At 47.7% G+C, this 72,089-nt stretch overlaps 1 protein-coding gene and 1 pseudogene across 1 annotated transcript; one reads left to right on the top strand and one right to left on the bottom strand.

The window, feature by feature from the left end:
* Nucleotides 1–6,010: 6,010 nt before the first annotated feature.
* LOC144128207 (pyrroline-5-carboxylate reductase 3-like) lies at nucleotides 6,011–20,234 on the bottom strand. The gene is made up of 4 exons (XM_077661425.1): nucleotides 20,060–20,234; nucleotides 9,566–9,778; nucleotides 8,388–8,480; nucleotides 6,011–7,331 (listed from the first exon to the last, which is right to left on the bottom strand). The coding sequence occupies exons 1-4, from the start codon at nucleotides 20,087–20,089 to the stop codon at nucleotides 7,152–7,154; spliced, it is 516 nt and encodes a 171-aa protein (XP_077517551.1). The 5' UTR covers nucleotides 20,090–20,234; the 3' UTR covers nucleotides 6,011–7,151.
* A 19,091-nt stretch (nucleotides 20,235–39,325) lies between these two features.
* LOC144129744 (uncharacterized) lies at nucleotides 39,326–54,744 on the top strand (annotated as a pseudogene).
* The last annotated feature ends 17,345 nt before the right edge of the window (nucleotides 54,745–72,089 follow it).

The raw sequence follows: 72,089 nt of genomic DNA, 5'->3' as shown, positions 1-72,089 counted from the left end.
TGCAAACAGTTGAGCTTTGGCCTTACTTTCTTCGGGAGGGCGAAGGGGATGCAGTGTAGCTGACGCCGTCCGGTCCCGGACAGGATCTTTCATTAATGCGAAAGCATTACTAGGCTATTATGTCGGCGAAAAGGTGTCCGCAGAAGGTGTCCGCAAAATGTAAAAGATGTCGAGATCTGAAATCTCGAGATCTGAGCGCTAGTTCGCCTTTTCCTTTCGTCAAAAACGCTTCCCTTCTCTCAAAACGCATGCTTTCGCAGGGTTGAGGTGTCCACCGAGATGTCGAGATCTGAGAGCTGCTGCGCCCTTTCCTTTCGTCAAGAATATTTCCTTTCCTCAACACACAAGCTTTCGTGTGGTTGAGGTGTCCACCGAGATGAGATCTGAGACCTACTGCGCCCTTTCCTTTCGTCACAAATGTTTCCTTTCCTCAAAACACATGCTTTCGCATTCCTCCACGTAAGCATACCTCAGAATTTTTAAGGCATTTAATTGCTCATCGTTGTCCGTCCGTCCGTCCACGAAATCTCACACTGTAGCTGTCAATCAAACGTGGTTCGGTTGTCCACCGAGATATGAAAAAGGCGTCATTTCCTTTCCTTAAAATCAATTTTCATTTAATTTTCCTTCCCTTACGGTGCGGTTCGGGTGTCCAGCGGCTTTCGCCTCACCGCACTTTAGGTCAACTTAGTGAACCCCTGAATTTTTGGTAACTTCCAGAGCTGCATGGTGCTCTTCTATAGTGAATGGTTCGTCAAGGACGGTAGTGTTGACCGAAACGGTAAAGCTTTGGAGAGGTAGGGGCACCGATGTGGCTGTGAATGAAGCAGCATTTTAGAACAAAGCCTCTGCTGCGTTGATATCGGAAGTGTCTGCATTTACAGCTACGCGTTCAAAAGAATGCCATTGCGCAGGCTAACCTCTGAGGCTGCGTAAAATGCGCCCCACTTAGGAAAGAGGTTTTCTAGGACCTAGCTTCACGCAATATGATGATCATTCCCATCTTTCTAGCTTGTCGAAGTGACGCTGAACGTGTTTGTGTGCACGCTTAGCAAAGCTGATACCTTTTTATAATTCTTCATGCGCACTCGTCTCTCTGCTATGCGTCGAATTGCGCGAAGTCGCTCATATTATGCCTCAGTAGTTGAGTATAGTTTTTGAAGAGTCATTATCTTAGTGCTAGACGCCTTAGTAGATGCTACTGCATCAATAAAGTTTTCGTAGTCTGTGTGTGATTGCACCAGTTTCTCTATGGTGTCAGCGAAAACATCCCAATTCGTGCAGCGTACTTCACGCCACTGAGAAGTCACAAAAGCACCGCCAATCTCAACGTACGTAGGTATATGACCACTGCCATGAGAGTCTACATCCACTGACCAGGTTCTTGAGGACAGCAGATGCGCAGAAATTAGAGACGTCAATGGCACAACCTGGCACCTTGATAAAAAGTTGCCTGCCCGTGTCTGGGTAGAGTGGCGCAGAGGTACACCGTACGATATCCTGAAGGCGGTCAACATCAAAAGTGCACGAAACGAGGCGGCATGTACCGACTATCACTGTAAGGGGCAGGTTCATGACCTTTACATTGGCTACAGCGCATTCATTCCGTGATTCGGCTGGTATGGGATGTGGAATGGAGGTGACGTCGTTCCGGACAGCCAAAAAGACTTTTCTGATGCCTTGTCAGTCATCGACTGCAGAACTGTATAGCCTGAAAGACGGATATCAGTACGTAATCGAAGTCCAAAGGAGGAGGGCATTGGGTAGGTTGCGTCACGGGGACTGGGAGACGTTCTTCGGTCACTGCCGCCGCAGGAAACGCGAGGCTTTCGACACCGGAGCGTAATTTGTGGCACCTCCTCGTTTTCTGCAATAGAGTTGCGTTGCAACACTTGTTCATTATATCTGAGACGTAATGTCATTGCCCTAATACACAATTGGACGTTAGCACCGCCCTCGTTCGTAATAAGCGAGCGTTCGTTATACATATCGGCGTTATAAGTGTGCTCGACTGTATACTGATGCCACATCCTTTAAACAGGCGCTTTAGCTGGTACGGCCGCCGTTAATTCCGCAAGCCCCACCACAGTGCGAATTTGGCAGCATTCCACACATTTGGCGTGGTATGTGTGGCTGCAGATTTTAATGCGAAAGCATTATATAGCTCATTGGCAATGAACTTTGCGTACTTGTCCAGGCGGAACGGTCCGAAAACTCCAATGACGTCATCAGCAAAGCTGACATAGCAATCATAAAAGAGTCAACAGAGGACCCAATATAAACACAGACACGCAATGACCTTCATGTCGAAGGTATATATGGTGAACGCGTTTAGGTCAAAGTCCTAAAGGCCTTTAACCCAGAAGGCAACTAAGGAAACCAGGCGAGCGAAAAGAACACAACTGATACATGTTCGGCGACATTCATAAAGCAGCTGTATGCGGCACCTTTGGGTTAGGAACCTTGTGAGTAGTGCACAAAAGGTGCGCCCCACTTGCACGCATGGTGTTAAGGTTGCTGCAACGTCACGTTGGGCACAAGACTCGCTTCAGTCGAAGGCGAAACAACACATCATATAAGCTAGTCGTAAAAAATATCTTTTCATGATTAGCAATGGCAGTTTTATTACGATAAGCAAAGAACACGGCGGCTGAAATTCGGCCACCTTTATTAATAAAAGGTTCTTCAAAGAGACGGAGCTATGTGATTTAAAGGTGCACAGGACGCTGCCCACTGACGTGGCGCATGGAGCGTGTGTGCCGAGCTGGCGGTGTCACTCTAACAGGCTTTCGCGTTAACATGGTTTACACGGTATAGCCATTTCATAGGCCTCTACAGCGTCTGTAAGATCACCATTGCACAGAAATAGTGAGCGAGTGCCCAGGCAGAAGCGCCACAGAGTGCACGAGCCAGTGTGAAGGACGAGATGCGGAGGGTCTTTGCCAAGAGATAGAGCAAACACGTAACATGTGTGAATAGCAAACAGGCTAAGACCGCAAGGAAAGTAGATTGGGGCACCCTTGCGAACAAGGGATCAGAAGCATCTTCGACCCTGCGTATGATTTCCCCAATAATATTGGGCAACAAAGACGGATGAAAGCCTACTACAATGCTGAGAGGCTTGACCTCCTCCAAAATACATAGGTTAATTAAATTAGGCACTCAACGGGCAAGGTTCTTGCCACTGATTAGGCAGATTTCTGTAAAGACCCTGCCTGCGGCTCTCGGCGCGCTGTAAAAACAAAAACAGACACAAAAACACAGTGCCCCATGAATTCAGGGCAGCATCCCTCGCTTTCTGGTTGCAAGTTGCCAGCCTTTAGAGGAGAACCCAGTGACAGCAGCCAGTAGCTGGATTGAATTAACGGTGCCCTCGAAGCAACGAAAAGACTGTGCGTAGAAGCCACTACAAGCGTTCGGCAGCCGTATTCTACCAGAGAACACCAAGCTGGTGTTCTGAGCTGCTGAAAGCGGCGTCGCACGTGTACAATCTCTTCCAGGAAAGTCAGTCCGCCTGCAGTATTGGACTGAGAGGTAAAGTGCTGAAAGCCCATTCCTTCAGTTCCACGATGTGACAACGCGGTGAGCGACGCCGCGTACTTGAAGTGTGCTCTGACAATCCGTACATCAGTTCTCCAGTGTTCGATTGGCTATCGTCTTAGAAAGAGTGCTGATCCCGAGGACGCATTAGACCTTGCGCAAGAGAGTCAACCCGCCTCTTCGGAATAAAATTCTAGATCTTCGATCCTAGCTTTACCATCATGTAGCCATGTAATCGTAACTACAGAGTACTAGACCTTCGTTTTCCCAAATAAAACTTCAGTCTTTATATACTTAACACAGGCGCATACTACCAACGAAGCCCGGGTTTTAGCTAGCCTCAGCCTCGGGGACACTATTCAAGTCGCGACAGAGGGTCCGCAGTTGGTGTCCAGGTGCAGCAGTATCGCGATATTGGTAACGAAGTAATGGTGAGCAGAAGGCTCGGGTGACTTGTAGAATCTGACGGCGCGTCCTCGACGTATACGCGCAATCGGCTACGGCCTGCCACCTGGCCATGTACAAGGCCAAGGTCACCTGCTCACCTTACGTCTGGCGCCCAGATTCGAATAGGCCTTGTATCCTCCTATAGTTGAAGAACAATGGGGTAGCAAATTACATACTTTTCACGAGACTTCCTCAAACAGCGGTATTGTAAAATGGTGTGATCCCGCACGATACTTCTGCGCCTCTGACACGGGTCTTGCGCCTTGCGCGCGTTATTAACAGAATTCCATCTCTCTTTTAGAGTTGCCAGTCAAAATTCACATGAAGCCCTGAGAAGGATAACCGAGCAGAGGAACTTTAAGACCACGTTTCACGCAATATCATGTCACTGTGTGCGCAAGCAAAGAATGCATATTTCGCCGTCATTTGTGACCAGCGAGGTTAAGATGATGTATGACCTTTATTGCATAATAATGTGAAACTGTAGACGCCGGCCAAAAACAAAGACAACAAAGACGTTTCGGCTCCCGTACAGGAGCCTTGTTCACATTGAAAAGAGAAGTGGTGGCTCGAGCTTATGAGTGCCTGAAAAGGGGGCGCAGAGAGTGTGCGTAAGCCGTTGTCACATTTCCGGTTCCGGTTCAAGGTGTTATTGGCTGTTTCTATCGTCAAAGATTCCAGGTGAAGGCGAGGAAATGTCTTCTTTTCAATTGCAAGAGCGCGTGGTTTGTCCCAGTCGATATCATGTTGATTCGATAAGGAGCGCTCGGCTAGCAGGGAATGCTGTACACCACGCCGCGGTATCTTTCTTATGGAAAAGCGTCCTTTACGTTCACCAAAGCATGTCGTAATTTTTTGGTCGGAACATGGGCGATGAGGACTTTGAAAGTGCTCAGAATGCGCGCCAACGCCTCGCCGACTCCGGGGGTGTAGGGAACAGCGGCACGTTTCAGAGGTGAAGGCACGGGGGTTTCAAGTGGTGGTCGACACAACTGTGTTTCGACCGATGCCACGAAAGATGTCGGATAGCCGTTGCGTGAAATTTTTTGCCGCACCAAGTCAGTCATTTGCCCGGTCTTCGGGACAACTGCATAGGCGTTGGGATCTTTTGAATAAGCTAGTAGCAACCGATCTCATCTGTGTGGCTGGGTGTACTGATTTAAAGTTGAGGTAACGAACGGAGTGAGTAGATTTCCTATGAACGCTGAAAAAGAGTTTGCCCCTATCGCGTTTTACCGAGACATCAAGAAAGGGCAACGTACTTTTCGCCTCAACCTTGGTGGTGAAGTGAATAGTGTCTCCTATGTAATTGAAATGCGACTAAAAGGCAGGCAAAGGAACTTTTTGAATCATGCAAAAGCAGTCGTACACATATCTGAAGAAACCTTTTGGCGGACGTGCGAAGGTTTCAAAGGCACGGCGTTCGACAGACTCCATAGTGAGGTTCGCAATGGTCACGGAGATAGAGGCACCCATTGGATGCCCTGAAGCAGTGTTTCAGTGCCTTTGTGGCCACGTAGTGTCGCGTCACTTCCTAGTGACTCAAGGGCCACAACATTTTAGAGCGGTGAGATTTCATTCATTAAATTTTACTGACATGACACTCTGAGCAGTGTCACAGCCTATGGTTTCGTTTACTTATTTTTGCTAACATCCAAAAGTGTGGGCAGCATAGCAAGAAAGAACCTTAAAAAAAGTGAATCAATGAAAAATTTTAATTCATAGCCCCCCCCCACACACACACACACACGCGCGCACATGTAATCTTTATTCGCTTAAAAGCAAGCACACACACAAAAGCCGACATGTCTTTATGGGATAATACCTCTTTCGAGTACAAGTAATGGCCTGTTCCATCTGTGGAGTATTTGCGCAAGACATAAATGTGAGTCTTATACAAATTCTTCCAGTGTGCAGATATGAACATAATGCGCTTTTGAAAAGTATACTTTCCCTGGCATGTCAGAAACCGCAGACATGCACCTCCACTGCAGAGGTGCCGAGGTGCCGGGACCGTGTTTGGCCAAGATTATTTTCCCTTGCTATTCCGTTTCACTCATACCGTCGGTAGTCGCGGCAGGCAGTGTCATTCGTCAACGTCGGCATCGAATGCGCGGCTGACTAATGGCAGGAGAGCTAAACTGCGAAAAGAACCGTAAAATATTTACTGTCTCCGAAAGTGTGAACTGGTCGGTGCAACATTGCGAAATAGTTTCCGGTGATTTAGGTGGAACATTCAACAGCTCAGTGGTGGACAATATACTTGTGTACGTGCATGCGTGTATGTGCGCGTATGTTTGTTTGTCTGAGTCTTTTTAGAGGTGAATTAAAGCAACATCAGATGTCTTCATTAGTTGCAGGCACATAGCCGGAAAAACAAGAATAAAATAAAATAAAAGGCATGCGTTCTAAATAAATCTCAAATTTTATGAGTCGTATCTTACCTAAAACGGCTAGAAAGACAACATTTGTGTCTCCTTCCCTTATATCATTATGTCATTCTTAACAATCCAAGCACTCCGAGGTGCCAAGAATCTGGCAGTGTTGTAGCCTATTTTTCTGCGCTAGAAAGTCTCAAAAGAGATGTGCTACACTCCTTAATTCCTGGAAGTTGTAATATTAGGTCCCGATTCTGCGTGTGGACGCATCTTTAGCTAAAATATGTGACATGCATGCCCAGATGATGGCGCAAAGATAGTGACTGTTGCAGTACACTATAGCAGTGACTTGCCGTGTGCTTTTCGAATGGCATTGTAGCCACGAATTTTTCACAAAGCAAGACATCCTAACTGGGCATTTCAAGGTGCTTTGTCAATGTCCCCTCATTGCCCTATATATCTGTCGTTATGTCGGTTATGTTCGCTCGGACACTCTGCAAGAGGTCAGTTTTCGCACCCTGCTCCTCTTACCGCCACGACAAAAAAGGTGGATAGCGTAAGACACGCTGTGGTGAGACCGCAAAAAAAGAAAGATGACGCTAAGTTGAGCGCTCCGCGTCGCAAGCACTTCCTGATATAATATCCAATACAGCTCCCAAAGTTGTACATTTACTGTTACGCCAGCGCGGGCTATGCTATTTTCGTCCGATCCGAACATAAAACGTCTCTTCCATGTCTCCTCCCCAGGCTCTAGCGCACTGCATTTGAGCCTTTGCTTGTGGTCGTTTAGTGGCGACCTCTAGCGGCCCTCGCGGTAGCGGCAGCGACGGCTTCGATGAGTGCAGCCCGGAAGCCAGCTTTCTCGAGGGCCCACAGCCCTTCGCAGGTGGTCCCAGCCGGAGAGCTGACGTCATCCTTTAGCGAACCGGGATGCCGGCCCGTTGACAGTACCATCTTGGCCGCACCCTGCAACCGCGCAGATGTGTCCGTCCATTCGATTATTAATATCAGCGGCAGATCTGGAGGTAAAATAATCCATCAAAGTGCGTCGCCACTCATTCGAGCAGGCGCTCTCAGGCTGCGCGGAGAATGTGATTTATTGCTCCTGTTCTCTTCTACATGCTTTTACCATGTTCCTGGTTTCTAATACAGCGCTGATGGACCCTGTTGCAGCCGCAATTCGTAGGCTGGACTGGGCGAACCTCCAGGCACACAAGCTGGAGTTTTTATCAATTCGTTTTCGTGCTACTATATCTACCCCAGCTGGCCCAGTTGGTAGAGCGACTGCTCCGGCGAGAGGATGGTCCTGGGTTCGAACCCCGGACCAGGACGAATTATTCTTCAACTACGAAGTTTCTGTTCAAGCTGTATAGCTTTACTTTGTAGCCGCATGACTGCGCTTGCGTGGATGCTAAGGAGTAATGGCCCCTTTATTACAAATCTATTCCACCTTCGGGTATCCCTCTAAACATTGGACTAATAAATATGTTGAGCCCACCCCTCGATGCTGAGGCCAATCCCTCGATGTCGCAAATACGTCGATACCTTTACAGCCAAACACGGCATCATGTCGAAATAGCTGTGCCACTTTTCCGTCGCGTGGGTTATGCCTCCCCTCACTTTATTCTAACGGGGTCCACCAGATTCCAAAGTGTCATAATACACCGTTTTTTATGCAATCCGGAGCACATTTCGCACGTAATAGGTACTGCGGAGATCAATAGTACATATAAACAAACTCAGCATGGAAAATTAGGGCAGTTGCCCCTGAACCCCTTTCGCCGCTTTACCATGCATTTCTCGTTTCATCTTCTTACCCCTTTATAAAAATATATTAACGGTAGTCAAGATTTTGCTACAACAAAGTCGAAATCGCACCCATAAGTTCTGCACGCCCGTCACAACCCAGTTGTTTTTTTAACTAATGTGTCAAGCTTCTTTGTGTCAAACGCACACAGTTTATCTCGTTATTCTGACCGGCAGGTAAGACATTAACAGGATTTTACTTTTTCGTATGCTCACCATGACAGTGTTGGCAGCCAGCCTGTAGGACAGGTCTCTTGGCATGCCTTGCCTCACACCGCCATCAGCCAGGGCTTCGATCAAAACGAAGACCTGGAACGAGCACAAAACGGCGTTTTGAGCTTCTAAAAGAAAAGGCACCATAAAACTTCGTCACAACGCGTATTAGAAGTCCTGCCAGCTTTCATCAGTAAATTGAGCTTGAACACGTAATATTCTACACTAATGTTTGAAACCTGCCTTTCATACGACGTAGTATTATGATTGGTTAGATGCATTGCACAAAGTGAATTACTCGCGACACTTTAAGTGTGCTTATCACCATATGAGAAAAAGTATCTTTTGGGCCGTTAGCTGTATTGTTCCGCAAATTATGAATGTTGATTAGAAAAATCGCACTTCTCGTTAATGAAGCAAGCTAAGCACTTGTGATTCCTTCCTCTTACGAGCGATAAAACTTGGCCCTGTACCCTTGGAAAAGAGGAAACGATAGCGGCTTGCATAAGTCTGCCACTTCCGTCATGACCGCCCTTGCAAGCCTCACAGTAAACGTCTTTCTGCGGGCTTTCCATGGTTTCTAATGCGCTCTCTTTCGTCTCTTTTGAGCACTCCCTGCTTCACCCTTGTGTACAGCACTCGATTGACGCACTTCCCTGCCTTTAAATCGAGGCCTCGACGCAGCTTCTAGCATTTAGAGGCAACTTTAGCGCGGAAGTAAAGCCGCACAGACCTGCAAGCAAGGTAGGTACAAGCAACGTTGACCGGAACTCGCCAGCTGATTTCTAATTTCAGTTTTTATTGAACGGTGCACACTGCTCGACCACTCTGTACACAAGGGTGACGAAGACTCTACATGCCCATTCAAGCAAAACTCTGAAGTTGGCGAAAAAGTGTAAACAACCACAGCGTTCAGGCGATAATCTGCACTTGCATCTGGACTCCCTGCTCAGAGCTTCCCAATAAACATTCGGAGGCCGTCGATGCATGTCCGACGCCCAACCGTAGCCGTCACTCGCAGGCAGAACGGAAGCGAAATGAGACATCGGATCTCGCACGTGACCCCCGCACTTGAAGCAACAGTGTGTCTTCGTCTCCCTTTGTAGACGATGTTTCTGTTTAGACACATGCAGTGGCCTGACAAACAGTCACAGCACAAGCAAAGAATGGGTGCTGCTCACGTATGCCGGCCCGCTGCCGCTGAGTCCTGTGGCGGCGTCCATGAGCGACTCGGGCACCTCCTCGCAATGTCCCACGCTGTCCAGCAGCCTGGACACGAGGCTTGCGTCGTCGGCGGTGGCTGTGCCGCCACGCGAGAACACGCTGGCACCCTGACGCACCAGGCACGGTGTGTTGGGCATCACTCGAATCACGCGCGTACCTGAGGGAAGCCTCTGCACGGAATGGATGGGTGTGTGTGGGTTGGAGGGGCCAGTGACAGTTGTCGCCCGTTGAATATAACAAAATATGGAGACATGTTCCATCTCACTCAACGAAAAACGGGACAAGATAGAGAGAAACAACACACACAGCACCGAACTTACAACTGAGTGTATTTCATGCGAAAGCGCAATAAATACGGGAAGTACACATAAAATAAACTAAAAAAACACTATGATATAAGATTGATACTATTGCAGGTCAATATCTGTAAAGGCTATCTCTTTTCTCCAACAATCCAACTGGCCCAACAATCCTCCCTTTTCCATCTCACTCCTTCTTGCAGTGGTGTGGAAACTAGGAGCGCGAGACGGTGGTTTTGAGCCTACCACACACGTCTACAAGCTGTCGCCAAGCGTCCATAGGCTCCGATTTACTGCGTGAGGAAGTGAGATGGAATAAATATCGCAACTCCAAACTGGGCCATAGATACTTAGCAGATGCGGCGTTGCCAAAAGGTGCACCAAGCTGTCAGCGCGCTCTGCGCAGAATACTGCAATACGTGCAAGCTTCTAAGAATGAGCAGCCATATCGGCAGGCTACCGCAGCCACGGCCTGCCTGCCCACTCGGACCAGTACCTGCTGCACCCTGGGCGCAGCCAGACCCAGGCCTTCCGGCTGCTGCTGGAATTTCTCCAGACAACCGGACTGGCCTCTCGGCTGTAAGCCGGATCCTCCCCGAGTCGGCCTCCCAAGTCGACTCCCGCTCCCAGAGCCCCAACCCCCCTAGTGCGCTGCGCAGGGACCACCCAAGGCACCAGAGACGGGGCCACTACGGCCTGGGAAGTGACGCCCCCGGTTGACCGATGGCGACGCTCACCACTGCACGCGACGCAAGCGAATACCCCCCCACCCTCCACATCACCTCTCTCCATCCCCGCTCCAAGCAGTGCCCCCAAGATAAGGGTGGCAGAAGCCGAGCACATTCCCCTCACGTAGCCTCAAAAAGTCCTTCCCGTGCTGACGTCAGCGCACACAAACACACGCTAGCAAGCGAAAAATTTGGCTATTGCAAGGCCAAATAACTTAATTTTTTCACCACAGCTGCGAATAAATATAAATAAAGAGACAAAATAAATGCTGTCTCTAGCTAGTTTAATTTTGCAAGAACAATTCAACGAAGCCATCAAAACAAACGCTCTCTGGAATTAGTACTACTCCCCCTGGTTATTCGCATGCGGCACTGTCACACATTTAACGCAGGCATTGAAACCTCGCTTTCTTTTATTGTGGACTTCATGGCCCTAATTTGGACTCCATATTTACATTTACATAAAACCTACAAACCATCTTTCTCCTTAACTCTTACATAACACAGTATGTTGGATACGAATAGCGATGATCGCATATAGCATGTCTGAAATTCCGTATGTCTAATCTTAATTAGAAGCCTCACTAGCTGAGGTACGAAATTTGCGACTAAGTATGGCATAATAACGCTTCATTGATACGTTCCACGCTCATTTAATAAACTAGCAACAGGTGGGCCAAATGCAAAGACAAGCTGTGAGCTTAAAAAATCTCTCAGAGCCTCCGAGTTTTTAAATGGTTTGTTTTGTTCTTGTTTTTCACCACTGTAACTTGAAGTTCGGATTGCTGTTATTTACTTTTTTTTTCTCTCAAGTGACCCAAGACACTCCCAGTCGACACATCTGATGCGCGGTTCAATCCCGGGTTCGCGGTGGTCGAATTTCGATGGAGGGGAAATTCTAGAGGCCCGTGTGCTGTGCAATGTCAGTGCACGTTAAAGAACCCCAAGTGGTCTAAATCTCCGTAGCCCTTCACTACGGTGTCCCTCATAGCCTGAGTCACTTTGGGACGTTAAACTACCATAAACCATAAGCAATCTGATGCTTAGCAGGGCTGACTTATGAATCGGTCCTGTTTGTGCATAATAAAACCTGTATTTTAAATACTCCACATCACACCACGTTCTGCCTCAAGGTGATTCCGTGCACCTAATGATCTGGCATTCAAGCTAATCTCTCCACGGCAGACGTGCGCCTTGGCGGCCCTGTTTCGTACCACTATTTCACGCCTGTTTCGCACCTATTCTGCGCAGCGTAATTTCAGTTTCTCCGCCTTCGCAGCTCTCTGAATCGCCTCTCTCAGTTTATCCTCCCCGACGTTCAGGCAAATGCAACGTTAGCCGCACTTGCGCTAGAAATATTAATGTCACCCGACGCCTTTATTTACCCATGAATTCTGCCCATTCGTGCCTGTATGAATGTGCGAAATAAGTTACCCATGAAGTCTGCCCATTCGTGCCTGTATGAATGTGCGAAATAAGATATATAAAAATGAAAGCTCACTCCATCATTGAGCCGAATCACCTGGAAAGATTCCGGACATTTCGCCGCATACAACCAATGAGCGCGCCGTGATGTTAGATTTCTCCAATCCTCCCCTCTCTTCAAGAAAAAAAAAGGAAAAAGTTTATTAGCTCAGCTACATCCATAGTCAAGTTGTAGGCTACAGATGCCTATGACTTGCAGTCTCGTATTAATCGCAATCATAAAGGTGATAGATTCAGCTGCCGGAAAGAATTTGTTTCCCGGAACTAGAAATACAGTGTATTTCACCGAACACTTACTTGCTCGCATACGCTTTTATTCATACACCCAGGTGTACAGGAGGACAAAAGAAAGTCGTTTTACGACGGCTTCAGGAGTCCCTGACCCCCAAAATACAGCGACAGCAGAAAGTATAAAGCCATGCTGAAAAAATAGTTTTAATCGGCCTATTAGATGTCAGCATACGCAAACACAGAAATTTATACATGCCGTTATACACATAAGCACAAGAACACGCACACATATGCACACACACAAGAAAAATCATCCAAGAATGTACATTAGATTTTGGACACCTGTTATAACTCAGAGAGGGGCACTTTCGCAATATCGATGTTTAACCTACTGTAGTCATTTATAATCCTTGTTAAAGTGTTTTGGAGCATTTGTCGACCGTAGTTGTCACGGAATTTTAGGATTTTCCACTGTTCGGTGCTTCTTACGGGATATGGCCGATCACTGTTAAGACGGGGTTGCCTTCGGCGTAGCATTGTCACAGGAGGTGGACACCAGAGAAGAGCTGTGTGAGCTATAGTCGGATACAGTTTAAGAACGAAGCGATTTTTCTCCGTCAAAAGACCCCCTTCAAGGCAATGGTGTCGGCCTATTCTAATGACCCTACTAGCGCGACAACGCAGGGGGCGGTGCGACAATGCAGGGAAGGGACTATCCCTGACCATGGACGGAGAGGACTAACCCCTTTCATCTGCCACTCCCTCCATTGCCACGCTAGCAAGCTCATGAAAATTAGCTGACGCTATTGGCTGGAAGCGGGTCCTTTGACTGGCAAAAGCCGCTTCGTTCTTAAGCAGAAACTAATCATTTTTTATTATTACAGGTAGGCACCTCATTAGAATCAGAGATTTGTAGCTCGCCATTAGGAATTCCTGCCCCGTACACGCGCCAAATCAAAACAGCTGGCCTGAGAAGCCCGTGCAGCGAAGCCTACCTGAAGGCTCCTGTCATGTGTTCCCTCCCCTCTCGCTGTTCCCGCCCGGACACTGCTGAAAAACTGTCTTTTTTATTTCCTGAATAACCGGTGATCATAACAGGTAATCATTACATTTACCTGTTATGTTTACATTTACCTGTTATGAGATAGATAGATAAAGAGGAGGAGGAAAAGGCAGGGATGTTAACCAGAAAGGGGTTCAGGTTGGCTACCCTGCACTGGGGAAGAGGAATTAGGGGACTAATAGGAGGAAGAGAGACGGGAAAAAAAGGCATAACACACACACGCACAACGCTGTCACAATTTGTCACTCAATCCAGTCGTTCTCAAGTAGGCAAAGAGTGCCTTGTATGCCTAGAGGGTAGTCGACTGCTGTGGCCGCGGACTGAGGATCTTTTGCTCTGTTAATGGGCGAGGTTCGAGGCGGTCCAGGGCACAACACAGTGTATGTCTTGAACTCGCAAATGCAGGGCACTCACAGAGAAGATGAGCGATGGTCCTCCACAGCTTTCACGGGCAGGGCTGTCGGCCATCCCCATCCGGAAAATATAGTGGTTTGTAAAAGCAACACCGATCCATAAACGGCATAACAATGTTGCTTCGCGACGTGCTAAGTTACGTGGAAGACGAAGGCGCAGCACAGGATCCAGTGCCTTGAGGCGGAGGTTTCAAAACTCTCCCGTGTTCCACGCTGAAAGTGTGAGCTCCAGCGCCAAAGGGCGAAGCCCACACGCCGCGTCAGGTCTTGATATTGGGATCCTCACTGGAAGTCCGTCGTTGTGAGCAGAACGCGCAGCCGCATCGGCCTGGTGAGTACCGTTAATACCACAGTGTCCTGGCAGCCATTGAAAAATGATGTCATGACCTTTGAATACGGTGCCGTGGTACAGTAGACGGTTCTCAGCAACAAGTTGTTCCTGCGACCCGCGGCGTAGCGCAGCTTGCAGGGCTTGAAGGGCTGCTTTAGAGTCGGTGAAAACCGTCCAGTCATGTGGAGGTTGTTGACTGATGAACTCTACCGCAGCCCGTAAGGCTGCGAGTTCCGCTCCAGTTGAAGATGTTGGATAGGTCGTCTTCACTTTCATGAAAATGGATCTGGCCGGTATCACCACCGACCCAGCAGAACTGGTCGAGTGAACTGATCCATCTGTATAAACATGTATGCGGGGACTGTGGTAAGAATACAGGTGATTCCATGTCAGTTGTTTGAGAGCGGGCAGTGATGCACTAGCTTTCTTCGTAATGCCAGGAATATAGAGGTGAACCCGGGGTCCATGAAGACTCCATAAGGGTGAGCACGTTCTTGACGCAGGGGTGAACTCCGATGGAAGAGATGCGCGATGGGCTTCAATGACTTTGGCGAATGCAGTACGCGGCCTAATTATTGGGAGTGTTGCGAGGTGATGACAGGGAACCCGTGTGAGGTGCCGAATATGTGTTCTCATGGTATCATTAGCAATGTATGTAGTAACAGGATGTTCCCGGGCAACAAGAACGGTTGCTTCTGTTGATGCACGTTTAGGCAGTCCAAGGCAGATGCGGAGAGCTTGCGCTTGCACACTTTGAAGGGTTTTGATATTTGTCTTTCTAATGTAACTGAATATCGGATGACTGTACCGCATGTAGCCCAGAAATAGGGAACGGTACAGTTGTAGCATCGAGCGCACTGATGCTCCCCAGGACTTTCCCCCGAGGAAGGACAGGACGTGGACAATCGCAATTAGTCTCTTTCTCATGTCGTAGATATATGAACTCCACGAGGTGTTTCTGTCGATGACAACACCAAGTAATCTGTGGCTTCTCTCACAGGGAATGGCTTCGCCATTGATGCGAATGGTGTAACGTGACATTATCTTGCGTGTAAACGCCACAACTGAACACTTTTCGGTCGAAATGTTCAGGCCCTGCAAGCGAAGATAAGATGTCAATATCGATGCAGCCTTTTGAAGCCTTGCACGAACTTGAGGACGGGTCACCCCTGATGCCCAAATACAGATTGTGGCAATACGTCGGCCAGGCCGATGAGAGCAAGGTTGAAGAGAACTGGGCTCAGCACTTTACCCTGAGGGACTCCGCGCGAATTTCGGTGTAAGAACGTTGGTCCGTCCGCCGTCAGGACAAAAAACGACCTCTGATAAATAGCTGCGTATCCAGCTGAACGTGCGGCCTCCGATCTCAGCAGCTTCCACTGCGTCCAAAATGGCCTGATGCGTTACTTTGTCGTACGCGCCCTTGATATCCAAAAACAATGTCACGGACAATCTTTTCAAACTTTTGCTGTGTTTCACCGACGTTACAAGGTCAACCACGTTGTCGACAGAAGAGCGGCCCCGTCGGAACCCAGACATGAAGGTTGGATAAATCTGATATCGCTCCAAGTGCCATTCCACGCGTGTGAGCAGCATTCTTTCCATGACTTTGCCGACGCAGCTGGCGAGTGCAATTGGACAGTATGATGAAAGGTCGAGCGGCGATTTCCCCGGTTTAAGAAGTGGAACCAGACGACTGGTCTTCCAATCATGAGGAACTATGTCAGCAGTCCATGACTTGTTACAAGTGTCCAAAAGAGCCCGTCGAGCTTCTTGGCCAAGGTTGGCAAGTGCGGAGTACGTCACACCATCGGGCCCTGGTGATGATGACCTTCTACAACAAGCCAGCGCAGCATCAAGTTCTGCCATGGAGAATAGTGCATCCATCCGAGAATCCCGTGAGGGTGAAACATTGTTGCAGTGCAGCGTTGCGCCTGGATTCGGAGGGCCTGTTATTCTTGCACAGAAATCTTCAGCTACCTCAACCACACCGCGTCTTTGGTGGAGCGCGACGGATTTGAACGGGTAGCGCTGTTGAGGGTACGTGCGAGGACCCCGAATTACACTCCAAACGCGCGACAAAGGCTTCCGTGGATCAAGTGTTTGGCAAAATGTCCTCCACTGCTGTGTTTGCAGTGCCTGAATTCTGCGCTGAATCTTCTTCTGTATGCGCCTAGCATCTCCTAGGTCTAGGCGCGACTTTGTGCGTCGGTATCTGCGCTCTGCCCTGCGCCGTTGTGATCGCAGTCGCTGCATTTCGAAGTCAAAATCGGTGTAGTTAGCGACAGGGTTAAAAGGGCAGGTGTCGTATTCCATGGCCTCCTTAATTTTTTGTTCAAGACCGGTAGAGAAGCCCTCTGTGCAAGCAGCCTCCATAAGTAATTTAAAAACTGTCCAGTCAATGCACTACCTACACGTGGCTGGGGAAAATGTGGAATGGCCGGTAATAATCAGATAGGTCATGATATGGTCGCTGTCATGGGTTTCTACATCCGAAAACCACCGGGCGCTGTTGGTAAGGCACTGTGAAATGGAAGTCAAGTCCACGCCGCTGCTATAAGTCACCCCTCGAATATAGGTCAGGCTTCCGTCATTAAGGCACTGGAGATCATGGTCAGAGGTGAAGGACACAAGCTGTCTTCCCCTAACGTCCATCCTAACGCTACCCTACATGGTGTGATGAGCATTGAAGTCACCCATAATTACCTACGGAGCAGGTGTAGCTGCAATCAAACCACTCAACCTTCTGGCGTCGAAACGACTTGATGGCGCCAAGTACACCGCCAGTAGCGCAAACGTCAGGTCTCGGCTCTTCACAGTCAGGCAAACGTACTGATTGTCTTCGTTCGGAGGAACCGAATGTTGTACATATGTAAGTTCACGTCGAATGTAGACGATGACTTTGCTGAATCTGTTGTGCGTGGGTGATGCAAATGCCTCGTAACCGGATATTCGCAAAATTGCCGGGATCGTTGGTTGACAAATCACAAGAATGGGGAAGTGATTCTCGTTGACGTAGTGCCGTAAATCGGAAATGCGAGACTGGAGTCCACGAGCATTCCATTGGAAAATGAGAGCTTGCTTGACTTTCTTTTGAAAAGACAGGTGCGAAGAATTCATGATGCCTTCTACTGTAGAGCCGCAAGAACTGGATGTAGCGCATCCAGCACTTGAACTGCGCTATTTGCTGTTGGCGTACGTTGGCTGGAAAGCAGAGCACGCATGGCATTCATTAGTGACGTTAGCATTGCAATCACTTGCATATCTGGGCCATGGCCTTGATCGTGCCTGTTGGCTGGATCAGTCGTAGGCGCTGCAGACTGCCCTGAATGCGCCCACATCCCTGACACAGTAGGCGTAGAAGGCTTTGGCAGTGGTGGCCAAGTTGCATCTGAGGCAGCAGGTACAGCCTCACCAAGCGCCGGGCTTCCGTGATTTGGTACGGTTTTTGGTGGAGGCGGACAAGCTGCAGTTGCGTTTGGGGCATTCTTCTCAAATGTGACTGCTTTCTTTAACGACCTTCGGCGGCGCGAACGACGTCGTCGCACCTTTGCGGCGGGTTCTTTGTGCGTAGAATGGTCTCGCACCATTTGCTTCAGTACCGCCTGCTCGGTCTTTAGACGGGGGCAGTCTTTCAAGGAAGAGTCATGAGGGCCGTGGCAGTTGGCGCACTTCAAGGTAGTCGCGCGGCAAACGTCCCCGCTGTGTGACTCGGAACATCGCGGGAACACGATGGAGTTGATGCAGACGCCGCTCACGTGGCCGATACTCATGCACTTCCTGCATTGAAGTGGCTTAGGTACAAAAGGTCGAACTGGATGACGAAAGTGTCCAACCTTCACGTATGATGGTATGCAGTCACCTTTGAAGGTCAGCTTGATGCATGTAGATCTTCCTAACCGCTGAACTTGAATGATGGAAATGCCGTTGGTTGCCGGCTTGATCAACATGAGTAAATCTGCGTCACAGATGGCGATGTGGACGTTGTAGATTACGCCAGCCGTAGTGCCGCTGTCCTGGAGAATAAGGGGGCGTACACTGATGTTGCCGAGTTTGGTGATTGCGGTTAAACTCTCTAGTGCACTTCTCTCCACCACATCAATGGCAATGACGTTTTTGAACGGGTTTATTCTGACATCTTTAATGCCTCCCGGTACGAGGCTCTCCAGATAAATAGAGATGGCTTGCCTGTCCAAGAGGTTCAAGTTGTCCGTTGGGTTCAACGGCACAAACAAGGCTGTATGCGCCGAGCAACTTCGCGCCGTGATGATCGTTAGCGTGCTTCATGAGGACACCGTTGACGTGCTCGATGAGGACGATTCGTCTTGTCTACGCAGTCTGCGCTTGGCCTTCTTGCCAACAACCGGTATGAAACCATCGTCGGCCGAGGACGAAGAGTCTTCACTTGGCACCGAGTACACAACAGGGCACTGGCTGCCCGAGTCACTCTGGCAGTGCAGGCGCTTCCACTGGGCTGCTGCTGCCGACCAACCCGGTTCCAATAGAGGCCAGCAGCCTCCACTTCCATCGCCGTGGCAATAAGGGAGCGGCGCCTCCCTGATTATAGCACAAATTACCAAAAAACTGCAGAGACGTGAATGCAGCGTTCTGATCTTACCTGTTATGATTTAACTTTACATTTACCTGTTATGAAGCTTTACCTGTTATGAGCGGCATTGACATTTAGGAAATTGATGTCGAATAAATTGCTGATGGCCTAGCCCTGCTAGGCCAGGATATACGTAGCGTAATAGCGGCGACATCTGGTTCGGAAGAGTTAATATATGAAAGGCGTGCATTCACTCATCATCATCATCATCATCATCATCATCGTGATCATCAGCCTGACTACATCTACTGCAGGGCAAAGACATCTCCCACGTCTCTCCAATTAGCCCTGTCCTTTGCCAGCTGCCCCCACCCTATGCCTGCAGATTTCCTAATCTCATCCGCCCACCTAACCTTCTGCCGCCCCCTGCTACGCTTGTCTTCTCTTGGAATCCACACCGCTACCCTTAAGGACCAGCGGTTATCTTGCGTTCGCCGTACATGCCCTGCCCAAGACCATTTCTTCCTCTTGATTTCGACTAGGATGTCATTAACACGCGTTTGTTCCCTCACCCACTCTGCCCGCTTCCGGCCACTTAACGTTACACCTATCATTTTCCTTTCCATGGCTCGCAGTGCTGTCCTTAACTTAACCCTTTTCTTTAGCCTCCACGTTTCTTCCCCCTAAGTGAGTACCGGTAAGGTACAGCTGTTGTACACTTTTCTCTTGAGGGATATTGGTAACCTGCTATTCATGATCTGAGAGAACCTGCCATATGCGCTCCACCCCATTCGGCTACTTCGGCTACTTTAACTATCTTATCCATATTGCTAATGACATTGCCCTCCTTGCCTCTTAACGCATACATCTGGCTTTCCCTATGCCTAGTTTCGTCTTCACCGCTTTCAGGCTATCTCCGTTCTTTAGAGCATGCTCGATCCTCTCCATATTACACTTCCTGAGTTCGGATAACTTGCGCTTATTTATTTTGCGCCTTTATTCACGGTTAAACATCGAGCCGTCGTGGTGGAGTGGCAGCGTCTCCGCCTCAGACGCCAAAGGCCCTGGCTCGATTCCCAGCTTCAACACAGGGCATTTTTAATTCTAATTCACCTTTTGATGTCACTGCTCCTCGCGCATACGCAGCACGGCTCTCCTCGCATGCGCAGCACACGCATCCGAGGCTGGTCAACCTCGGCCAGTGTAGCTTACGCTACAAAACAGTCTTTCTGCTAGAACTTTATGTTGTGAAGAATGCCACCGTCCTGCCTTCCCGCCACCGGGTAGGACTCATTAGTTACTTGAAAGAATCCAAGACGCGTTCGCTTTCTTCCTGTCGTGCGTCGTCGTACCTCCTGGATGTCGGCAAGCGTGACGCCCATCGCCAGGGAGACGACCAGGTGTCGCTTCTGCACCGAGGGCCCCACTTCGTCGAGCACGCGGGGCACCACGTTAGGCTTGAGCGCCACCAGCAGAGTGTCACACTGGGCCACCACCGCGAGGTTGTCGTGGGTAGTCTGGCAGCCCAGCGCCTGGGAAGCGAATCACGACACGAGTTTTCTGAGGCGAACGCAATACAAAGACAAGTGGAAGCTTTGGGACGGTATGCGTAACACATAAACACGTGTTTAAGCTGTTCCTTTGCGCTTTTTTCTTTCCCGCGCAAGGAGCAATGGCAAGCATTTTTCTATACTCCAACTCGCACAATTAAACGGTACCCAGTGGCACCCTTGACTGAACATGTGGCGTACGCGAAACCTAAGCTACACCGCTACCTCCGTTGCGTGCGCCATTTATCTGTACGCAGAGTATCTGTACTTCAGCGCTTAGAACATTCACGTTAGTAAACAGCAGCAACTTAGGACTCCCTCTCAAGAACAGTCAAGACCCGAATGCCAAACTATTTTTGTTTTTATTGTTTTTATTCATGGTATGCACGACGCCAACGGTCAACAAGGGCATGAACGGGGCCAACAGTAACTGAAACCAAGGAAGCATAGCTCAAAGTTACTTTTTTCGAGAAGTGTTCATTAGAAAAGAATTTTCAGTGAGTAATTATTTTCGTACGACATACTTTAAGGCAACTAATGACGCCAATGAGAACATTGTTAATCGATGATCTCAGCATGCCCCGCGAAGTTCTCTACAAACTGAGCTACAGCTGCAGCTGCCTTCTCTTCTCTCGCATTTGTTCGCGTTACCTGCAGCCTAACCTTGTGTATGCTCAGCGTCATACAAATCCACAGCGGCGGACGCGGTACGTCCTGTTATACCACAAGTGCTACGTGGAATGTGACAGAAGGCGCAACACGGCTGGTGCATGAAAACCCTCCCCTGTCACATGGAGGTTATCAGGACCAATGCTTCGTTCAAACCAGCCCCTTAGCTTACAATGAGCAATATTTTAATTCGACGATAATACTTCTATTTTATGCACAAATTTGATCATATCTACACCAGCATCGTGCTGAAATATTATCGCTATACCTGTTATGAATTTTTATTCTGCACTTGCTGAGCTTTTTTTATTATTTAATTTGAAATTCATACTGATCTCTTTTCGTCACGGTATCATGCCATACCGAGCGGACCAAAAACTTCCAACGACCTCCCGATTGAGCCTAAACGTCTACGTCCATATTCACCATCTCTTCAATGTCCAGCTTACCAATCTTTCTTGAGAGAAGAAAAACTATAAATGTACTGATGACGTTGCATCTGCATCGGTCTTACATTACGCATATATATGTTATTCAGCGACAATGAAGGAAACTGACACCCATAAACTCACTTTTCGTCATCCGTGTTTAAGTACACATACGCAAATCATGGGGAATTACTAAATCTGTTCGACTCTGCTGACCTAAGCCTACATTTTTCTTTCGTGTGCTTGCTCTGCGTTCAGGACAAAAACAGCTGTTGGGAGTAGCAAATCAAGCAAAATTTCTTAATTCCAGTTCACTGTTGGACAAAGCTGAAATTTCTTCGGTTGGGCCCAGACTAGGTACATTTTTCACCGCTGTCAAAAGATACCCTTGGGGACAAACGTCTCCAGAACGTGTAAGGCGCGACAGAAGCACATTCCTCTGTTAATAGAGGCTGGCTGGAACTGATATTTGTTGAGGTGAAAGTTGGACTCGCTTGTATTCGTGTGAGGAAGTGAAATGACGAGACTAAAAAATCACCTGACTCCTGTTCGCCCAGGTCGCATTTCCCGGGTCTCCGATAGTACGTCGCATGGATTTATGGATTGGAGGTCGACCTTTTATTTGATGAGATATGCACGTAAACTGATAGCTGCTACCTGTGCTTATTTTAGTGTTTCGGAACTAACTGCGGTTTTCAACTAACACAGCACTGCAGATAAATCTAGTTGACGCTGTAGCGCACGTAATGAATAAAAAGTCACAGCATTCATTTATATGAGTTTGCTAAGCAACAGGCTACCACTAGCTATCCTGAGGACACTCTTCCTGGGAGTATATAAACATAACTGAAAGTCATTTATTTGAATCAGTTGAGGGAAGAGATGTGCGAAGTACTTGTGTTGTATAATATTGCAGTGCTCTTGAAAGAGGCTGTGCTCTAAATGTCATGATGGTGCGTTGTGCACGATTGTATGATTCGAACAGCCGTGCAAATTGATCGAAAATATATACGCATTATTCGTTCATGATAGATTCTCTGCAGGTCGGTGTGCTTTCTGTACCCTCGATGTCATAAATACCCAACTCTATGAAATTGTGATTTAATCTTTTGGTACCATGTAAAATCATTCACACCTATTTCACATCATAGGTGTCTAGGCCGTGGAGGCTGCTCATCTACCCACTGCGCTCTAAACTAATACAAATGTCCCAGACGTCCAGCTGGAATATCTACAGTACGTACTACATGTACGCTAATTTTATTGTTGTGGGCACGTACGTTTTTAGAAAACAAGACTAAAATTGATGTCTGCTGAAGGTGTCAAATATTGACTGTGAATATCTTATGAACGTAGATGTAATTTTTTAAGGTTTGCTGCAGGTACTGCGCATATTAATCCTCGTCGACAACCATCCATCACATTTACGAAAGTTAAACCCACAGCAGCTCAGCCGAATGGCAAGCGTCTAAAGTGGCACAGTATGCCAACCGCAAGCTCAGACACCCTAAACGTTGGAGCTAGGACAGAACTAATAGTAAAATGGTCGCCCTCCATTCGTTTGCTGCAGTGCTATCTACAGAACATAATCCTAGCGAACCCCAACATCCGCTGTACAGACCAGAAAAATCCAGACGTCTACGTCCACATATAATATCAAAGCGACGTTACAAGGACAATAATAATTATTTGTAGCGCACATGTAATTAAATATAATATATATTTTGTAACATTCGCACGGACTTTTCCAGGACGTCGGCTCGCACGCACTATGAATCTCCATTTCAGAAAACTAAACACATTTACTGGCGATACCTCAAATGTCTGTATGTACCCCAGAGTTAAAATGACATCTATTTAACGCCTGATGTGCCATGGGTAAGTTGAACATTGTGGCCAGTACCGCAAGCTTTAAATTCTATGCATAGCCAGTAATAATTCTCACAAGATATACATTTAGGTACAGTCGGCGGCAAAAGTTTATGGGGCGCAGCTTTGCGGAAAACAATGATTTCGGCGTAGTCACGCTAGACAATAACCAGAAATCAGGTATAAAAGGGCGTGCATTTTCCCCCTCCGTAATAAATACGCGGCAAATTTTGCTGGCGACTGCATATTCCGACTTGAAGTCTTTACTTGTAAGCCTTATTACATTAAATATGACATTTTCTCGGACGTGTAGAAGAAATTTCTGCGTAATTTTCACACTAAACTTATAGAGGACGTTATCTGGAAATAGGAAATAGGTTACATCAATCTCGATGGTGATTATGGATTTTTAGTCAAGGGTTCGACAGAATCCTGTCTGGCGAGGGGGAAACATACTGGATGAATAAAACGTACACTCGCCAAAAATGGTTTTTAAAATACGACGTTTCGGGACCACTACGAGTCCCTTGTTCACAATGAAGATGGACGAAATGGACCGCATCTTATAAGCGCACTTGACAGAGCAGTGATTGGGCGTAGTTATCCGGGATATTACCCTTCGTCCTGTTAATACCGGTATCCGTAGTCTGAATACAAAATGATTCTAAAAGCAGTCGGGACGATAAAGGTTCCATTGTGTCTAAGATTGTGGCATTTTCCCAGTCAATGGTGTGCTTCATTTCTTGAACATGCTCTGCTAGTGCGTTCGAAGACGTGCGACGTCGTTCTTGTGGTCTCTTAATCTTCTCTTAAAATCGCCTGACTCGCCAATGTATGATGCATCGCAGTTTTTGCAGGGGATTATGTACACAACTCCGGGGTAACGTGGGCGCTCCAGGCGATCTTTAACATGACAGAGCTGTTGTTTCAGCTTGCTGGATGACACGTGCGCAATGCGCACATCGTATTTTGGAAATATCCGTGCCAGAGCCTCACTTGTCCCCCGGGTGTAAGGTATGCTCGCGCCCTTCTGTTGTCCGATGAGTCGGGGCTCGGCAGGTTGCAGAGAGCGGCGTTCGTTTTGCAGCAGTTGTCGGGGATAACCATTCTTCTCGAGGTCGATGCGGACTTTTTTCTGCTCCGAATAGAGCAGACCGGGACTGGAGAAAAGACGAGCTGCACGTTTATATAGAGCAGGCGTGACGGAACATTTGTGGCCAATGGGGTGGGCAGATTGAAAATCCAAGTACTTCCCAGTGTGTGTGGGTTTTCGGAAAACTGTAGTGGCTAGACCATCGGGAGTGCGGAGAACAAGGACATCAAGGAAGGAAGGAAGGAAGGAAGGAAGGAAGGAAGGAAGGAAGGAAGGAAGGAAGGAAGGAAGGAAGGAAGGAAGGAAGGAAGGAAGGAAGGAAGGAAGGAAGGAAGGAAGGAAGGAAGGAAGGAAGGAAGGAAGGAAGGAAGGAAGGAAGGAAGGAAGGAAGGAAGGAAGGAAGGAAGGGAAGGGAAGGAAGGAAGGAAGGCCTCAGATGTTGCTGGCACATACCCACTACGGGGGAGTGGCCAATACACAGGCGGTTAATTGCTGGATACAGGAAAGTTTTGAGAGGAGAAGGAGTGGTAATAGGATTTAGCCGGATAGATTGGAAGACGGAAGGACAGGGGTCCTGTTAACTTGGAGATCGAAGACGGGACAATGGCTTAGTATACAATGCATCTAATGTTTCAATGTCGTACTGGCTGAGAGCGAAAAGAAGAAATTAGAATGGGAGGCGCTGCGCTCTTGAAGAAAATTTTGCACAGCAGAGCGCACACGCCTCTCGCGTCGTCCAAGCAAAGAAGCGCCAATGGAAAGAACAACCGCGGAGGACACAGGCAAGCCCAGTTGATGAAATAGAATTTGCAAAAGACGCTTCCTCAAATGAGAGAAGCGGCGACAGAACAGCAGGAAGTGATCTATTGTCTCAGGTTCGGCACAAAAAGGGCACAGTGGGGAAGCCGCCAGGCCAGATCTGTGAAGGTAGAAATTTAGAAGGGGAACCCGGCAACGCAAGCGCGCAAAAGAGACCTCTAGTCTGCGTGAGCGCCAGTCTTTGCTACTCCAAGGATGCAGAAGATGCTGATATTCGGGAGATGATGTAAGAGCCGAGGCAGAAAATTCCTATGATACTGTGTAGCTGCGAAACCTCACCGCAGCTGTATATTCACACTTTGGCAGGACAGCAACAATTGGGCCGCAGAGAGAGGCTCTTGCTAAGGAATCTGCCACCTCATTTAAGCGAAAACCCATGTGACCTGGTACCCAAAGCAACCTTATCGAATTTAAATGGGACGGAATCAGGAACTTAAAGAGGCGTAATGCCCGAGACTCAGTGGGTGAGGATAAGGAAGAGCAAATGGACAGAGAGTCTGTCATAACCACAACCTGGGAAACGGTAGTTTCTAATTTTCGTAAGGCTAAGATCACTGCTAATAATTCAGGCAGAAAAATGTGAGTGAAGTCAGGAAGACGGAGAGAAAAAGACCAATCCAGTGAAGGCGAAAAAATTCCCACACCTGCCTTCTCGCGATCCTGCGAGGCATCGGTAGCATTAAGAACATGAAAGGGAAAGGACCTTATATGCTCCTGCAACCGACCCTGAAGAAGCGAGAAGGGCTGCAGCTTTGCATTCGATGGGAAAATGTCATCGAATTCAATCTGGACAGATGATGAGTTGTTATACAATTGGCGGACATCTGTGAAATGAATATTTATGGGATCAAGGAGGGACTGCACGTAACATATCTGCGGGGTATGAAAACGAGACCAGGCAGCACTAAAAAAGGCGGAAGGTTGACTAAGAAATATTATACTGGAAGCGTTAAGAGGTGAGTCGCACATTTTTAAAACATTTTTAACTGTTAAAAGGAGAAACCTAGCTGATAACGATGGCATTCGCGCCTCAAGGTGCAGAACTGCATTGGCGACATATTTTGGAAGCCCAAGACAAAGGCGCAACGCCTTACGCTCCAACAGCACACGAGGGCGAAGTTTATAGGCAGGAGCTCCTGATAATAAAACACACCCGAACTCCAAAATTGGGCGGGTGTACATTTTATAAATTATCAGAAGTGTATGCCTTCTCATGCCTGAACTAGCACTACAAAGCCTACGCAGGATGCCAATGGCCCTAACTCCATTTGCAGAAAGTTGCTCAATGTGTGGCCACCAGGAAAGAGTAGAGTCGTATATTACGCCGAGATACATCACCGTCTGAACTTAAGGTATTATGTTATTTCTATAGGCCAGGCAGATATTTACAGGAACAGAAACTGGAAATACTAACAATGCGCATTTCTTCACATTAAGGGACAGATGAATTCTTCCTACCCAGATGTCAAGAACATTGAGGTAATTTGGCAGGGTTCGATAAAGAGTGTGAATGTCACCTGCTGTTGCAAAAAATGCAATATCGTCGGCGTACACATAAGTTTTCACATTTTGAATGCATGGAATTGAGCTTAGAAAAATGTTAAAAAGAGCAAGTGAGAGAACTGATCCTTGCGGTACACCTCTTGTCTGTGGAAATCTCCTTGAGGAAACACCATTTTAGCTGCAGTAAGATTCTCTATTTTCCAAAAAAGCAGAAATCCAGGCTACAAAATAGCTTGGGAAGTTCAGTTCCTGTAATTTTAGTAATAGAGTCGAGTGCTCAACGCTGTCGTATGCTTTACTGACATCCAAGGTGACAAGAGCAGCAAACTGTTTTCTATTGCGACCTAATTTAATACGACTCTCCGGGTCAGTATGAGCACACCAAATTGAACATCCCGGCCTGAAACCAATTTGACATGGATGCAATATAGCATTTTCTGAAATGAATGACATTACACGGCTGAGAAGGGCCCTTTCCACCAATTTCACTAGGTTCGATGTTAAGGAAATAGGGCGTATAATGTCTAAAGTTAAGCCCTCCTCTTGCTTTTTAAGCAGTGGAACTATTTCAGCAAGACACCGTTCATGCGGTATCCAAGGACCTTTAATAGAATGGTTAACTGGAGCCAACAGGTCGGCAGGAGATTCATTGAACAAAATTTTGATCATAGATGAAGGGACCTTACCGGGGCCAGGAGCCGGTGGGGATAAGCGCAGAACAATTTGCGACAGCTCAGTAATAGAGACCTCAGTGAAATCACTTCAGGTGCATGTAAATATAGTAGGAGAAGGTAAGGCAGATGTAAAGCGAAGCTCTAAGCCACACGCAATATCCTTTAAGGCCTTTTCGATGTCAGCAGGGGACTGAACGAAGGATTCAATGTTGGCAGCCGATGGAATCACCTTGTTGCGCCTCGTGAAATGAAACAAAGCTCGTTTATTTCCTGATTGTGAAAGAAAATCGTAATGATTTGTATTATACTCGTCTTTTGCACGGGCGACGGTGCGCTTAAATGTTGCTGCAACATACTTATAATCCAACCAATTTTTTGGGCATTGATTGATGAGGAGTTTCTTTCAAGCTGCTTTCCGTCGTCTATATGCACGTGAGCACTCAGCATTTTAATTTGAATTTGAATATTTATTTATTCCACACAAAAAGTGAAAAGGGAGGGTGGAGAAAAAGCTGTTTTAACACAGCTTGACAGCGCTCCATCGCCCAAAGACAAAGGCAACAGTAACAGCTTGCATATATCCCGTTACAAGATTACAGAAAAAAAAGAATAAATACTGCATACAAGACTACAGGTTTCAAAGGTTCCCAATTGTTCCAGGTTTTCCAGGTTTCCAATTGTTCGCGATTGCACCCTTGGTTCTGTTAACCAAAAATTCAGAATTTTGCCTTGCATGGTCCAGTACTGAACATAGATGTGCAGCCTTGCTTTCGGCACTTGTCTGGGCGCAAGTGTCTGAAGAGATTTGGAGGGCTGATTTTAGCGTGCCTTTAAAGCAACTGTAAATTATTAACGTGCGCTGATGTCGCTCAGGAAGAGATAATTTACACGCAAACTTTAAACTAATCGGTAGATGATCACTGTTTGTTGCATTGTCAACAGGCGCCCAAGACATATCAGACTCCTGGGGAGGAAAAAGTTAAATCCAAGGCAGAGCGGCATTGGCTCCGAACAAACGTAGGCAATCCGGAATTGTTGCAAATCAAGTTGTTGTCAGAAGCCCAATCAAATAGTCTAGAACCAAAGTTGTCTGTTTTTTAAACCCCACGTCACATGGTGCGAATTGAAGTCTGCAACTACTAAAACCTGAGAGCGGCTACTAGACATAAGTGAGTCAAGGGGCCGAGTGTCACGCACACCAGACGGGAAATATGCATTAGCTACCGTAAAGGGCTGTTGACCTTGGACGCTGAGGTCAACCGCAAGCATTTCACATTCATTGTCCGCATACTGGAAATAAATGCATGCCCTGTGGCAAAACTTTGTAGAGATGAGCACTAACAACCCTCCCCCTCGTGATGACCGGTCAAGCCGGAACAGACGGTAATTCTTGAGATGATAATTGAAATTTGAAGTTAGCCATGTTTCCTGAAAAGCAACTAAATCTGGTAGAAGCTGACTGCATAGGAAATTTAAATCTGTTGAAGCTGAGAATATAGATCGACAATTCCACTGTAGTACACTTAAGAGCCTATCATTGCGGGAGTGCCGCAGCCGCGACTGCCTTTTCTAGAATCCTGGTCTTACCATTTTGACTTGCGTTAATTTTCTTTGTCTTTGATTGGGGGCAAGATGGGCCTGCAATATTCAGAGGAGACCCACTTCGTTTCTGGACGCGAAGACCAGACTCCATATCCATACAATCAATTAAGGATGCGTCCATAACGCTATTCGAAGGAAAGGCCTGAGAGGTTTTTTGTTGCTCACATTGTTTTTGGCCCTGTGGAGCGGAATCGATTACTACAGAAGGAGGGGTAGCTTCCGTAGCCAAAAAATACAAGAGCGGAGCGGTGGAAACCTGCAGAAGAATGGTCATCTGAGCAGCTATGACCTGCGAAATGCACGTGGACACGGTTTCTATAATGCGATTCATTGCATTTGCCACAGCTTTCTCAACTGCCGCTGTAATAGCCTGGGACCAACTAGAATCCATTATGGGTGGGCATTTGGCGGCCACACTGGAGTAGGCTGAGGCTCTCTCCTTGGCTGCGGCAAAAGCCCTGCTCCGCGTGCTTCTGCGCTTGTCTATAAGCTCGAGCACCTGAACTTCTTGTGCTCGTGCAGGACAGTCAGGTGAATCAGCAGGGTGAGCACCGCTACACAAACAGCATTTCTCTTGCTGTTCAGGACATTCCTCTCTGCAATGTCGTTCCCCACAGGCACAGCAGCGTAAGGCCGATTTGCAGGCTTTGCCGCTGTGGCCAAATCGCTAGCAGTTTGGACACTGAAGGGGCCGAGAGTTAAAGGCATCTACTCGAAACACCAATGGCCACACCTTAATATCTGACGGGCAAAATATTCCTGCAAATGAGGCAATGACGGACTCCGTAGGAATTTTTACTCCGTCAACCATCCTGCTGCATCGATGGACAGCAATCACTCCTGCAGGCAAGAGGTTCTCAAGCGTTTCCGCAGGGCTCAATCGAGAGTAGACCCCTCAGACCAAGCCCTTGGAACATGCTAGATGAGGCGGAATGAATGCGCTCACCGGGTGGTTGGCGAAGGTCGTACACTTTAGCAGGTCTTCAATACAGTCTTTATCCGGCGACCTGCACAAAATAACACCACTGCCGAACTGCCTGACATCGGTAATGTGCATAAAGTGCTTCGATGTGGACTGAAGGGCCGCCTGCACTGCCTCCGGGTTGTTCAGTCGGATAGCGCCCCCATCGGAAGGCACTAAAGCGACCGGAATGCTCGAAACACCACTGCGGAAAAAGAGATCATTTGGGAGCTGGTCTTGAGGAAGAGATGCCGACCAAGGGAAAAACCCCCGGCCGGGAGAAGAAGTAGACATTAAGCTCTTGTCCCGCGCCCGATCACCCCAGAACAGGAGCAAGAAATCCTTTCGGAGACTTCTTCTTCCATTGTGAATTGAACCGTAGGTTGAAAAGAATTTAGATGGTCCATAAATGGTTTGGCGTCCCTGCGATGAATCACAGAGAAACAATCACCCACATAACGCAAGAAGAGCTTTGGACGAGTGTGGAACGATTGGAGGGCCAAACTTTCAATAGATTCGAGCGCGAGGTTGGCACAGGTCACGGATACCGACGCACCCATAGCCGTACCAAAGACGTGCTTGTAGTATTCGTTCTTGAAAATGAAATATGTGTTCTGCAGACAGAATTTCAGTAGGCGGCACAGATCAGCTGTTTCAAAAGGCGTTCGGGAAGGCAGTGATGCGTCTTCTTCCAGTACTCTCTCGCAGCATTCAACAGCGAATTCAACAGGAACGCATGTGAACATGGATTTCACATCGAAGGAGACCATGATGTCATCCTCATCAACCGCCACATCTTTCAGTTTAGTAACAAAATCAGCCGAATCTTTCACGTATGTCGGTGTTCGTCCAACAAGGGGACTAAGGACTTGATGCAGATACATGGAAAGGTTATGCAATGGCGAACGCGTGAAATCAACAATTGGCCTAGAGGTACGTCCGGTTGATGAATCATGGGTAGCCGTAAATAGCAGGTGCTGAGCCGTTGTGGCATAATAACTTGTAATAAAGGTACTTCTCTGAAGGAGGGACAAACTTGAACACATCGGTCAGCAGTTTTTGAAGCTCTGATTCTACTTTTTCCGTGGGGTCCCGCTTCAGCTTGGCGTACGTTAGAGTATCCTGCAGCAGGTCCGACATCTTTGAAATGTACTGAGTGTGGTCTAATATCATGGCTGCATTTCCTTTGTCGACCGGTAGGATTGCTATCTTTTCATTGTTCTTAAGTCTCTTGAGGGCATGCTTCTTAGAGGTAGGTAAAATGCTGGGCAAAGTTGAACGTTTTGCAAGCGCCCCAATAGCACGTGAGCGTGCTTCTGCTTGACACTTCGGGTCTACTAGGCGAACTGCCTGCTCAACGGCACAAGTCATTTGGCCTACCCTGGGTGCGGCGCCGGTGTTTAAACTGAGGCCACAGCTAAGGAGGGCATGTTCCGCAGGATCCAAGTTGTGCGATGACAAGTTGTAGATCCCCGGTACAGTATGGCTGCTTCCGGTGGTGCCGAGTAAGCGCAGGAGGAACTTTGCATCCTGGCTGGTGACCCTTTCCTCTTCAGTTCGGGATGAGACGAAGTTCGCATAAAGCAGCACGTCTATGAAATCAGTGCCCAGAAGATCCAGAATATATATATATATATATATATATATATATATATATATATATATATATATATATATATATATATATATATATATATATATATATATAATAAGGAAGCCAACACTCACGGAAACCAAGGGGAATTTTTTTAATCTTTTTTTTATTTGTAGTGCCAATCAATCGGTTTTAAAGAAAATTACTTATAAAGCAGCAGAAAAAACAACCATGCCGCCGGTGAGATCCGAACCCACGACCTCCGAATATCGCGTCCGGTGCTCTTACCAACAAAGCTACGGTGACGGCTGTACAATCTGCTGCTTTCGTGGGTATTTATGTTTACTGCGTCTAAGCGAACCTTGAGAGTGTTCACCAGCGCCACCCTCGACCTTAGTGGTGGACGTAGCACGTCCTGTTATACCGCGAGTGTGACGTAGAACGTCATCTAACGGCGAGGGCGGAAACTGTGCGAGAGCCCTCTTATACTACCTATGGCAACAAGACTGCCAGAACCGAGACCCCCCTTAAGCTATTAGCAGACAAGGTAAAGGAAATGAGGGACTCGTTCGACAAACATATTAAGTAAGTACTAGTAGAAAACATTTATTCCAGAAAGGTAGGATAGAGAGGCGAAAATACAGATATTGGGTTGAGTCCTTATTTCAGGACCCCAATGTCCACCGCAGTTGCTCTTGCTTGGGATATCAGCTTTCGCTGCGTCGCCAAGTCAGAGCTGAGCGGGGCAGACTCCCACTGTTCCTCGGATATTAAGGAAGCCAACAGTCACGAAAACCAAGGGGCATAGGGGAATGTTTTTAATCTTTTTTTTATTTGTAGTGCCAATCAATCGGTTTTAAAGAAAATTACTAATAAAGCAGCAGAAAAAACAACCATGCCGCTGGTGGGATCCGAACCCACGACCTCCGAATATCGCGTCCGGTGCTCTTACCAACTGAGCTACGGCGACGGCTGTCCAATCTGCTGCTTTCGTGGGTATTTATGTTTACTGCGTCTAAGCGAACCTTGAGAGTGTTCACCAGCGCCACCCTCGACCTTAGTGGTGGACGTAGCACGTCCTGTTATACCGCGAGTGTGACGTAGAACGTCATCTAACGGCGAGGGCGGAAACTGTGCGAGAGCCCTCTTATACTACCTATGGCAACAAGACTGCCAGAACCGAGACCCCCGTTGAGCTATTAGCAGACAACAGGACGTGTTACGTCCACCGCTAAGATCGAGGGTGGCGCTGGTGAACACTCTCAAGGTTCGCTTAGACGCAGTAAACATAAATACCCACGAAAGCAGCAGTTTGGACAGCCGTCGCCGTAGCTCAGTTGGTAAGAGCACCGGCCGCGATATTCGGAGGTCGTGGGTTCGGATCCCACCGGCGGCATGGTTGTTTTTTCTGCTGCTTTATAAGTAATTTTCTTTAAATCCGATTGATTGGCACTCCAAATAAAAAAAAGATTACAAACATTCCCTATGCTCCTTGGTTTCCGTGACTGTTGGCTTCCTTAATATGTTTGTCAAACGAGCCCCTCATTTCCTTTACCTTGTCTCTATATATAAAGAACTGTTGCCAGGAAGGTACTATGAACCAGAAGTTGTACGCCAGTAAAGTAGACCGACACGCCTAAAAACATAAGGGTTTACTGGCGTTTCGAGTGGGGACCAGCCTTCTTCAGAGTGAGCAAGGCTGGCCGCACTAGTCGAAATGTCAGTACACCCTTGCTATGTTTGTAGGCGCGTGTCCGCCTATTTTAGAAGTGAGTGTGCATATATATCGAAACGTGACGACGGTCCCGCCCAAAGAAAACCACGCCTGGTCGGAGAGAGCTCCAGGAAGACCGCCCGGCGGGCCACTATCTTTATCTTCAGCCCTCCGCGTGCTCGCTCCTCCGCGCGCTCCCCGCGCCTCCTCTTCTTCCGCCCAGGGCACTTCGTCGGCTTACGCCGTGCCTTGGGCGTTTATTCCCGTAACAACTTTCCACCGTGGGGGGGGGGGGAGAAGAAAGGGAAGAAAGAAAGTTTAGTGCAATGCTCTGCGACGGTCCCGGTTTTTCGAGTCCAGGGAGGCCAGCCGGAAAGTACGGTTGACTCAAGTGATGCCGTCCCAAAAAATGGCCGCAGAATCCAGTGCAGAGAGGCGGGGCGAAAAATGTCGGAAGGCTGCAGCACTGAACCAGTCGACCTAGTCGGAGAAGACCTGGCATGCTTTTCGAAGACGTTCTTGGCGCCGTCAATGCCGGCACCGTCTGGGCAGAACGCCGTCCCGGCAGTGCTTGTGGTACCGATCTCCTGCTTCGCTTTGTAGTCGACCACCAAGCTGTACCGGTGTTCTTTGAGCGTGGTCGTCTCCTCGGCGAAGTTGATGAGGATCTTACCGCTCACGAGAGACGTATTGTCAGGCACCTGCAGGTCTTTGGCTAGGGGCGAGCGGGGTTCTGAAATATCGACGGTGACCCACAGCTAGGAGAAGCTCCCTGCTGTTCTTGTACAACGGCGGCGCTCCCTTGATGGGGCTGCATTCCTTGAGAAAGGCATCCAGCACTTCCAGACGAGCCACAGGGCATTCTGGATTCAGGTTCTTCCCAGGAACATAGCTTAATTTGCGCTACGCGTCATCCCGGGGTAAAGGTGTTAAGTGCCGTTTCATACCAAACTGTCCAGATAGATGGCGGAGCTGCTTGTAGGTGGCTCTTTCACATACCAGAACGGTGAAGGCTCCCGCTCGCCTTCAGACAGTGATTCTGTTAAGCCCTTCACCTCAAGCTTAGCCAACTTTTCGGCTTCGACGGTGCTGTTGGCCTGCGCCTCTTCTATCTGCTCTTGAAGCTCCGTGTTCGCTTCAGGAGGCGCATCTCTAAGCTTGCCCTCTTCTAGATTTACGGTGGCAGACGAGGTCGCTTCCATGTCTGCAGTCTGGAGGGAACAATTTCGGAACTTTTGATCGCGCCATTCTTCTTCGGATGGAGACGGCATATTGGCATTTGATTCGGGTTTACTTGGAGAGACGCAACGTGGACTCGGAGAAAGGAAGCGGTCAAACTGTTTGTTGACTTCAAAGTTTGTGAGCTGGGTGAAAGCGCCTGCAGTCGCCGAAGAACGTCCCACACCGGCTAGGTCCACTCCGGTGAGCGAGGCGGCAAGCATCACATGGTGCGGGACAGCTGTCCCCAAGCCGACCTTCAAGCAGGCTGCATCGACACTTCGGACGTTTGCGGGACAACTGCGCGCGGCAGGGGAACAGTCTTATGTATCCAATTCGCCTCCACCTCCCGGCCGACGCACTATCCTCTTCCGCTCACGCCCACGCTCGTCGCCACCTGCAGCCAGCTCGGTTCTTGCCTCTTGCTCACCCATTGTCCTATCCGGTTGGTCCGGCGCTGCCTCATCGCTACAGACGCCATCCTCTCGTTCCACCTTCTCCAGCGGCTAGAACAGCCGGTCCACTCGCTGATGGAGGCGCTTAAAGGCGGCCTCCAACGCCGGGGGAAAGGACAGGCCGTCGGAATATCCGAAATCAGCTGCATCATCCGCCGCGCCGTGTGCCGCATCAGCCTGAGGGAGCCCGACGTCCTCGGGAGCTGCCGCAGCCTGTTGCCGAGCGCGGGTGGCCGCCATCCTATCGCTGCCACGAAAATGAAATGGGACGACGGTTCCGCCCAAAGGAAACCACGCCTGGTGTGTATATATATACATATATATATATATATATATATATATATATATATATATATATATATATATATATATATATATATATATATATATATGTGTGTGTGTGTGTGTGTGTGTGTGTGTGTGTGTGTGTGTGTGTGTGTGTGTGTGTGTGTGTGTGTGTGTGTGTGTGTGTGTGTGTGTGTGTGTGTGTGTGTGTGTGTGTGTGTGTGTGTGTGCCGTGCGCGTTCGCGCGCGCGCGTGTGTGCGTGTGTGTGTGTGCGTGAGCGAACCATGACGGCCGCGCCTTGTGCCGCCCGCCTAGGCAGATCACTGACACAGCAGCACCCGTGTCTACAAGCGCGAACAAAGACAGACCGTCGACAGAAACCACTAGAATGTCCGTGGGAGGAAGATGAGGCCTTGAACTATTCGAAGAGCACGCAATTCTTGCCTCTGGAATTGCGGAACTTAGTTTCCCTCGTCAGCGGATGTAGGATGACGGCGCATAGGTGACAATGAATGGCGAAGTGGGGACGGGGATCGACGGGTAGTATACGACCGCTGGTAGGTGGCGTACGCTTCCGGAGGTGGAGCAGAACGGAGCAGCTGAGGTGAGCAGGCTGGAGGGGCGACCATGCAGCGACGACAGAGGCGGGTCACATGTCCGGGGAAACCACACGAAAAGCATGTAGACAATTGTTCGATGTGCGCCAAGGGTTGTAGTGTGGTGCCGTTTCGTCACGTCACGGAAAGAGTTTTTTTTTCGAATTGAGCCAGATCTACCAAAACATAAACCTAGAAAAAAAATGACAATTTGTAACCCGAAGGCAACGTAATGGTGTCCAACTTATTACCTCATGTTTCTCGTGATACCTAGAGCAATCTACCAGCAACAATCGCCAAAAAATTGTTCGCATAGTTTGGCCGATACGCTGTTGTAAACATTGGAGTTGACCCATATCGAATTAAAGCATTTAATTTGACACTTATTACTGAAGTATATTCCGGCTTTTAATTCAAAATAAATCTTATAAACGGTCGTGCTATGATTTCAGCAGAAAAAGCATTACAGGTCGGTGTCACCAGCTCTAGGAGTTATACATGGATCGCATGTTTGTCTTCCTGGCAGCATGAGCAGCCTTCTTCGCAGTCTTGCATACGTTTCTTTTCTTGACCGTAATTGGAGGCAGTAACGAAGTAATCAAGTTCTTCGTTGTCTTGCCATGACGTGCCATAATGCTTCACACGAAGGCTGGTTACGTCTCTCACCTGCAGTTCGTTAAGGCTGTATGTGTACAGCTCGCACTGTTCCGGTGTTTGTGCAAGAGTATTTCCTCTCTTTAGGACGGTTGTGAAATTTGACACAGAAATCTTGTAGTGAGGTCCAGCTCTAATTTGAGGGCTCCGTCCGACCACATTTCTTCGAATGAAAAAAACCTTGGTTTCGGTAATCTTGAAAGGCAAGGTCGAGGTCGACGTCATCACTTCCGAACTGTAGGATTTCCAGTCATAGACATTCCAATGTTTTTCCAGCTCCAATACCGTGCCGTGATTTGCAAAATTTCGCTTGTAGCCTTCTGTATTCAGGAGTTCTTCATATCTTTTGATGTATTTTTCAATCCTGCCAAATGCTCTGTCTGGTGGTAAGAAACTGTGACCCGTCACAGGAAACAGGACAGAAGCCAATGAGACACGTGCTGGAGCTTCATTTTGCATCCACCAAACAATCATGCAAAGCATAGTAGAGCTTTTGTTTTCACCAGCACAGCCATCAGCAACCGATCGCACCTCTTTAATCCCTTCGAATCTTGCATTTGGAAGTGTCTTGTGTACAGCACTGGCAACTTGCTTGCTTCCTTTGGTGATCTCGTCTTCCCTCCATGTGTAGCAATGGCTGACATCTTTGGGCAGCCATCCATCTGCCTGATCTTCTTCCGCGCAAAGGTGATACTGATACAACTGGCGGCTGTAGTAGGCTTGCTGGTCGGGAACATTGGGCATCGCTCGGTTTTGTTGGCAGTCGAAAGAGAATGTCTTCACGTTTTTTCTCTTTTCAAGCAGCAAGGAATAAAAAGCCCTGTACTTCAGGTTATATACCTGTTGCTCTGTTAGAACACGTTTCTTGTGTACGGAATTTTCGGAAGTCTTGACCTTATATGCATTTTTCAAGCGTATACAGGGCAAAAGTCCGTCATCGGCGTGCCAAACGACAGATTGAACTTGGTGCGAAAAATATGATGAAAGAAGCCACATTTCACCCGCACACCTTCGGCACCTTGTTGATTATAAATCCTCCACACATTTCGGATACTCTTGAGCTCTGCCGGAAGATACAGCTTTCGTGTCTTCTGTCGATTGTAGCGCGGCTTTCTTGCGCGAAGTCGTTTTATGAATGTCACAGCATCTGACCGCTTTTCACCATAGCGCTTTAGCTTCTGATCGCCTCCACGAGCATCTACTTTCAGTTCGCCCATTTCGTGCCTATGCTTAACATAGCGAGTAAATGTGCTGTGGCTAACGCCAAGCAGTGCACAAAACATATCGCCACAAGCAAGAATCTCTTTTCCACTTTCGAACCGTACGTTGTAACAAACAACGATGTTCCGACGAGGTTCCTCTCCTTTTCCTTTTCTACGTTTTATCGCAGATGGGGTGCACGTAGTGCATCAGTATGAACGCTCTTCGCTCCGCAATGCACATTTCATTAAATTTGTTTTTGAAACTTTACACCGATGTTTCTGTCAAAAGCACACACTTGATTGTCTTTTTTATACGTTTATATTTTGGAAGCGGCGCATTCTTCCTTTCTCGGCGTCCTGGCTTGCGATTATTTTGTCGTCGTCTGGAAACAGATCGTTCATCGACCTCTTCATATCCTTCGCAATCCATTGGAAACCACCTCTGGAAACACAAAAGACGGGAAAACACGGACGAAACACAACCGAGCAGACGAAGCGTTGAGGCGCGAATTTACAAGGTGGCTGCCATGTTGGATGAATCACATAGTGTTTGAGTCGCTCTCCTTTTGTGTGAATGGATTTGGACCATTCCGATTCATTGAGCAGAAGAATCTGGCTCATTTTCGATTTGAAATGTGATCGACAGAATGGTGTTGGTGGTGGTATTTGACCCATTTTGTACCGATCTGTTGTGCTAAGGAAAGCTGACTTGATTTGCATGCAACTACAGTTTCGGTTTGTGGATTTGGCACATTTAGAAAAAACATCCTCCTCATATATATATATATATATATATATATATATATATATATATATATATATATATATATATATATATATATATATATATATACATCGAATAATACGCTTCGTTTCAGGAAACATTTTTATTTTACTCGACGTTTCGATCGATTAGAGGACCGATCTTTTTCAAGAATGATCATACAGTGCATGGGCGCGTGTTCTTATTGCATGGGACTTCACGCACAGAAGGCTTAAAAAGAAGACAAATAAAGAAAAATAAAGAAAAGAAACGGGGGGGGGGGGGGCGGGAGAACGGAAAAAAGCAGGCACCTTATAGCAAATTAGGGAAGCAAATACGGCGCGTCGCGTACCCGTGAACTCGCTGCACACGCACATACAAACGCTTTCTTGATGACATATTCATAATTTGGACAGAAACAGAGGAAGAACTAATTAAGTTTATCACCTCATTCAGCAACATACATCAAAATATCTCTTTCACACACACCTACACGACTAATAGCATTAACTTCCCTCATGTGCTGGTTCGTGTTGATCGGGGTGCATTAATCACAAGCGTATATATATATATATATATATATATATATATATATATATATATATATATATATATATATATATATATATATATATAATAAAAGTAAAATAAAAATGTATATTCGATGTATATTATTTTAAACAGTCAAGTACCTCATGTTTCCGCAACTATATATTGTTACGGTACGCAGTCGCCAAGCGAATACGGCGTTGTTGTGTCGCTGAGTAGTCGACGAAGACGCTGCCGCTAGTGCTTGTGTGCTTACTAAACAGAAGAAGTGCTTGTGTGACCCGTTTCGTGGTGTGTCTTCTGTGGACGGCGTACCATTTCTGCTGCTGAACTAACCTCGTAATATTTGGTGGAGGTTGTGCTGGGTACTACACCACGCCCTGGACCTCCGCAGCGGCCGTCACGTTGAATCCATCGCTATGCCGTCCAACGCACCTCCGGCCACAGCGTTAACCCCAGCGCCGACCGTTGTCGTAGCACAGCCTCGCGACAAGGGCACCTTTTGTGTCACTGATGATGTCGATGTTGAAGACTGGCTAGCCATGTATGAGCATGTGAGTAAGCACAACCGCTGGGACGCGACCCTCATGCTTGCAAACGTCATCTTCTGCTTGGCGGGCACGGCGCGCGTCTGGTTTGAGACGCATGAGGAAGAACTTACTTCTTGAAACACCTGCAAGCAGAAGCTCCGCGACTTATTTGGCAAGCGAATTGGACGCAAGCTCGCCACTAATAAAGACCTCGCTTCTCGAGCTCAGTCATCGACCGAGTCTTACATCTCTTACATCCAGGACGTCCTCGCTGTTTGCCGTAAGGTAGACAGCGCCATGTCAGAGACCGACAAGGTGGGCCACATCCTCAAGGGGATCGCCAACGACGCTGTTAACTTGCTACTCTGCAAAGACTGCACAACGGTCGACTCTGTCCTTCAGGTATGCCGGCAGTTTGAGCAAGCCAAACACCGCCGCATTGCTCCCCGTTTCGACCGCCTTCCGAACACGGCAGCGACATCCTCCTGCGAAGACCTGCCAACACTGCAACAGCCGTCCCATCCTGCCAACTTAAACAGAATTGTACGGAGGGAACTGAAGGCTATGACTCCCATCGCCTTCACCCCTCAGCCGCCTGACGCTATGAATGCTCTGATTCAGGCCGTTGTTCGCCAGGACTTCGCGAACGTGGGTCTCAAATCTGGCCTACCCACTGCGTCGCCCTGTACACCAACCAGCGCTCCATTGATTGCCGCTGCATCACCGACTCCGGCCATCCCGCCGCGTTATCGCTACCGGAATCCTGCGGACTGGAGAACCTCAGACGACCGGCCTATCTGCTTCACCTGCTCGCGTGTCGGCCACATTTCCCGCCACTGCCGCAGCCGTTGGTTTTCCCCACCTCACTCTAACTCTAATTATGATCGTCGTATAGACTACGGACCTCGTTCTGATTACGATCGTCGTGCTGACTACGGACCGCACCAGATGTCTCCCCGTCCCGAGTTTTCACACGCCAACGACACTCCGACCCCACGCAGGTACAGCCGCTCGCCTTCACCTCAAATCCGTCGCTCCCGTTCGCGGCAACTTCAACGCCCGTCCACTCCGCCCTTACCTGGCTTTCATTCGAAAAACTAACCAATGCAGCTCCCGGAGGTGACGCTGCATTGACGACCCAGCCCGAAAATCTTCTCCTGACCCCCGCTCCTCGCCGCAACCTTGTCGATATCTGCGTGGACGGTGCACCAGTTAAAGCTCTGATTGACACTGGCGCTCAAATTTCTGTCTTGAGCTCTTCCTTTCGCCGTCGTTTGAAGGTTGTGACACCCGCCGTTTTCTCAGCCGTTCGTGTCGCCGACGCAGTGCTTCTGCCGTCATTGGATTGTGCACTGCGCGTGTGTGCATTGCCGGGCGTACTACTGCCGTCCTTTTCACTGTGCTCGACCACTGCCCCCACGATGTGATCCTCGGCATCGACTTTTTAACAACCCACGCGGCGCTAATTGATTGCTCCACTGGCCTTCTTCGTTTGGACCTGCCGCTCTGCTCTCAAAGCGCCGATTCCAAGCCGTCCCGCTTACGTGCCGCTGAATTCACTCGCCTGCCGCATGATTCTGCAATCTATGTTCCAATGTCCTTGGTTCCCCTCGTTCCTGATGGTGCCTACGTCACTTGCCCAATCAAGGACGTTGTCCTTCAGTGAAATGTCATGCTTCCACACACCGTCCTGACCGTCATCGGTAACCGCACCTACCTTCCGATTCTCAACTTCAGCCTCTCTACTCAAGTTTTACCCTGTGGAATCGCACTCGCTGAACTATTTCCTTTGGCCGAATGCACAGTTTCGGCCCTCGCAGCTGAGCCTCAGACTTGTCTTCCTGATCCCCGCTCGGCAGCTTCACGTCCGGACCTTATTTCTGCAATGATCGCGGCGCATTTGCCACCTGACCATGCCAGCGCGCTCACCACCCTGTCAGTTTCCTACAGTGACGTCTTCGATTTTGGGAATCGTCCTCTCGGCCAAACTACCGTCGTGACCCATCGCATAGATACTAACGATGCCAGCCCCAAACACAGAAGGCCCTATCGTGTCACCCTTCCTGAGCGCCATTTGATTCAGACGGAGGTGGACAAGATGCTGTCGAACAACATTATCGAGCCTTCTAGCAGTCCGTGGGTATCCCCTGTTGTGTTGGTTAAAAAGAAAGATGACAGTTGGCGCTTCTGTGTCGACTATCGCCATCTTAATCAAATAACAAAGAAAGACGTCTATCCTCTTCCGAGAATTGATGACACTCTCGACTCCCTACACGGCGCCAGCTATTTTTCTTCTATTGATCTCCTCTCCGGCTACTGGCAAATTGCTGTTGACGAACGGGATCGTAAGACAGCCTTTTTCCCCCCCGATGGCCTGTACCAATTCAAGGTCATGCCTGTTGGCCTCTGCAACGATCCTGCCACCTTTGAGCGTATGATGGACTCGCTCCTGCGTGGATTCAAATGGACGACGTGCTTGTGCGACCTGGATGACGTTGTCGCTTTCTCCCCTACTTTCGAAAGCCACCTACACCTTCTTTCTACTATCCTTTCCGTCTTCCACCGCGCCGGCCTCCAACTCAACTGCAAGAAGTGCACCTTCTGCCAGCGCCAAATCAAGGTCCTCGGCCACTTGGTCGATGCTTCTGGTGTAAAGCCCGACCCTGACAAAGTTCGTACCGTCCGCGAGTTCCCCACCCCCCGTTCCTCGAGCGATGTGTGCAGTTTCCTCGGGTTCTGCTCGTATTTCCGCCGGTTGATCCCGAACTTCGCCGACACGGCCCGTCCCCTTACTTCCCTCCTGAAGAAAGATGTGCCTTTCTCCTGGGGCCTTGACCAAGCTAGCGCCTTCACCGCACTTGTTGCGGCCCTCACTGCTCCACCTGTGCTGGCCCATTTCCACCCTTCTGCGCCTACGGAACTTCGCACCGACGCCAGTGGCCATGGTATTGGGGCCATCCTTGCGCAGCGCCAGCACGACCACTATCGTGTCATTGCTTACGCCAGCCGCCTGCTGTCTCCCTCTGAACGTAACTATTCCATCACTGAGCGGGAGTGCCTTGCACTTGTTTGGGCGTTAACAAAATTCCGCCCTTATTTGTTTGGGTTGCCCGTCTTCGTCGTTACGGACCACCATGCCTTGTGTTGGCTCTCCTCTCTTAAGGACCCCACAGACCGACTGTGTCAATGGGCCTTGCGCTTGCAGGAATACACATTTACTGTTGTTTACAAGTCTGGCCAGTTGCACCAAGACGCTGACTGTTTATCCCGCCATCCTGTCGATCCTCCTGATTCCCACAACCATGATACCGACGATCGTGTTTTGTCCATCTCGGACTTTCTATACATAGACGACGAGGAGCACCGTGATCCATCTCTGCGCCCTATAACCGACCGCCTACGAAGCGGCACTTCCGATCCTGACCTGAGCCTGTTCGGGCTGCAGCACGATATTCACTACCGACGAAATATTCACCCTGATGGCGCCGACCTCTTGCTCGTCGTCCCGACGCATCTCCGCCCCACGGTCCTTGCCCAACTTCACGACGCTCCTACGGCAGGGCACCTCGGCGTGTCCCGCACGTACGACAGCGTGCGCCGGCGGTTCTTCTGGCCTGGCCTTTACCGCTCTGTCCGCGGTTACGTTGCTGCCTGCGATCAATGTCAGCGCCGGAAAACGTCCCCGCTCTCTTCTAGTGGCCCGCTTCAGTCCATCGACATTCCGACTGAGCCATTTTTTCGTGTTGGTCTCGATCTGCTCGGGCCTTTTCCCACATCAACTTCCGGGAACAAGTGGATTGCCGTTGCGACCGATTACACTACCAGGTACGCTATCAAGCGCGCTATTCCGACCAGCTGCGCCTCCGATGTCGCCGACTTTCTCCTCCATGACGTCGTCTTGCTTCATGGCGCTCCAGGTCATCTGCTTACAGACCGAGGCTCCTGCTTTGTTTCTAAAGTGGTCCACGACCTTCTCCGCTCCTGCTCCACGCATTACAACTTCACCACGGCCTACCATCCCCCAACAAACGGCTTTAGTGAGCGACTTAACCGCACCCTGACGGACATGCTGTCCATGTATGTCTCCGACCACCATCATGACTGGGACGTCAGTTTACCCTTCGTGACGTTCGCCTACATTTCCTCACGCCATGATACCACCAGGTACTCCCCCTTCTACCTGCTTTTTGGCCGCGACCCGTTGCTACCCTTTGAGAGTTTACTGCCTTCTGACCCTTCTACTAGCAGTTATGCTTGTGACGCCATTTCCCGTGCTGACGCCGCCCGCCAAATCGCTAGGTATCGTCTCCACGCTTCTCAGACCGCTCAAAAACGTCGTTACGACCTTCATCATCGTGACGTCCATTACCTTCCCGGCTCCCTGGTACTCCTCTGGCTCCATGCACGTCGTGTGGGACTGTGTGAGAAGGTCCTGCCTCGTTACGTCGGTCCTTGCCGCGTCTTGAGGCAACTGAGCGATGTGACCTATGAACTCACGCCGCTGCACCCCCACTCTCCTTCCGTGGCCCTCTCCACACAGCTTGTGCACGTGGCCCGTCTTAAACCCTACCACACTCACCCACCCCCCTAGACCTGCCTCCCCGGGTCTGTGCCTTCTCCCGCGGGGCGGAGGGGGGGGGGGGGGGGTGGCAGTCCCCAAGCGAAGACGACGTTGTTGAGTCGCTGAGTAGTCTACGAAGACGCTGCCGCTAGTGCTTATGTGCTTACTAAGGAGAAGAAGAATTGCTTGTGTGACCCGTTTCGTGGTGTACGGCGTACCGTTTCTGCTGCTGAACTAACTTCGTATTATATATATATATATATATATATATATATATATATATATATATACGAAGTTAGTTCAGCACTACACACACACACACACACACATAAATATATATATACATATATATATATATATATATATATATATATATATATATATATACCAAAAGTAATTTCTGGCAGCTGATTTGGTCAATATAATATAAAATCACCAAAAATTGAAGAAACATAACAGAATTTAATTCTCGTCGTTTCGGCTGGAGGACCAGCCTTTTTCGAAAAAGGCTATATATATATATATATATATATATATATATATATATATATATATATATATATATATATATATATATATATATATATATATATATATATATATATATATATATACATACTCTCCGATCCACCGATCCGAACACACCGCTGGTGAAACTCTCAAAACGCTGTTTAAAATTACAATGCCGCCGGTGGGATCCGAACGCACGACCTCCGAATTTCGCGTCCGATGCTCTACCAACTGAGTTACGGGGACGGCTGTCCAATCTGCTGCTCTCGTGGGTATTTGTTTCGCTTAAGCGCAAAACATAAATACCCAGGAGAATGCTCAGACGACGCAGCCAGGGATGCTTTGTGTATTTTCGTAGGTATCTGACCTCGGAAGAGAAGTGAGGGTATAGTGGTTTTCGTTAATGCCGCTTTGCAGTGTTAATTTTAAAAATCAAATGGTTTTCTTTGTTGGACCTCACGAGTGGTTTTGAACCCACTGTGTAATATTGTTACTATAAGTTTACCAAATTCGTGGCCTCTCTCGCGGAGTTTTTTCGAAAGAGGGAAGTTGGGGAGCGAATGTGCATGTGAGCGGTGGTTATTAAACCCCAATCGGAAGCAGGGGCGTAGCCAGGAGGTGTGGCTTATAGGGCTGCGGCACTCCTCGAAATTTTTTCGCACTGTTATGCACCACCGACCAAAACAACCAGCGGCACTGAAAATCATGCTGCATTTTGTCTACGTCTTTTTCACGCTCGAAAAGACATTTCGGTGCGAACATTGCGAGCTCGGGCTGGATTTCGTGGAACTAACGCCCGTGCACCTGGAGTCACATAATGTAAGGGGCCCCATCCGAGCACAAAGTTTCAAGGCCCTTTCGATGCCGAGCAGGCTGGACGCGGCATCTCGCGGTAGCCGCGGAATCTACGGAGCGCAAGGATTTCAATTCCGAAACTTTGTGGATACCCGCCGCGGTGGCTCAGTGGTTAGGGTGCTCGACTACTGATCCGGAGTTCCCGGGTTCGAACCCGACCGCGGCGGCTGCGTTTTTATGGAGGAAAAACGCTAAGGCGCCCACGTGCTGTGCGATGTCAGTGCACGTTAAAGATCCCCAGGTGGTCGAAAATATTCCGGAGCCCTCCACTACGGCACCTCTTCTTCCTTTCTTCTTTCACTCCCTCCTTTATCCCTTCCCTTACGGCGCGGTTCGGGTGTCCAACGATATATGAGACAGTTACTGCGCCATTTCCTTTCCCCAAAAACCAATTATTATTATTAACTTTGTGGATATAAATCTCTCATAAACTTTGTCCTTTACATAGCGAAGCAGCAAAACGAATGCAAGTAAAAAGCTCTGTTCCTTCAGGACCATAAACGCGTAATTAGGAAAACGTATGACTATCCATTAGCCTTTAAAACCGCAGAAAATCTTTGCCGTTTTTTGCAGCAGTTCACATCATGATCAAAGTTATTATGCGAATACGAAAATTACGAGGACATCAATAACCAATTTGACCGACCTCGCTGACTGCAAGCCCGACCCACATGTTGTTTCCCAACTAACACTCTCAGATATTAGGTAGTTCAACTTGTCGCATCATCTGTGGCTTTCGTTTGTCCCTTTCCTTCCTTTTTTAGTTACCTGCTTTTACTTCATTTCTGAACCAGACCAGTACCCTTCCTTAATTTTCTGTGCAGAATGATTGTTTGCACTTTCCAGGCAGATAAATTACACATTATCGTATTGATTTCTGCATCCTTTTTCTATTATTCTATCCATACGGCGCTGTCGCGACCACATCATGGCCCGAATACATATAACGATTTATGCGATCATAGTTCTATTCTCGCAGGATAGTCTGTCCTTCTATGCGTAAAGGTTACTATCTGTGATTGCGCAACATGTTTATTTGGCTGTTTCATATAATATATAGCGCAATTTTACCTTAGGTATGTATATTTATTAGAGAATATACGTATATTTAAATCTCGTCTTGGCAAGTTTTGTGTATACATGCAATGAACTTTGTTCCCAGCGACGCTTTATTGCCCTTTCTCAAGCTGTATCTTCGCATTTGTGATATTTGTTTGTATCTTCGCATTTCTAATTTATATTTTGCAGGATTCCTGCTATTCATATGTGCTCGCTGTTGTGACTATAATGTCGGGGCAATTATAATACACAACCGGGGACAGCTGCGCCCGCGCAATACATTGGAACGAAGGACCGCGTCACTGAGATTTTTTCCTGGCCACTGCATATGTACCAAATTGCAAACAAGCTTCTTGAATGACAAAAATTCGTTAAAATATTTGCCCTCAGATTGATTAATCATATCAGAGACATGTACTACTTTGCCGGTTTCCAACTGATAAAGTTCTAAAATTCATGAGACATTTTCTTTACTTACTAAATCGACAAAAAAGATGGAAGCATTGATATCAGTTATTTCTGCCACAGTTTTGGGGACATACGAATATATTCTTTTATGAAAGATGCATATTTTATTTGTCTGGACAGCGCGTACAGCATCTAATACACAACAGCATTGGCAATGACAATGCAGTTATGATTAATGTAGTTGATCCCTCTACAAATTCTGTGAGGAGGAGGCCGCGTTGCAACATGACCACCCCTCGAACAAAATTTCTGGCTACGCCACTCATCGGAAGTCCTTGTCTGTTTGGCCTATGTATTGTTTGGCCTATATTTGTACACATAGGTCTTTGTGAGCAATCTTGACACCGTGGCAGGTTGCCGTTAAATTAGTGTCTGGTCTCAATTGGCTGCTCTGCAAGAGAAACGTGGGTCTCGCAAGCCCCACGGAAGGCAGCACCTGAAATCGCACGGCCACAACAGTGGCGTATCGCTTAACCACAGAACCACTGCGCTTGTCATGAGGACACCCAGGAACCTCATTTACGTTTGGCCTAACTACAGAAATTGACCGCAATTATTTAGGTTAATTGATTTTTTTAACAAAGATCTATATCAAGCGCAATATGGTCAAGCGCAGTCAGAAGAGTCGGAGACGCGATCGGTAATCGAAATGATGGCCGCTAGCCCTGGCCGCTAGCCCTAAACGCAGAGAACGAAGTTGTAAGATCGAATATTAGCCGTGGCAGCCGCATATTGGTAGAATGAAATGCAAGAATATCAATGTAATGTCCACGTAAAAAAACAGTAATCGAAATTATTCCGCGACCTTCCACTACGGCAGTTGTGTGCGCTTGAATCATTTACATAATGTGAGGCATTCACTGTGGCTTCACTTCCACAATTGGTTTCCGGTTTCATTTCAACGCAATAGCGTTAAAGGCCCAGTTCGCCAAAAAAATTTGCAGTCGGCTTTGTCGCACTTAGCGAAAACCCACGGGCATGACTATGGCAGGCGGCGCCCAGAGAGCAACCTAGAAAGCAAGTGGGCCACTTGGATCACCTTAATTTGCAGCGTCATCACAATCTACCCACCATGGCCGGTTGTCGCTTAAATTAATGATTGGTCGTTCCGGAAGGGCACCATGGGTCACACAAGGCTCATCGCTGGGAGCACCTGCCATCGCAGGGCAATGGCGCATCAACCACTGCACCAAAGCGCCAGGAGGGGTATGAGGGCTCCCAGGCATCTATGAATGGAAAGTGAAGAATGACCTTCTACATATTTTAAAATTAACCCGTTACGCTATAGCGCCATACCCTCAAGGTAGAACTGTAGTGTCCCTTCAATATTTGTTTTTGTCCTCTGGGCCGCCTGCCGTAACTGTGGCGGGAACTGGTCCAAAGTGTCGATTTGGATGCGGGTTGACTTTGTGCGTTTTCTGGAAATAAAATGGCGCATAAAGTCTCGTACCACAGTGAACACCTCAACCGCGCCGTAAGGAAAGCATTAAACGACTAAGTGAAAGAATGAAGGAAACAGAGGTGCCGTAGTAGAAAGCTCGGGACTACTTTCGACCAGCTGAGGATCTTTAACGGACATCGCACAGCACACGGGCGCGTTCGGCGTCTCGACTCCAACTAAACACTGCACCCGCGGCCGGGTTCGAATCCGGGAACTCTGGCTCAGTAGCCGAGCGCGCTAACCACTGAGCCACTTCGGCGGGTACCAGTTGAATTCCGGCCGCATAGACCATGTTTCAGTGAAGAGAAACACAAAAAGTGGCCTCGTGTTGTGTCACATAAGCGAGAGTTAAAAATCCGCAGGCGGTCAAAATAATTCCAGAGTCCTACACTACACCATCTCTTTCTTAATGAATTCTTTGACTTTCTCCTTCGCCAGTTCTTCACGGCTCCGGAGTAGGGTGCCCACAAAGAAATGAGACAGTTACTGCCTCCTTTCCTTTCATCGAACAGTAGACTCACGACTCTCAGCGAAACTCATTGCTCCTCAGCACATCCACAGGCTTCGTAGGAGAGCCACTCTCACCCTCTTTGGCCGATGAGTGGTCACAGTGCCCTGTGAATGCCCCCTGCATTGTCATAAACCTAGCGGCTGTGTTAAGCGGTAAATCTGAAGTCTCGCTGTGTATTGTAACTTCTCCGGCATTGCAACTGTCCTGAGACCCTTTGTGGGTAAGCTGCCTATAAGTCGTCAGAAATTCACAACAGCTGTATTTCATCTCAAATGAGTGGTGTGGTTGAAGCTATCGCCCAAGCACCACTGCTTTTAGTACGTCAACCAGCATTATAAAGTCACGGTCAACGCCCGTAGATAAATAAATAATTGGTTTTTGGGGAAAGGAAATGGAGCAGTATCTGTCTCATATAAATCGGCGGACACCTGAACCAATATATATGTGGCAGATACAGCGCCATTTCCTTTCCAAAAAAACAATTATTGCCCGTAGAGATAGAACACTTTGGCAACAAGCTGAGTAGTGGCTTTGGACAATGTAACATGGCTAAAGCCAATTATTACAAAGGTGGAACACAGGCCGAGACCTAACGACGACAAAATGGCGCCGTGACTGTCACCCTGCATCCATGTTGCTTGCTGCTTTTGAAGCGAAAAGCTTCACTACGCTAGTAAACACCGCGCTTCGCGTGAGCTAGCGTATATCGGAGCCCGAGTGACGTCACGCACGGCATAGGTGGCCGCCACCGAGTCCGTCGCCTGACCTTTCGTTTCTCTCTGTCTCGCTCTCTAGTCACTACTGCGCAAGCGTCACTAGTAACACCGAGCCACTGGTGTTCCGCCGCTGCGCAGCGCCGCGCCTTTCCTCGAAAATCCAACTTTCAGTTTTCTCTTTCTTCTTTCCCTCCCTTCTTTATTCCTTCCTTTACGGCGCGGTTCGGGTGTCAACCGAGATATGTGATAGTGTTACTGTGCCATTTCCTTTCTTCAAAAATAAAACAAGTGAGCCGACGGCGTTACTAGAGTTCATGGGCGTCAAGAACTTTCGCTTTGTACATCCTGAATTAGATGAAATAATCCACGTTACTTTTTTAACGCGACAGCGTTAAGGAGCTCGTGTCGCAGAAAAGACGGTGTCATCGGCGTCGGCGTCTTTGGCCGTGAGCGAAAAAAAGCTAATCTCGGTGGACACCTGAACCGCGCCGTAAGGGAAGAGATTTTAACGCGACAGCGTTAAGGATTGATGGATGGATTGATTGATTGATCGATCGATCAATTGATTGATTGATTGATTGATTGATTGATTGATTGATTGATTGATTGATTGATTGATTGATTGATTGATTGATTTATTTGCTGATTTTTCTTCCCTTACGGCGCGATCCGTGCGTCCAGCGAGAGATGTTTGACAGGCGTCATTTTCTTTCCTTAATAGCAATTGTTCGGTTATAATAATTGATTTTTATAATTGGTTATTTGGGGAAAGGAAATGGCGCAGTATCTGTCTCATATATCGTTGGACACCTGAACCGCGCCGTTAGGGAAGGGATAAGGGAGGGAGTGAAAGAAGAAAGGAAGAAGGAGGTGCCGTAGTGGAGGGCTCCGGAATAATTTCGACCACCTGGGGATCTTTCATTTTCCTTCTCTTACGGTTTGGGTGTCAGCCGAGATATGTGAGACAGGCATCCTTTCCTTAAATTGTCCAATTGGCCACGCGTCGCGCCGAACGGGCGATGACGTTCCGTGTACCCCTCGGCAACGCTGCGACACGCTCTCGCGTCTCACACTTAAAGACGAAACTTAAGCGTCCTCCAATTTTTGGGAAAGACATCTCAGATCTCTTCAAACTCCCGCCATCCTCCCTTCCCCCAGAGCGCTGTTGGTGTGTTCACCGAGTGGTGAGACATCTACTTTGCAATTTCCTTTCCTCAAAAACAACACCGAAGACAGATTATCCACCTTAACTTTTACGGGTGTGTTGCCCAGCGTAAATTCCTTAGTAGAAGTAAGAAGTCTCTACACGCTTCTAATGAACTCAATTTTGAAACGGAATTATAAACTCCTGAAAGTTGTGAAAATTAACGTATTATGTGCTTAACAGTTCCGATATTTATGAAATTAATGACATGTTAAGTCAAGAGTTTTGGTTTCAACGAGGTCACCTTTGCTACCTCTATGGAAAGTCGTGACGGCATGAATATGAATCCAGTGGTCTTGTAGCATTACACCCACGCGACGGTGGCACTTTTACTGAAATGTGCCTTTAAATATAAGTTCATACTGAATGGAACTAGGGGGCCAGATTACGCAACTGTAACCAATTCTGTCACAAAATGACGACACGATGAGACGCCACCACGTGAAGCAACGAGAAATCAGCCAATTACTGCAGGGCGGCTCCCGAGAGCATTCGAGGAACCGTCTGCTTAATACTTTGTAAAAAGAAATTAGAAATGGGTAACGACGAAAATAACTAATATTTTATTTTGCCATAACATTGTGTTTAAAGTTCGAAAATATTAAGCAAAACAAAAAGCGTTCGAAGTTCCGCTATTAAATTGGCTGGTGGGCAACTTTCGGTGCCGCGTGGGTGTGCTGATGGCAGTAAAAAGGTCAATTCAGTGACTATAAAAAGGCCGCTTTGCACGAAAGCAGCTGTTTCACGCCGTGTTATTGGTTTTTTGCGCGGCGTCTGGAATCGAGCTACTGTGCGGTTGACCCAAGTGAGCAGAAAAATTTCAACGAATGCAGTGAAGGCTACGTGCCTACCTAGCGAACTTGCAAGAAGCGCTTGCTACGAAATTGACGAAGACAACTTGTTGAAGTCTGTGTTTTTCGGCTCTTTTGATCGATGACAAAAATGCCAAAAGGTGAGGTGTTGCAGTATGTGACGAGTGGTTATTTGTTTCTTTCCCCTTCGGGAACAGAAGACGACCACGAAGTGCCATTTGCTGCGAAAATGCTTGTAGCAAAGCGTGCAGATACCTTGCAGTAGAAAATCCCGTAATAATTGCGGCGTACTCGAGACATTCGTAGCGTCAACTTTTTTTTTTTTTGCTGCGGGATTTCTGTCGAAGGTACAATCGTGGTCGGCTGTGATAAGCATGGATCTCGGTGCTGCCGACTCCAACGGCCACGAACCGATTCGTGACAAAACTTTGCAACATCGCAGGAGAGCCTGTTCATCTGAAGCGATGCGGTGGGAAACGACATGTGGACGATTTCTATCGAAGAGACCGAAAAACGCCTCACATCGCGATCGCGCAATCGGATCGCTATGTTATCACAATGGTCGATGATTTGACAAAATAACAGAAGCCTGCCCCTTCTTAAAGTTACGCTACCCTCACGATTTCAGAAAAACGACGCGATTCTTATTGCGAGTTCTAGATCGGGTCAAGCCACAGTCCAGGGTGCTAACAACCGTCCGTAATTAAAACCGGGATATAATCACATTTTTCACATAGTTAAGATTACATACTTAAAATGTTAGTTATTTAAAATTGCACAGTGCATTGTTTTTTCATTGCTGACAGAGAAAAAAATGATTGCACTTGAAGCCTTTCCTAATCATATGCACAGTAGTTGTCTTTTTAATATTGTCATCCATGGTATATGGGGAGCGCAAAAACGGCACAAGGGACAAAGAAAGACGGACAACACAGGCGCTAACTTCCGACTGAAAGAAACCTAGGCGACCAAAACGAACGTGGACCGTGAGGGGAACCAGGCGCATGCGCTCGGAAAGATCAAGAAAACCAGGTGAACGAGGAACAACGGACAAGCATGACTCAGTTAATCTTTAAGAAGGCCAGCTCTCTTTTTGACAGGGAGATAGACGGCTTGCTGACACATTTGTCTTGCAGGGCAGCGATGCGAGCTGCTTCTATAATCTCGCGAGTTAACTGATCCCGGTGTCTGGCGACGATCGAGCACTTGTCCAGGTATGGCACACAACCACATTATTTGCAGTGTAAAGTCAGATTGCTGCCAGTCGGTATTCTCAAATTACTATTGTGCTCGCGAAGTCTCTCATTTAAGCACCGACCAGGCTGACCAACATACCGCTTGCCACAAGAGAGAGGGATGTCGTAAACAATGCCTTCAGTGCATTTCACGAATTTCTGTCTGTGCTTAATGGTGCACTGCGTCTTTTGGGGACGTTTATCGGCGGGCAAAGTTTTTTTGGATAGCGCTATTAGTTTGTCAGGGGCAGAAAAAACGACACGAACATTAGCTTTTGTTCCAATTTTCTTGAGGTTATGGGACAGGCAATGGATGTAAGGAATAACAGCAATTTTCTCCTTTCTTTCTGAGGGCCCGGACGGTAGTAGACTTTCCTGGCGCTTCTTCTTCAGTATTCGTTCGGCGACAGAAACACAAATATCAGTTGGGTAGCCTGCTTCATGGAACCTTGCGATTTGTTCGTGAAAGCTCTCGCTTATGAGATGGGGGCATGACTTTTCTAGAGCGTTGTTCAAGCATAAATTAATAATGCCTCTTTTAACGAGTTTTGAATGGGCAGAAGTGTAGGGAAGTAAATGTTTGTTGGCTCGAGGTGAATAGCTGCAACACACGTGGTTTTCTAGGAATTTAAACCGGATATCAAGGAAGCGAATTTCGTTTTAGGTAGGCATTTCGTTAGTCAATAGCAGCGGTGAAAAACACTCTTGTACATTAGCTAAAATACCGGATGCAACCTGCTCTAAGCGCGATGGCGTACACTCAACCAGAAAAAGGAAATCGTCAACAAAACGGAAAATCCTGACTACATGAGGGCTGGAAAGCCTCTCTTGGAGACTCCTGTCAAGATGAGCCAAATACAGGTCACTAAGTACAGGGGCCAGACAAGACCCAATGCTTATTCCCTGTTTTTTGAATGTGAGCATCGCCTTGCCAGTTAATGAAAGTGGAGCGGAGATAAAAGTTTAGCAATTCTAAAAAACCGCTGACGGACAGACCGGATTCATTCTGAAATGACACCGCGCCGAAATGATGGATGGAATCCTCAACTATTGTAAGCAGGTTGTGATGGGGCAATGAGTAATACAAATCTTTCACGTCAATAGAGAAACCAAGGAGGCTCTTGTCAGAAAGCGATTTCACAGCACTAAACACTTCGTCTGCACTACGTACTATAAATGGGTCATTAATCGTCAACAATTTTAGTTTTTCTTTTAGAAACACAGCGATTGACTTTTGCCAAGTGTCCTGTTCCGGTATGATTACCCTTATGGTTACGCCAGTTTTATGCGTTTTTGCGCTAAAGAACACTTCTAGGAAGAGGCGCTTACTGTTTTCAATGCTACTGGCTACTCTTTCGAGATTGAGCTTGAGGCACAGTTTTTTGGCTTGCGCCTTACGTTTGGAAAGTGAAACATTTCTTACACGTTTAAACACTTCTGATACGGCATGATTGGCTTTTTCGTTGAATACACCGTGGGGAAAGACTGCAAAACCGCCCTCTTTGTCAGAGGGGATGACGCAAAGAGATCGTTCAGCTAGGTAGGACACGACACGATCAACACTGACTTTTGAAGGGCGAGGCTTGCAGTACAAAAGGACTTCGACCCCGTCGGAGGTACACCGGCCAGAGTCCTCTTTGTCGGCTAAACGAGATACACGTCGCACCACGGAAAGCAGCTCATGCGGAGTTTTCGGAGTCTCCCTTGCAAACTTGTGTCCAAGGGCCAACACCTGGCTGACGTACTCGGGGAGGATGACTCCTTCGGGGACACACACGCTGTTGCATTTTCTCGACCCCTTAGGTGGGCAGAGGGATCGAAGTTTCCTGAGTTGTAGTTGCCAGATGGCTTCAGTTGTTTGGTCCGCCCGCCGCAGATACGCTCGCAGCTGGTGAAGAGCGGCACCAGGTTCCAGTGCCAGCTTCCAGTGACGTGAAAGATTTGTATTACTCATTGCCCCATCACAACCTGCTTACAATAGTTAAGGATTCCATCCATCATTTTGGCGCGGTGTCATTTCAGAATGAATCCGGTCTGTCAGTCAGCGGTTTTTTAGAATTGCTAAACTTTTATCTCCGCTCCACTTTCATTAACTGGCAAGGCGATGCTCACATTCAAAAACAGGGAATATGCATTGGGTCTTGTCTGGCTCCTGTACTTAGTGACCTGTATTTGGCTCATCTTGACAGGAGTCTCCAAGAGAGGCTTGCCAGCCCTCATGTAGTCAGGATTTTCCGTTTTGTTGACAATTTCCTTTTTCTGGTTAAGTGTACGCCATCGCGCTTAGAGCAGGTTGCATCCGGTATTTTAGCGAATGTACAAGAGCGTATTTTCACCGCTGCTATTGACTAACGAAATGCCTACCAACAGCGAAATTCGCTTCCTTGATATCCGGTTTCCCCGCCGCGGTGGCTCAGTGGTTAGGGCGCTCGACTACTGATCCGGAGTTCCCGGGTTCGAACCCGACCGCGGCGGCTGCGTTTTTATGGAGGAAAAACGCTAAGGTGCCCGTGTGCTGTGCGATGTCAGTGCACGTTAAAGATCCCCAGGTGGTCGAAATTATTCCGGAGCCCTCCACTACGGCACCTATTCTTCCTTTCTTCTTTCACTCCCTCCTTTATTCCTTCCCTTACGGCGCGGTTCAGGTGTCCAAAGATATATGAGACAGATATTGCGTCATTTCCTTTCCCCAAAAAAACAATTAATATTATTATTATTGATATCCGGTTTAAATTCCTAGAAAACCACGTGTGTTGGAGCTATTCACCTCGAGCCAACAAACCTTTACTTCCCTACACTTCTGCCCATTCAAAACTCGTTAAAAGAGGCATTAATTTATGCTTGAACAACGCTCTAGAAAAGCCATGCCCCCATCTCATAAGCGAGAGCTTTCACGAACAAATCGCAAGGTTCCATGAAGCAGGCTACCCAGCTGATATTTGTGTTTCTGTCGCCGAACGAATACTGAAGAAGAAGCGCCAGGAAAGTCTACTACCGTCCGGGTCCTCAGAAAGAAAGAAGGAGAAAATTGCTGTTATTCCTTACATCCATTGCCTGTCCCATAACCTCAAGAAAATTGGAACAAAAGCTAATGTTCGTGTCGTTTTTTCTGCCCCTGACAAACTAATAGCGCTATCCAAAACAACTTTGCCCGTCGATAAACGTCCCCAAAAGACGCAGTGCACCATTAAGCACAGACAGAAATTCGTGAAATGCACTGAAGGCATTGTTTACAACATCCCTCTCTCTTGTGGCAAGCGGTATGTTGGTCAGTCTGGTCGGTGCTTAAATGAGAGACTTCGCGAGCACAATAATAATTTGAGAACACTTACTGGCAGCAATCTGACTTTACACTGCAAATTATGTGGTTGTGTGCCATACCTGGACAAGTGCTCGATCGTCGCCAGACACCGGGATCAGTTAACTCGCGAGATTATAGAAGCAGCTCGCATCGCTGCCCTGCAAGACAAATGTGTCAGCAAGCCGTCTATCTCCTTGTCAAAAAGATAGCTGGCCTTCTTAAAGATTAACTGAGTCATGCTTGTCCGTTGTTCCTCGTTCACCTGGTTTTCTTTATCTTTCCGAGCGCATGCGCCTGGTTCCCGTCACGGTCCACGTTCGTCTTGGTCGCCTAGGTTTCTTTCAGTCGGAAGTTAGCGCCTGTGTTGTCCGTCTTTCTTTGTCCCATGTGCCGTTTTGTCGCTCCCCATATACCATGGATCATCGTTACCGACTCGCCCAAGTTTCCACTCTTGTTAATATTGTCACGCGTGAATGCGGTGATCATTGAACACAGGAACGCAGGATCCGACGAACGTCTGCACCACAGCTCAAGATCGCTGACACCTTCGCTTCCTCTTCTTCGAGACGGCGCGTTCTTCAGGTCAGCGCTAAGCGAAAATGCGGAATGCGCTGTGTCACTGGCCCCCGGAAAAAAAAGAGCACCGTCCCGATGCGTAGCCGTTGTGTTGAAAAAAAAAATGTTCACCAAGGGAAGTTCACGTGTTGTGCGGCCGTAAGTCCAGCTCTAGCGCTACCGCTCGTAGTAAGGCTTGAGGCGGACAACGTGTACCACCTCAGGGTGCTGGGAGTGCCGAGTCTTCTGAAAGCCGTCAGGAACGACCTCATAGTTCAGGTCTCCAAGTGGCCTGATGACTTTGTAAGGTCCAAAATACCGGCAGAGGAGCTTTTCGCTAAGTCCGCGTCGGCGAATGGGAAACCAGACCCACACACGGTCTCCTGATGAGTACCGAGCATCACGCGTCGGAGGTTATAGTGTTGGGCATCTCGGCATTGTTGGTCGAGAATCCTCATACTGGCCAGCTGACGAGCCTCTTCAGCGAGTTGCAGGAAGGTGTGAAGATCCGCATTCGGGTCGATGTCGTCCACATGCGGTAACATGGCGTCTAGCATCGTGGTCACGTCGCGGCCATAAACGAGACGGAACGGTGGCATGTTTGTCGTTTCCTGAACGGCCGTATTGTATGCAAAGGTGACGTATGGGAGCACTTCGTCCCAAGTTTTGTGCTGAACGTCGACATACATGGAGAGCATGTCATCTATCGTTTTGTTTAAGCGTTCCGTTAAATCGTTCGTCTGAGGCTGGTAGGATGTCGTCCTTCGGGGGTCTCTATGACTGTGGAGTAAAATCTGCTGTAGGAGGTCAGCCATGAAAGTTGTACCCCTGTCGGTGATTAGGGTCTCCGGGGCATCGTGACGCAAAACGATCTGATGGATGAAAAATTTTGCTACGTCAAGGGCTGTGGCACTTGGCAGAGCTGATGTTTCTGCGTATCGGGTCAGATAGTCAGTTGCCACGATGACCCACTTGTTTCCCGAATGAAAAAGAGGGAATGGGCCCAGCATGTCCATCCCGATCTTCTGGAAAGGCCGCGATGGTGGTGCTATAGGCTTCAAGAATCCAGCACGTTTTGTTAAGGGCACTTTGCGACGCTGACAGCCTCGGCACGTTATGACGTAGTGTGCAACGTCCGACTTAAGGCGGGGCCAGTAATACTTCTCTTTGATTCTTGCAAGCGTGCGGGCTACACCCAAATGTCCAGAAGTCGGTTCATCGTGTGAAGCTTGAAGGATTTCGTCCCTTAGGCTAGTCGGTATAACAATAAGGTATTGCTGATCGTTTGCGGCGAAATTTTTCTTTACGAGGACACCATGGCGAACGCAGAGAGATGCTACCGAGCGCTTGAAAGCCTTCGGGACAATCGGGCGGGTCCCGTTAAGAAACTCAATGAGGTCCCGAAGTTCTGGGTCGGCGTATTGTTTGTCAGCAAGGCTCGTTGCACTGATCGCATTTAAGGTGATGTCGTCGTCGTAGTTTCCGTCCTCCGTAGGGGATTCGACGGGGGCTCGCAAGAGGCAATCGGCATCCGAGTGTTTCCGGCCGGACTTGTACGCCACTGTCATGTCGTATTCTTGGAGGCGCAGACTCCATCTGACAAAGCGGGCTGATGAATCTTTGAGAGTCGCAAGCCAACACAAGGCATGATGGTCCGTAAGTACAGTAAAACGTTTTCCATAAAGGTAGGGTCGAAATTTCGACGTCGCCCACACGATCGCTAGACACTCTTTCTCAGTTGCTGAGTAGTTAGCTTCAGCGCGAGACAAAGAGCGGCTGACGTAAGCGATGACTCCCTCTCGACTGCTGTGGATTTGAACCAGAATGGCACCCAGGCCTACGTTGCTTGCGTCAGTATGAAGCTCCGTATCTGCGTTTTCGTCGAAGTGAGCCAGAACTGGAAGTCCTTGCAGGTGGCGTTGAAGAGTTTCAAATGCTTGTGCTTGAGGGGCATCCCATGTGAAAGGCGTGTCTTTTCTTGTCAAACGCGTCAAGGGCTCGGCGATTTGAGCGAAATCTTTCACAAAGCGACGGTAGTAGGCACATAATCCTAGAAAGCGGCGTACTTCCTTTTGGTCCTGCGGTGGAGGGAAATTGGCAATAACTTGGGTTTTGTCCGGGTCCGGCCGAACTCCCTCGCAACTGACGACGTGACCCAAGAACTATAGCTCAGTGTAAGCAAAACGGCATTTATCATTTTTTAACGTTAGCCCAGAAGACTTTATGGCTTGCAGCACAACTTCAATTCGCCGAAGGTGCTCCTCGAACGTTGGGGCGAACACAACAACGTCATCAAGGTAGACGAGGCATGTCTGCCACTTCAGGTCTGCCAGAACTGTGTCCATCAGCCGTTGGAACGTCGCGGGTGCAGAGCACAAACCAAATGGCATTGCCTTAAACTCATAGAGCCCGTCCGGAGTAATAAATGCGGTTTTTTCTCGGTACCGTTCATCTACCTCGATTTGCCAATATCCTGATTTGAGGTCCATGGATGAGAAATATTTTGCATAGCAGAGGCGATCGAGAGCATCGTAGATTCGAGGAAGGGGATAAACATCTTTTTTAGTTACTTTGTTTAGGCGACGGTTGTCCACACAAAACCGCAGTGTACCATCTTTTTTCTTCACGAGGACGACAGGTGCCGCCCAGGGACTACGAGAGGGCTGAATGACGTCGTCTCGAAGCATCTCGTTAACCTGACGGCTGATAGCGGCGCGTTCCGTGGAAGACACGCGGTAAAGTGACTGTCTGAAAGGGTGCACGGCGTCATCTGTAATTATCCGATGTTTGGCCAAGTGTGTTCTGCCGACGCGGGAAGAAGTCGAGAAGGTATCGCCGTAGCGCTGGAGGAGATTTTCTACTTGGCCTCTCTGCTGCAGCGAAAGTGCGGGGTTAATATCGTACTGGAAGTCGGGAACACCGGTGTGAACTTCTGTTGACGACACCATGGCAAGACTGGGCGCTCGTCGAATGTCGGCGATACCATGAACGTGGGCCACAGCAGTCCCAAGACTAAGATGTTGGTGCTCACTGCCAAAATTCGTAAGCAGGACTTCGGTTTCTTCGTTTTCGAGGTAAAAGACCACTCCGGCGACAGCAAGGCAGAGGTCGAAAAGCATAATTGGTTTGCTTTCGACGACACCTTCAAACTTTCGCAGCGTCTTCGCGCCGACAGAGACCACAACGCTCGAACGGGGTGGAATGGTGACGTCATCAAGGATGGACAGAGCCGCGGGACGTTCGAAAGCACTGTGGATTGCGTTCTCGGTGGAGAAAGTCACTGACTTCGATTTAAGGTCAATGACCGCGCCATTTTCTGTCAAAAAATCCATTCCGAGGATTACGTCCCGGGAACACTGGTCGAGTACGACGAAGGTGGCCAGGTACGTGTCCTCTTCGACGGTTAATCGTGATGTGCACGTGCCAGCTGGGGTGATCAAATGACCCCCGGCAGTACGAAGCTGTGGGCCCGTCCAAGGTGTGGTCACCTTTTTCAAAGTCGCGGCAAAAGGTCCACTGATTACCGAGTAGTCGGCGCTGGTGTCCACAAGTGCGGTGACGTCGGTACCGTCGATTGAAATGTTCAGATCAGCAGTTGTAGTCGTAGGTGTACGGGAACGTCGCGGAGTCCGCTCACGGCTGCGGTGCGGCACCAGGCGGTTTTGTTGCGGCGAAGAATTGATGCGGCGAGGCGTGTTATCGGTCTGGTGATCGTCGGTGCGTTGTATAAGCGGTCGGTCATGTTTGTGCAGCAGTGGAGGATCTTGGACATGTCACAGGTGAGCAACCTTGCCCCCAAAAGTTGCCGCTTCTAGTTTTCCCGACGGGGACTAGGAGACCTTCCACGCAAAATGTCGGCGGAAAAACGTCGCGGAGACGAGAAACGACGTGGAGACGGTGACCGGGCATAGCAGTGTGGTGCTTCGGGTGTCGCGGCCAGGTAATCGCTTATTTCTGGAGGCCATTGACCACGCTACGGTCGGGGCGCGCCGACACGATATCCCTGCAGACCCATACGTCGGTAACGACAGTTTCGGTAGACGTGACCGGGCCCGCCGCAGTGATAACGCAGAGGGCGATAATCGGCGGTCCGCCAGACGTCGCTCTCCCGAGGGAGAACCTGAGAAGGGTGAGGTGGGTGTGGTTGGCGGTGAATGTGGCCAGGTGTATCCGGGCGACTTGGAGGCGGCGGTGGACGGCGAACGGCTGCGGCGTATGTCATCATCTGGGGTGTTGTGTTCGGGTGTAGAGGGGCTGGCGGCGTGAGCGCCTGTTGGACGTCTTCACGAATAATGTCCGAAATGGAAGAAACTTTCGCCGACTCCGGGGCTGGAAGGAGCTTTTGAAGCTCTTCGCGTACGACGGTCCGGATGGTTTCCCGAAGGATGTCGTGGCTAGAAGCATCGACACCGCTGGTAGACATCAGCGACGGCGGACGCTCGTACTGTCTGGATCTCATGTAGAGCATCTTTTCCATCGTAGTGGCTTCGGAAACAAATTCGGCGACCGTATTGGGCGGGCTTCGAGCTAACCCAGCGAAGATCTGCTCCTTGATGCCCCTCATAAGAAAACGTAGCTTCTTCTGTTCGTATATGTTGGGATCAGCCCGGCGGAAGAGCTTCGCCATGTCCTCGGAGTAAACGAGGACGGTCTCGTTTGGTAGTTGGACGCGTGTCAGGAGGAGCAGCTCGGAACGTTCTTTCCTGAGGACGGTGGTAAAAGCCGGCAAAAACTGAGTCTTGAAGGAGCCCCATGTTGTTATTGTGGCTTCTCGGTTCTCAAACCAAATACGAGCTGCACCCTCCAGTGAAAAAAACACGTGCTGCAGCTTCGAGTCGTCAGCCCACCGGTTGTATTGGGCTATGCGCTCGAACTTCTCGAGCCAGTCCACCGGGTCCTCACCTGGGAAACCTTGAAAGGTGTGTGGTTGGCGTGGCTGCTGCAGCACGACAGAGGGCAAAGGGATGGCATCCGGCATGCTGACGGGGATGTTTGTGGGCACTGATGGTCGCGCTGAGGTCAGTTTCCTGGCGGTCGGACGAGACTGCAGAGGCCCGAACTCTGGTTGCAGTCCTTGCAGCCGCCGGCTACTTTGATGGGTGGGCGTAACTTCGAATCTCAAGGTGTCAAGCTGGCTGGAGTCCCGGCTTCTTGGAGGGATCCTGAGCATGGGGTGCACTACCCAGCAAAGCTCCACCAATATGTCACGCGTGAATGCGGTGATCACTGAACACAGGAACGCAGGATCCAACAAACGTCTCCACCACAGCTCAAGATCGCTGACACCACCGCTTCCTCTTCTTCGAGACGGCGCGTGCTTCAGGTCAGCGCTAAGCGAAAATGCGGAATGCACTGTGTCAATATGCAAACAACCTCCTCCCCAGCTACCTACATTCAGCTGACTGTTAATGCAAAAGACATGCTTATGTATTCAATGTATAAGTTCGTGTGTGTGTGTGTGTGTGTGTGTGTGTGTGTGTGTGTGTGTGTGTGTGTGTGTGTGTGTGTGTGTGTGTGTGTGTGTGTGTGTGTGTGTGTGTGTGTGTGTGTGTGTGTGTGTGTGTGTGTGTGTGTGTGTGTGTGTGTGTGTGTGTGTGTGTGTGTGTGTGTGTGTGTGTGTGTGTGTGTGTGTGTGTGTGTGTGTGTGTGTGTGTGTGTGTGTGTGTGTGTGTGTGTGTGTGTGTGTGTGTGTGTGTGTGTGTGTGTGTGTGTGTGTGTGTGTGTGTGTGTGTGTGTGTGTGTGTGTGTGTGAATTCTACATGCCTTAAAAATCACATATCAGCAAACTGCTGTCGAACACAGATGCAAATGCACATGAGAAATGATGACGTTTTTAGCTATTTGGAACAAATAAAATCGGCTGTAATTAAAGCAGCTCTGCATTTCACAGAGCAGTGACAAATGCAACGATAGTCACTTATTTTTTTTGTTTTTCAGTAAATTATTAAAGCCAAAATAGAAATATAACTGTGTGGCTGCAAAGGGGCTTAGGCGTGCATCACTTGGCTATAGTGCAAGGATTTGTTCTGCACAGTGAGACCGGGTCAACAGGTACTCCTTTAGCATTTCTTCATGAGCTCATATTGCCGTTGCACGAGCCAGACGACACCGTTGAAAACAAGTATGGGAAGTCCTGCTAAAGGCCATGTCATTGTTGCCATGTGGAAAACAAGCTGGCGTATAATCTGTGCAACTACAGGGCATTCTCAAATGTCGCTGTGAATGCAAAACAAAATGAGTGCCTTTGTATTGCATAAAAGTCTACACATGTCTTTCTCATTACTATAAACATAATGAGACGTGGGAGCCAGTGAACTGGATTACAGGTAGAGGAAATGCAAGAACCAACTTGGAAGGTTCACATGGCAACGGCTCCTGGTAAAGTCTGGCAAAGAATACTTTGTATAGTCAGGTAAACAGGATACGATGATCATCTGATTATCTCGAGCAAACACCACGATCTCAAGCAGAATTTGTAAAATTGGATTTCCAGTATAAGAGTTACGATGTCGCACAATAAAATGAAATAAAATTTAAGCCATTTAAGTATTGACAGGGATATATGCGTATGTTCTGTGATAAAACTTTAACAGTTAAGAGTTATTTTCATTCATTAGTAAAATGTGGACAGACAGAATGTGAAGGTGACCATTTCCCAATCTAGCCAGTAAAAGTGAGCACTGCTAATTGTCAACTGATGTGTATACCACTCAACACATCTTGAATTTTAGAGTGTGCTATTGCTTGCTGACTATCAACATCTTCATCAAAATATAGCTACTTCATTGCCAGCCTAATTTTCAAAGAAAGAAATTAACCGAGGCATCGATACGCATCAGAAATCTTGAAAAGACCAGTTCAATGTTAGGCCGAAGAATTCCAAAAAACAGGAAAAGCAGTGATGGCTTTTGTCTTTACTGGTGTCCCTTTGCTGCAACTTTAAGTCGGCGGATTTTGTGTTTAAGATGAACCAACGGCCCCTTTAACACTATCCTGAGTATATAAAAGTAGCACAATAAACATGCCTTCTTAGCATTCTCACTGAGCCATGTTTTGACGAGCCACGTTATGAAGGCGGTTTGTGGCTTAGCTGAAGAGACGACTGACACATATATGCACAGCAACACATGCTTAGCTTTCTAGTGCATAAGTTCAGCTGGCTAGACCTATCTTGTGCGCGGTGTGCAAGTTAGCTTAAATGCAACTGTACACCATGAGACAACACTATTATGTAAATCTGCAGCAAGATTACTTGAAATAGATTGTGAGGAATTGATTGGGGGAATTCCTTTAATCAGTGGACGAACATCATCTACTGTGTGCATTTCTGCAGTGACCAGCTCAAAGGACAAGAGGTTAGTAAACTTTGTGAGGTGGAAGGCCATTCCAGCCTTTAGTAAAAAATACAAATATCAATCTTGAAATACAGTGGCATGAGCTGAGTGAGGCACAACAATACTTGTACGGCTAGTGCAGAAGGAACCATGAATCAGAATAGATTAGTTGGTTATGTGACGGTAAAGAGTTTAAAAACCTACAGTTTCTGCACGACATGAAGAAATTTGAAGATTCACCTTTCTTGCTTTAACACTGGAGCTTCAATAATAGTTTGAGAAAATAAAAGAAGGGCTCAGGTCGGAACTCATTCCAGGATTTTAAATAAGTTAGGTTTGTGCCATGTGCCATTAGAACGCCCAAGGTGATGCCACACAGTGGATCTGAACGCAAGTAACTTGGAAGACGGCGATGCTAAGCACATGTTATGAACTAAATATCCTAGGTTGTGCGTGGGCGTATAATGATTATGAGGTGATACCATGTTTCATTGCAAGCCATGGGAATGGCTGAGTGTCTGAACCAGTATGCAGTGAATATACCTTTCTCGGTAAGGCCTTATAAGTAGGCAAAATATAGTTTTACTGGAAATAAAAAATATTAGTGCATTCTTAGTAACAGTAGCAAGCAGGCCATTCTACACCATTCAAAATTTTGTTTTGGAGAACTAAAGCACGGGTATTTATTGCAAGATGGCCAACCCCATATAGCCATCAGTGAAGGGAAAGTTATAATGTAGGTAATAAAAAGCTGAGGCCCAAGGGCAATGCATTGGGGAACGTCCAAGATTGCAGGAAAAGGCAGGATGCATAAGAATTGGCAAGGGAAATCTGCCGACGGTTGGCTGTTTAATCTTGGATCCAATTTAGAGTTATTGGATACAAGTTAAAGCATGACAAAAAATCCATGCATAAATAAGCGAATAACATACTTTTTCAAAGCCAAAAAAAAAAGCATCGAAGGGGTTATTGCAGTTAAGGTGCATGTCGTGAAGGACAAGAGCAAGTTGGCTATTGCAGGAATGTTTTCTAAAAGCTTGCCAATATGGATGAAACAACTTAATGGGCCAAAACAATCTAGCAGGGCAAGGGTACAAAATGTGTTTGGTGATTTTCAGCACATGGCGATGGCATAAATAAAGCCATAGGTGCTGGGTTATGATGGGTAAGAAACATAGAGGGGCGAAGTTATGATGATGCAGGAAGCGGCACAGTATGCACCAGATGTACATACACTGGGCTTTCTGTCCTGTTGATGCTTGCCGAAAATTACACAAAACTTGATACGAGTGTACTGTTGGGTGAACCGGTGGTAAGTTAGCATGCTGAAACTGTGCTAAGGGACGAGAACAACAGAGCAAGAATTGCTACTATGTGCAGTGGTGCTGTTTTCCGTCGTCTTTGTTCCTGACATATATTTACCAGCTCCAAAGGGCTGATTTTGCAGTCTGCTGTTTAAAGTGGTGTCAGGTAAAGCCAATCACTATTCCTCAACCAACAAACTGCTGTGCCATACAACACATCCTTCAAATCATCTTCATAATTTGCAAGATAAATATAGTTCTTTAGTCACATAGTCAAAATAACACAAATTAATTGCTTCCGTCATCATCAGAACTAAACATTAACCATAATTTCATATATAAAGCCATTACTCATTAGTACAGGCCTCGTTATTATGTACTCAAAATATTGACAGCGTTTCTAAGGAAAAATACTTTTTTCAATGCACTTACTCTTTGTTAACATGGAAACTTTGCTCATCAAAGTGAACGGAGTGAAAATGCGTACGGCCCATTGTCGCATGTGTTCTTGTCCCCTTAATGTGCGGAGAGGAAAGACTTAAAGCTTTCGACTTGAGCAGATAACAAAACGCTGCCTGAAACGTATACCTTTCTTGCACATTGGAATTGCCATCACAATGCTTGCCCCACTGTCTAACCAGTGAACTGCCAGGCACACTGACTTCTTACCAGCTCACGCACTTTCTGGTTGCCAAAGCACTTCTCTTTCTAGTGTAAAAATCACTCTCGGGGCTCGTCGACTCATATCCTGGCTTAGATTCCTCATTGCACAAAATGAATGAAGCTACTTAAAAATAAAAGAATAGAACCGCTTGCTTATATCAAAACCTCTCCGATGCCTACCCGCAGCCAACAATGCCAGGTTAGCATTTCTTATACAATGTCCACCGCAGAATAAAAGAAAAAAGAAAAACAGAATTCTCCTGTTTCAGGCATATGCAGCGGGCAAAAACAGAAGTAGGCGCCGGTGCAAAGCGGAGAATCTGCTAATGCAAGCCGCAACAGCCATTTCCTTCAATCCCAGGAGCAAAGAGATGGGTTCAAATTAAATGCGGTCTTTGCCTTGACAGGTCAACGGTTCTATTGATACTACAGGACTCTCAGAAACAGAGCAACATCGGTATATCAGAGCCAACCACCATGCAACAGTGCCTAGCACATTTAAAAAAACTAAAATAAGCGTTGGTATTATAGCATTGAATGTGTGCGGGGATGGTACGGTCGTGACCACGCAAATATGAATGGAGAAGTGAGCCAGGAAACCTAGCCGATCACTGAGGAAAGTTCAAATATGCATCTTTATGTTAGAAAATAAATTTTTGTTACTGTAAAATGTAAAGAAGGTTAAGGAAATCTGGGAAGCGTTCTACACTGCCGACACACCGCTGATTGTGCTCACCATCCCCGTCACTCAGCCGTCAAGTAATCATGTCCGTAGCAACCATTTACAGGCAAATGAAGGTAGCAGATAGACGTGCACGTGTGCATCTATGACATCTCTTTCTCATCGCTTCGAAAATGTGTGTTTAAACAAACTGGTGCGGCTGTCCCAGGGAGTGCTGCTGAACAGCCGCTTAACACCAGTAAACCCGAGTTCACGAGCTGCTTTGCAACAAAAGCATTAGCACACATCATTTACTCTCGTATCACTGATCTCCTGATCTAAAGAGACCGTGAGTAAAATCAACAACAAACAATGTCATGGCCCATGAAGCGCCTCAAGATCACCGCATTTTTCTGATTACAATGGAAATCAAGATTTCACTTCAACTTCATATTGTCAAGCATTTCTCAAAGCAAAAGAGAAAAAAAAGCAATGAGAAATATTTTCTTAATATATTTTTTTCCTCATCTATACTCGTTATGCTCAAATTGCTCTGTGGACAGTTTTGATCCCACAAGCTGCCACGGTTTTTTTTTTGCCTAACATAGAGTGAAATGCTCATTGAAAAGAAGACTCAGGAATTAACACATATTAAAGATTCTACACTGTGAACTAGCCGTGATTTAAATGCGGCAATGTTCTTTTTCGTAATTGTGTAATACCATGTTGTCACAATCTAAACTGAAATGACTAGAGGAAGTGTTCAGTCACCCAGTCATCACGCAAATACTTATTGCAGAAACATTTCGGCACAGCCGGCAGGAAATAAAAAGAAATGACGCTCCCGAAGATACATCTGCACTGCACGCCGATGCCTTCACACAAGTTACACGTGCCGCTGGCCACTCGTAACCAGAGCACCCATCATCACAAAATGTACTGAATGGAGCACCAAGACGCAGAAGGATGGCGGCGTTGCTTTTGTCGCTGCAGAAAGCAGTCCGACGGCCGTGCAGCCAATATCTTATCACGCTGCACACACGGCAGTACTCGAGCACAGTGCCCGCATGAATGCCTATCAAAATGGTAATGAATACGTCGCAGAAACAGCTGAACAGAGCAGAAAAGCACAAAGCGAAGACTGGTTAACACAGATGGGCGCATTAATGCATGTTTAGCTTTGCAGTGTGAGAATGTAGGTAGATAGAGCTAGCTTTTGCAGTGGGCAGGATAGCCCAAATGCTAATATTGTGTACATCTGCCCCGATATTGCTTGAAATAAATTACGAAGAAAGGTCTTGATGACCATGTTTTGCAATAAGAGAGCATTGTATTAATTTGCCGAGGTGACCGAGTGACTGCGCACCGTTTTTATTATGTAGTACACCTTAGTGGTTCTAAATGACACACTTGAGTGGCGAGCTTTGAAAAGGTGTGCCATGTAGGAGCTCGAAGTATTCGTCATTTATAGCATGACTTCTGTAGTGACCACTTCGAAGGACATAAATTTGCACAGGTTTGTGGAGTGCAAGACAATTGCAGCCTTTCTTGGCACGAAAAAAAAATGAATCTTGAAATTCAGTGGCACACCTAAGAGTGTTAGTGCGGCCAGTGCAGAAGGAACCACAAATTAGAACAGTTCAGATGGTGGTGTGTTGGTTGTAAGCCTGCAGTTCCTGCATGAGATCAAGAGATTTAAAGATGCATTTTTAGTGCTGTGACACTGGACCTTCAAAATAGTCCGAGAGAATAAAACAAGCGGATCATGTCTGAACTCATCCCAGTATTTTAATGAAGCTAGATTTGTGGCATATGGCATTAATATACCCAACCTGATACTGCACAGGCGTGGCGTAATTGTGGCTATGATTCTGGGAAGTATTTCGTTCATCTGGTGGTACGATGTTTTCACAACCTGAACCGAAAACTATTACTCTGGCTCAGCTCACCATCATTCACAGGGAGCTGTGTGCAGTCGCCATTTCATCACAGAGATATTCATTGCAGACACGGGTCCGCATAGCTGGCACAGATACACACGCATACAAAATGACGATGCCCTCGAACTGACATTTGCACTGCGCACCGATTTTTTCACGCAGGCTACATAATGCCACTGGCACACTATCGCAAGCCGAGCACCCATGATCATAAAACGTTTTACTGTATGGTACACCAAGACGCACAAGACTGGCGATGCTGCTGATGTTGCAGCATAAAACAGTGCGATGGCCGTGCAGCCAAAATCGTGTCAAGTCGCACACACAGCAGTTTTCTATGTAGCAGAAACAACGTCGTGTGCTCGCCTCGGTCGCGATCACTGCAGCCATCGCAACGGACGTGACCATCTGCACAGCACCAAGTTCATTTCACCATTCGGAAAACGGCGTGCGTTGCGAGTTTTTCGCAGCTGAACATGTCGCTGACTTGAAAAGAAAGCACTCGCACCTTCCATAATCACTTTCACTACGCGGTCGCTTGTCGGTATGCTGTGAAACTAGCTGGAAAATAACTCACAGCAGGAATTACAAATGCTTGCAACAACCACAAACATCTCCATACAAACACTTCGTGACACCGCCACTGCACAGGTCTTGCGTCGGTTTGAAGAGGCGCTTTGTTAACTCTGTCAGGGTAGATGATTACAAAATTCAACTATGGAAACTGTCGCTCGCCACTGCTGCACGCGGCAAAGTTCGCAGTAACTCTGAGCACTCGTAATATCAACATGTGGCCAAAATAATATGCTTCGCGACATCGCTGCCACTGCCCAGGCCTTGCTTCCCGGTTCAATCGACGGACCGCCATCTTGCGCCGGCACGGCAGAAGCGGAGCGGAGGGGCTCGAGACGTCACTGACGTCACGGAAAAAGCAGCCAATAGCTGCAATCCGGTCGCCGGCCGGACCCGCTCGTCCGCTCGTCCGCTCGAAAGTTGAAGTTGACCAACTTTCCATTCGCTCGCCCGGTCGCTGGCGGAAGCCACTAAAAAACGATCGTACGACGGCCCTTACGACCCTTCTAGAGACTTTCAGCACGTTCCTCTTAAGTTTCTTCGGCTCGCCGCCTTCTAGCTGTTTCATTTCGACGGCGAAGGCTGGCTTCCTTCAGCTTAGATGGCTCCTCGCTCTCCATATCTCGGAAGCCGACCGCAGCTCCACTAGACCGTATATACAGGGTGTCCAGGCTAACAATAGCCAAGGGCTAAAAAATAAGATATTTGAGGTAGACCAGGAAAACCTCTTACATACAGCTACCAGCCGGCTTGTGCATCTGGGCAGTTTTTTATATTGCTATTAATTAAGTTGGGTTTTGGGTTTTGTTGGATTTAATGGCACATAAGCAACTAATGCTATCAGGCGCGAAGCTTAATTAAGTAGTAATTGAGATAATTTTCTAAATACTTAAATATTCACTTTAGACAGCAGATCTGAATAGCAAAGTTTGAGAGCGCCTTCAAAACCACCATTCCATTTATTTGCGATAACGAAAGCAACACTTGTATCTTTTTCCAAGCTCCAAAGAAAGCCCACGAAATACAAAAAAAAACCGTGAATAGCGCATTCGCGCGCCACGATTGTGCGGCTCTCAATCCTAGCTTGAGCGAACGAAATCAGCTGCTGGCATGGCGCGACGACCACGTTGCTTCGGCAGGCCGATATGTCGACGGTGGTTGCACCGCCACGCTTGCAGACTGGCTCGCGCGGGCGTCGTAACCACCATCGACATATCGGCCTGCCGAAGCAACGTGGTCGTCGCGCCATGCCAGCAGCTGATTTCGTTCGCTCAAGCCAGTATTCAGAGCAGCACAATCGTGGCGCGCGGATGCGCTGGTCACGTGATTTTTTTGTATTTCGCGGGCTTTCTTTGGAGCACGGAAAAAAGATACACGTGAGGCTTTCGTTATCTCAAATAAACGGAATGCCGGTTTTTGTAAGTGCTCTCCAACTTTGCTATTCACATTGGCTGTCTGAAGTCGATATTTACGCATTTACAAAAATCATCTTCATTGCTAAATAATTAATTGTAAAAGAAAAAAATTGCCTATGATGCGTAAGCGGGTAGTAAGTGTAAGCGGTTTCCCTAACCTAGCTCAAATATCTTCTTTTTTAAGCCTTGGCTAAAGTTAGCCTGGACACCCTGCATATAAACCTATCATTCTACGGCGCATGCGGACAGCTGCTCCTACTCGGTTCACCGCGCGCGAAGCGAGCGGCTCTGCTATGACGTCATGTGCATGCGCAAAGCTGGTGAGGTGAGTGGCGCGGCGCTCAGCAGCGACGTCTGGCGGTTGCTAGGCAACAGTGCACGGTCAAGTGCGAGCACGCGCAGTGCGACCACAGCGGAAAGTGCGATTGAACGAACAGGCGAAGCGGCTAGCGTATTGTAGCTGTCGTTACAAAATAAATACAACAGCACGGGCCGTGCGTGGTGTGGTATTCATTTCTTTACTTCCTGTCCTCGTCCTTTTGCGCAGTGTCTGACCTTCCTCGATCGTTTCGAGCACCTGGCCTTGTTTGATTCCCCTCCATAGAGGGCAGGATTGATTCCTTATAAAAATGCTGTATAGATTTCTCATTGCCTTGTTATAGACTCTCTGCCTTTTAATGGCTGACTTCGTTCCTGTATACTTGTTCTATAGAATCTTTATGTACAAAAGTCAATTAGAATTGTATGGCCATTAGACTGTCTATAGGATTTCTATTGTCTGTAGAGTAAGGATTGGACTCAAGGAAGTTTACATACTTTATAAACAAAGCCTATAGACAGTCCATAGACTGTGTAAAGAAATTTCTGTTAGAGAACCCGGGTCCTCATGCTGAGAAGCCGCGTGCCCTGGCCAATGAGCTGTCACGGCGAAGGGATTTGTTTTTCGTCTTTTGCAAATAAACTAAGAAGAATAGCTTTTGGGGTGACTTCCGCTTTTTTGTTTGAAAGTGATGTGGAATAGTCGTAGGGCTTGTGGCGAGTTCCTCCTTTTTTCTGCAGTACGTAGTGGATTCCGTAAAGAAATCTATTCTGAGGACGCTTTTTTCAGCACGTATTATGTGAATCTTCACACTCTGCCTTGTAACTTTCAGTTTCACTTACACTCAGCACGTGAAAAAGGCTTCACATGTCAGTTCGCCCAACAAATCGTAATCGGCATGTCGATGTCTGGAAAGATAGTTAGGAATAAAATCTGGAAACAAAAAACACCCAGAGGTTTTCCATCTTCGGGGCTGCGCTAGTAATTATAGCGCTTCTGATAGGACAGAAATGCCTAGAGATGACACAAATGTTTAGTAGCGCTACGCATTCGAATTTTTTCTTCTTTTTTTGCAATGCACTTTTGGACGCCTGATCTTTAGCCGTAAAGAAACATTTTTACAGCACTTATATTAGAACATCGCTTTGACAGGAAGCATGTCCGATAACTGCTGTTACTTTTGTAGCTGGAGCTACAGTGGGCTACCAGTCGAGCA

Source organism: Amblyomma americanum, chromosome 4, assembly GCF_052857255.1.
Source record: "Amblyomma americanum isolate KBUSLIRL-KWMA chromosome 4, ASM5285725v1, whole genome shotgun sequence".
In the NCBI taxonomy this organism is placed as follows: Eukaryota; Metazoa; Arthropoda; class Arachnida; order Ixodida; family Ixodidae; genus Amblyomma; species Amblyomma americanum.
Note: the sequence above shows the minus strand (reverse complement) of the source record. Positions and strands in the feature narration are given on the sequence as shown.

Excerpts from the sequence above, each read along its gene's own strand:
- LOC144128207 (XM_077661425.1), bottom strand. The coding sequence starts at position 20,089 with ATGGGCGTCACGCTTGCCGACATCCAGGAG. Across the intron at positions 9,779-20,059 it reads CGCTTGCCGACATCCAGGAG|AGGCTTCCCTCAGGTACGCG; the intron begins GTACGACGACGC and ends CATTCCGTGCAG. Across the intron at positions 8,481-9,565 it reads GCGGCAGCGGGCCGGCATAC|GTCTTCGTTTTGATCGAAGC; the intron begins GTGAGCAGCACC and ends TGCTCGTTCCAG.